This window comes from Humulus lupulus, chromosome 9 (genome assembly GCF_963169125.1).
Source record: "Humulus lupulus chromosome 9, drHumLupu1.1, whole genome shotgun sequence".
Lineage (NCBI taxonomy): Eukaryota > Viridiplantae > Streptophyta > Magnoliopsida > Rosales > Cannabaceae > Humulus > Humulus lupulus.
Window position 1 is genome coordinate 124,001,609 of NC_084801.1, and position 72,089 is coordinate 124,073,697.

The window sequence follows — 72,089 nt, forward strand, 5'->3', positions numbered from 1 at the left end:
ATTTTCCCAAAAATCACAAGGCAATAATATAGATTCATTGACTAGGTTTATATTAATCACCAAACTACGTAAACTTCTAAGTGTTTTTACTTACGGTTCAAATAATGCCTAATTAATAATTTTTTAACTTCTTAGTTCACTGTTGGCGAAAAACCGCGTCAATAGATTGGTACTTTCATTGAGAGAATAATTAGGCTTGCAAATTCTTCTGCAAATCTTTCACCCCAAAATCAACTGTACAACAATGGTGGTAACACGATGGTCCGTGCATGACAACGAGTGGAGAGACTGGGAAGCCAAGGAGAATTTCGTGTCGTCAGTCTTGTTGGAGAAGGTACCTTTATGCGCCAAACGTCCTAGAAAAAAGCCTCAAGTCCAAGATGGTGACCATCATTAAACAGGTAGTTCATCGTCATAGCACCACTATAACAATCAATATTACAAAGGATTGGTTGAGCCGGAGAATGCCGAGCTCAGGAGCCATCTTGCACACGCCAACAGGCGCATTGACGAGATTTTGTCTTGACTACCCCTTCTACAACCGATCCAAATGTCGGAAGGAGGGCTAGTGGATCTCAAAGGAGTAACTCACATAGATGCAGTCACACCAATGTGAGCCATTCAGCTTAGACCCCCACTTCGAGCACTGTGCCATCAGAAAAAGTTCCCAGGAATGATCAGCCCGCACATGCTCATAGGAATGAACAAGCGACCCATGTCACTAAGAAGCAACCTGATCATACTAGACGGGCAAAGGCTACATCCAGGCCAACAAGGATTCCCTCGAATCCACTAGCTCACGTCTCTTTGAATAATCGGGCTCAAAGAGATGGAGAAGTACCGCCATCAGTAATAAAAATCCACAAGCGACCCATGTTACGAATTTAAAGGCCTCCTCCACAACTCTATATGGGTTCTTAGGATAAGGATTTGTAGCAATTGGGATGATCGAGCTCGTGGTAACCATTGGCGATGACACTCAAATTACGGAAAAGATGCTTGAGTTCATCGTTATAGATTTCCCAACTGCCTATAATGCCATTCTAGGATGATCCACTTGGCCATGAAATTTCCTTCACCTACATGAGTATGTACTATAAGGGGGGATCATCTTGCTGCCAGAGAATGCTATAGCATTTTGATAAAGAGAACAACACAACTCGGGCAGCAAGCCATGGGGATAATAGAGGAAGCTAAAGAACCTCAAGTAATGGTGATCGTCCAGGAAGCAAAAGAACCTCAAGTGACAGAGATCGAGGTTGCCAATCTAGATGAGATTGACCCATGGATATGCAAAGATAGGTTAGAGCTCCAAGCTCTAGAAAAATTGGAGGAAGTAATTCTCGTTCAGGATGCAACTTCCAGAGTTGTAAAGATTGGAAAAAACCTCAATGCTGAAAAGAAGAAGAACTTGATCGAGCTTTTGAGAAATAACATCGAAGTCTTTGCTTGGTCACACACTGACATGGCAGGAGTTAATGCTAGCATAATCATGCACACGCTAAATATGGACATGAATATACCAACCATGCAACAAAAAAGAAGGATTTTGGGAAAAGAAAGAGGAGACGTTTTAGAGGAAGAAGTAGCTTGACTTGGATAGCCAACCTCGTTATGGTCCCAAAGCCTAACAGAAAGTGGAGGACCTGCATTTACTTCTGTGATCTCAACAAGGACTGCCCAAAGGATTTCTTTCATTTCCCAAGAATCGATCAGCTCGTAGATGCCACTGCCAGTCATAAGCTCATATCTTTCATAGACTCGTGTTCTGAATATAACCAGATCGCAAGGAACCCTGTAGACCAGGAGCATACAAGTTTCATGACAGAGCACAATGTGTACTGCTATAATGTCATGACTTTTGGGCAGAAGAATGTTGAACCTACTTACCAGAGACGGGTGAGCAAAATGTTTGTTAACCAGTTCGGTAGAAACATGAAAGTGTATGTCGATGAAATGCTAGTCAAGTCAAAGACTGTAATAACCATGTAGCCAATACAGAAGAATGTTCTTTTGTCCTAAGGAAGTACAACATGAAGTTGAATCCCTAGAAGTGTACATTCGGGGTCTCGCGTGTAAGTTCTTGGGCTTCATTATTAATTCAAGGGGGATTGAAGCCAATCCAATGAAAATCATATCCTTACTGGATATGACATCACCTAGGTCACAAAAAGAGGTCCAGAGTCTAACTGGAAGGATCGCTGCCCTAAATCGTTTGGTATTGAAGTCTACTGACAAATGTATCCCTTTCTACAACTTTTTAAGAGGGAACAAAAGGTTTCAGTGGACTAATTGTAACGCCCAGAAACACCCTGAATAGTCAGACCTGTTACACCATGTGGATGCTCAAATTTCCATACTTGTTAAAGATCCAAATCTTGTGCTAAGGTCCCATAAACGCCTAACTATATACATGTGCCTAAATCCCTAGACGCGTATTGGGAAGCCTTGCCAAGCGAATCCCCGTTACCCATGCGACATCTCAACCCAGTGCCTCGCATGCCCAGGAGGTGTGCCACGCGAGGCCCCCGTCTCGCAAGACACTCCATCTCGCACATGTGCACCCAGCCGCGTCGCGCGTCGCGCCTCGCGCCTACGCGAGACCGTCTTGCCCCCAATTCTCTGCAAGGACATCATGCCTATGCCTCCGCGAGGCCATCTTGCCCCCGCACCTCGCACCCACGCGAGACCATCTCGCCCCCGTGCCTCGCGCCCACATGAGACCATCTCGCCCCCATGCCTCGCGCCCATGCGAGACCATCTCGCCCCCGTGCCACAAGGTCGACGCTACAGCGCTACAAGCAGAGACAAAAACGCCCAGGAAAACTAGGCCTAGCGCTGTAGCACCCTAAGGCTAGCGCTACAGCACTACTTACAGCACCAGAACACTCTGAGTTTTCTCCTTCGATTTTCCTCAAGCCAAAACTCCCTAAAACCCCTCCAAACCTCAACCACACACCAAATTGAGCCTACCATCCTCTACATCTCATCCCACATAGCCCAACACATCAAATTTGGCCACATGCACCAACAAACACAAAAAAAAAAAAAAAGATTGAGCTTGAAGCTCAAGAACTTAACCAGAAACTCAGAAATTCAAAACTTCAAAGCCAGAAATTGTTACCTTTAATGGGAGAATTCGACCTTAGGTTATTTCTATGCCCTTCTAGCCTTTATCTCATCAACTCCTAAAGCTCAAATCCCTTAATTTCCATTCAAAGTTCAAAATCAAAATCAACTTCATCAAAGTCAGAAAATTCAGACCAAACTCTGTAAATTTTACCTTAATTGAGTATTAACTACAGCTGAACCTCTAGCCACTTCAAGGATCAAAGTCTCAAGACTTTGCCTAGACATTCCCTGAGATTCCAGCTCCAAAATCACAAGAAATGGTGAGAAATAGAGCAAACCGAGAGGAGAAGAAAGGGGTGAGTTAGATGTTCTATTTTTTAATCTTTCTTTCCTTTTGCTTCTGTCCTTCAGCCTCTACTACTTTCTAAAAATTCCACTAAATCTATAAAGGCAATTTATCACTTATCTTCTTTTAGCCACCTAAAAGACCATTTTCCCCTCCCATTAAACCCTACGCCTTAAAACATTATAAGGGCATTTTGGTCATTGCTCCCAATTCCCTATAATTCCTTGAGTGTCCCTAATAATTACCGCTTACATCATGACACCTAACTAATCACCAATTATTTTCCTCAATGTCAAATAGTCTCCAATATATTTCCCAAATTCCCAGAAGTACCACGAGGCTCCCCCAGCCGGGCATAAATCCCCATCGTGACTATTTCGCTAAACTATTCACTAGGATCGCCTTGAGTCACAAGCTGCAAATATATCCACATAATAATGTGGTCTCAACAATCCATCACAAATAATTACATTTTTGCCCTCAACACGCCAAAATTATGAATATGCCCTTATAATCTAATCAGGGCCTACGTGCATACTAATACTCACAATCATGCATCTCATATATCCAAATAATCATATAAACATGCTTATCACATAATCATGCATTTAATCATTTAAATCACACATAATCCAGTTATGCCCTTCGGGCATACTAATCAAGGCCCTTAAGCCTTATTAGTGATTTTGGTTCATTACAACTATCCCCTCCTAATGAGAATTTCGTCCTCAAAATTTACCTTAATAACTCGGGATACTGATCCCGCATCGCTGACTCAAGCTCCCAGGTCACCTCCTCGACCCTACTATTCCTCCATAATACTTTAACCAGATGAATCGTCTTATTCCATATGACCTTATCCTTCTGGCCTAAAATTTGAACCGGTCCTTCCTCATAAGAAAAATATGTCTGCAATTCCAGGTCTTCATACTTCAACACATGTGTCGTATCTGAGACGTACTTCCGGAGCATAGAAACATGGAATATGTCATGAACTCCCGACAACGATGGTGGCAAAGCTAACCTGTAGGCCACCTGTCCGATCCTTTCTAGGATCTCAAAAAGACCAATTAATCTAGGGCTCAACTTGCCCTTCTTCCCAAATCTTCTCACCCCTCGCAATGGTGAAACTCTCAGAAACACGTGGTCCACAACCTGGACCTCCACGTCTCTACGCTTAGGATCAGCGTGGCTTTTCTGTCTGCTCTGTGAGGTGAGCATTCGAGCTCGGATCTTCTCAATAGCTTCATTTGTCTTCTAAACCATGTCCAACCCCAAATACTTCCTCTCACCCATCTCATCCCAATGAAAGGTTGATCTACATCTCCTCCCATATAACATTTCATAGGGAGCTACTCTCATCGTTGATTGGTAACTATTGTTGTATGAAAATTGATTCAACGGGAGATACTTACTCCACGATCCCTCAAAATCAATCACGCACGCTCGAATCATATCCTCCAACACCTAAATTGTCCTCTCAGACTGCCCATCAGTCTGAAGATGAAAGGTCGTGCTGAACTTCAAATGAGTCCCCATAGCCTTCTGCAAACTACCCCAAAACTTGGAGGTAAAGATAGGATCTCGATCTGACACTATAGACTTAGGAACCCCATGGAGACGTACGATCTCCCTCACATATAATTCTGCATACTGATCCACCGTATACGTCATCTTCACTGGAAGGAAATGAGCTGACTTGGTGTATCTGTCCACTATCACCCACACCGAGTCATGAAGCCCTGCAGTCCTGGATAGACCTCCCACAAAGTCCATTGTAATATCCTCCCATTTCCACTCAGGAATACCCAAAGGCTGAAGCAACCAAGCAGGTCGATGTTGTTCAGCCTTCACATGCTGACAGGTCAAACACCTGGCCACGTACTCCACTACTTCCTGCTTCATCCCGGGCCACCAATACAACGTCCGTAGATCTTGATACATCTTCCTGGTACCCGGATGAAGTTAGTACAGTGTAGTATGTGACTCATTTAATATCTATCATCTGATCCCCACATCAACTGGGACATAAATCCGCCCCATATATCGTAGCAAACTAGCCTCGGAAATAGAATAGTCCTTAGCTACTCCCGCTAAGTCATTCTCTCTAACCTCCTATAGTTGAGCATCCACTAGCTGACCTTCCTTAATACGCTCTAGCAGGGTCGACTGTAGAGTAATGTTGACCAATCGGCCCACCACCAATTCTATCCCTACTCTGGCCATCTCATAAGCTAACTCTCTCGAAATCTGGGTGGAACTATATAACTGACTCGGGCCCCTCCGTCTTAATGTATCTACCATTACGTTAGCTTTCCCTGGGTGATAAAGAATATCACAGTCATAGTCTTTTACCAACTCCAGCCAACATCTCTGCCTCATGTCCAGGTCCTTCTATGTGAAGAAGTACTTCAAACTCTTGTGAACAGTGTATATCTCACACTTTTCCCCAGACCTTCAATGCAAACACCACCGCTGCTAGCTCCAAATCATTAGTAGGATACCGCTACTCATACTCCTTCTGCTGTCGTGACGCATAAGCTATAACTTTCCCGTTCTGCATCAACACACAACCCAAACACAACCTTGACGCATCACAATAAACCACAAACTTCCCTTCCTCTGAAGGATGACTCAACACAGGTGCAGTAATAAGTCATCGCTTCAATTCCTGAAAGTTGTTCTCACACTTGTCTGACCAGACGAACTTCAAATTCTTCTGTGTCAATTTTGCCATCGGAGCTGCTATCTTTGAGAAGCCTTCCACAAACTGTCTGTAATAACCTGCTAAACCAAGAAATCTCCGAACCTCCGAGGCATTCCTTGGCCTCGGCCAATCTCTTATTGCCTCCATCTTAGATGGATCCACCTTAATCCCATTTTCACCAACAATATGTCCAAGGAATGTAACTTCTGGTAGCCAAAACTCACATTTCTTAAACTTGGCATACAACTGATGCTCTCTCAACCTCTGTAGAACCTGTCGAAGATGAAACTCATGCTCTGCCTCTGAACTGGAGTAAACTAAAATGTCTTCGATGAAGACGATGAGGAACTGATCCAAGAAGTCCTTGAACACCCTATTCATTAGGCCCATAAGGGCTGCAGGGGCATTGGTCAAACCAAACGACATGACCAGAAATTCATAGCGCCCATACCTCGTTCGGAAGGCCGTCTTCGGTATGTCCTCGTCCTTGATCCTCAGCTGGTGATAACCAGATCGAAGATCAATCTTTGAGAATATCGTCTTACCCTGCAGCTGATCGAACAAGTCATTAATCCTTGGTAGAGGATACTTATTCTTGATAGTCAACTTATTCAATTCCCTATAGTCTATACACATCCTTAAAGTCATGTCCTTCTTTTTCACAAACAAGACTGGAGCACCCCATGGCGAGTAGCTAGCCCTGATGAACCCCAAACCCAGAAGCTCTTGTAACTATATCTTCAATTCCTTCAGTTCTGCCAGTGCCATTCTATATGGTGCCCTCGACACTAGCTCTGTCCCTGGCGCTAACTCGATAACAAACTGAATCTCCCTATGTGACGGAAATCCTGGTAAATCCTTAGGGAATACATCTAAAAACTCACAAACCAATCTGGTCTCCTCCGACCATGCTGGAAACACCCTGGTGGTATCCACCACGCTAGCCAGAAAGCCTATACATCCTCCTTGTAATAAATCTTTGGCTCTCAGTGCTAATATGATGGGTACGCGGGGTCCATATACTGCTCCCACAAAGACAAAGGGATCCTCGCCTTCCGGCTCGAAGGTGACCATCTTCTTCCTACAGTCAATAGCAGCTCTGTATCTAACCAGACAATCCATCCCCAAAACCATGTCAAAGTCCTCCATACCCAACTCAATCAAGTCTACTAGAAATTCCTTACCGTCAACCATCACTGGCAGTGCTCAAATCCACCTTCTAGAAACTACCAGTTCTCCTGTAGGCAATATAGTCCCAAACCCCGCAGAAAAATACTCACTAGGTCTACACAGTCTCTCAATCACCTTACTAGAAAGAAATGAATGTGTAGCACCAGAGTCAATCAATACTGTAAAAGGAGAGCCAGCACTAGAAAGTTGACCTGTCACCACCGAGGGACTACCCTCGACCTCTGCCTGCATCAGTGTGAACACTCGAGCTGGAGTCAAGCTGTCCACCTTCCCTGCTTCCCCTTTCTTCATTGTTGGGTAGTCTTCTTGAGGTGTCCTACCACCCCGTACACATAACAGGCCTTAGCCTGACATTCGCTTGGATGGTGTCTTTTGCACCTCGTGCACTCAGGATACCTCCTCCATGAATCATCGCCTCCCTGATGGCCACCCTAAGTACCCCGACCTCTCCTATCAGGACCAGAAGCGGTCGAAGCATCAGAAGTCTTCCTCTTCAGATCACTGGGGCCTCTGCCCCTACCAGACCCAGAGTATGGAGGCACTGCCCTGCGGCCCTCCCTCCAAATCTTATTCTTCGCTTCCTCAATGGTAAAAGCCTTCTCAACAGTCTGGGCATAAGTTGTCCCCCCAGGAACTATTGTAATCCTCACATCTTGGGCCATCATAGCATTAAACCCTCTGTTAAATCTGTTTTGCCTATCTGCATCAGCAGGCACAAGATCTGGTGCAAACTTTGCAAGTCTGACGAACTTCAGGGCATACTCCGTAACTGTCATGCTGCCCTAAACCAACCCCACACATTCATCAACCTTCGTCACCCTGATAGCAACATTGTAATACTTCTGGCTGAAGAAATCCTTAAACCCTTCCCAACTCAATGTAGTAACATCCCTGGTCTGTGATGCCACTTCCCACCAGATGCGAGCATCCTCTCTCAACATATATGCAGCACAAGCCACTCTATCATGACCCTCTACCCTCATGAAATCAAGAATAGCAGTGACCATACTCATCCACTGTTCAACCTTTAGTAGATCTAGTCCCCTCAAAAGTTGGAGGATTTTGTTTCTTGAACCACTCATACAACGACTCCCATTTATCCCCAACCTCCATTGGTTGTACAACTGGTACCACTGCAGGTGGCACAATAGGGGCAGCACTCCCTGACGGAGCCTGCTATCGTAGAAGTCGGATCAGCTCATCCTAGCTCTGTAGTCGTTCTTGCATGTCTGCCATAATTTGCTGCCAGTTCTCAGAGACTAGCAGAGGGGTCTGGCCCTGATCATCATCCCTTCCCTCAGACCTACGCCGATAAGTCGTACAGATCGTATTGGACGCATAGCTATCCAAGTTAATATGCAATCAATGACTCGGCAGTCAGACTATGAAGACAGGGTAATAATCCTTTCACAATCCTCCATTGGAACACAACCATTCACAAGAAATCAAGATGTAACAATTTATTCAAATATTCATTCACATACATAGCAATGCTAATAAGCATGCCTCGATATAATCACACATCAGTCAAGGGCCAGGCCCTATCAGTATCTCATGCTTCCTATTAATCAAATAGATATCAGCATTCATATTCCTTTCCAATCATATAAGCATATAATCATGAATACACAATTACCAAACCCTGAGTCAAGCTTGTCTTTAGCGGCAAATGTACATGTCCAGCAAGACTTTAGGAACCCTTAAACCTAGGACACTCTGATACCAAGCTACAACGCCCCGGGTAGCCAAGACCGTTACACTGTGTGTTTATGATGGTGCAAGACTTGCTAATCAAGTCAAGTAGTTATAAACGTGTTACTAAAACCATAATTGAACTAGGATTAAAAGATTTTTTTCATAAAAGATACATTTCATTTAGATAAACATTTCGTACATGGGATCCCAAAAGAAATAGAGTTTAAAAGAAAGTTTACAAAAATTCCAGGTTGTAAACAAGTACTGGCCACTCTAAGGGAAAAACAGACATTTAGGCTTCGCCTGTTCTGTACCACTCCTCGGTCGTGGTGGCTGATCAGCTGACTATGTACATTTAGCCTCAAAGCTCTCCAACTCAGAATTGGTCCACCTTGCTCTTGCCTTTACCTGCACCACGAAGCACCCTTGAGCCGAGGCCCAGCAAGAAAACTGTAATGTATAGCATAAGCGACAATCAACAGATAGATAATTCATAAATCATCAATCAGATATACAACAGGTCATATTACTCACATAAACAGTGATATCAATCTACAAATCGGTCATGAGTTAACCAGATAACAAACTCGTCACATTCATCAGTTTAAACAACAATAAACATATCACACTAAAATCTAGGGTCGGCACCCTTAGGCCGCACCCTCTGATGATCCCACTGACTTCGGCTCACTTAGGTCGAGCTCAGTGATTATCTACTTAACCTCAGCTACTAGTGGTCGAGCCGCGCTCTGTGCGCAAATATTGATTCTGACACTCTTAGGTCGTTTATCACATGTCCCCATGGCATAATACCATCTCATGACATCACATACAAATATAGGGAGCTCTTAGTCCCAACATAATCACATAACCGGGTGTAGTTTCCTACCTTTGATTCCGAGCGCTCTGGTTAAAATAAACGATTTTCAAGCACGATCCCGTCCGGGCCCTAGTGTACACCTAGTCAAAAGCACAACATGGAACCCTCATTAACATTCAATCCCTTAACCTAACCTCAGGACCAATCTAGAGCCCTCGGGAAGCCCTAATTCCACCAAACTGGGTGGTGGAATCAAACCCCGAGCCCCTGGGCGAAAACCCTAAGAAAATACCCAAAAATCCATTTCTGGAGGCAGGGTAGCGCCCCCGTGCCACAAGGTGGGCGCTACAGCGCTACAAGCAGAGACAAAAACACCCAGGAAAACTAGGCCTAGCGCTGTAGCACCCTAAGGCTAGCGCTACAGCACTACTTACAGCACCAGAACACTCTGAGTTTTCTCCTTCGATTTTCCTCAAGCCAAAACTCCCTAAAACCCCTCCAAACCTCAACCACACACCAAATTGAGCCTACCATCCTCTACATCTCATCCCACATAGCCCAACACATCAAATTTGGCCACATGCACCAACAAACACAAAAAAAAAAAAAGATTGAGCTTGAAGCTCAAGAACTTAACCAGAAACTCAGAAATTCAAAACTTCAAAGCCAGAAATTGTTACCTTTAATGGGAGAATTCGACCTTAGGTTATTTCTATGCCCTTCTAGCCTTTATCTCATCAACTCCTATAGCTCAAATCCCTTAATTTCCATTCAAAGTTCAAAATCAAAATCAACTTCATCAAAGTCAGAAAATTCAGACCAAACTCTGTAAATTTTACCTTAATTGAGTATTAACTACAGCTGAACCTCTAGCCACTTCAAGGATCAAAGTCTCCAGACTTTGCCTAGACATTCCCTGAGATTCCAGCTCCAAAATCACAAGAAATGGTGAGGAATAGAGCAAACCGAGAGGAGAAGAAAGGGGTGAGTTAGATGTTCTGTTTTTTCTTCTTTCTTTCCTTTTGCTTCTTTCCTTCAGCCTCTACTACTTTCTAAAAATTCCACTAAGTCTATAAAGGCAGAATATCACTTATCTTCTTTTAGCCACCTAAAAGACCATTTTTCCCTCCCATTAAAACCTAAGCCTTAAAACATTATAAGGGCATTTTGGTCATTGTTCCCAATTCCTGTTAATTCCTTGAGTGTCCCTAATAATTACTGCTTACATCTCGACACCTAACTAATCACCAATTATTTTCCTCAATGTCAAATAGTCTCCAATATATTTCCTGAATTCCCAAAAAAACAACCAGGCTCCCCAATCCGGGCATAAATCCCCATCGTGACTTTTTTGCTAAATTTCTCACTAGGATCGCCTCGAGTCACAAGCTGCAAATATATCCACATAATAATGTGGTCTCAACAATCCATCACAAATAATTACATTTTTGCCCTCAATGCGTAAAAATTACGAATATGCCCTTATAATCTGTTCAGGGACTACGTGCATACTAATACTCACAATCATGCATCTCATATATCCAAATAATCATATAAACATGCTTATAACATAATCATGCATTTAATCATTTAAATCACACATAATCCAGTTATGCCCTCCTGGCATACTGATCAAGGCCCTTAAGCCTTATTAGTGATTTTGGGTCGTTACAGGAAATGAAACATATCTCTCCCTAGGCGAAAAGAATGAGGTCAAGAGGGGGCAGAAATCACAGTCCCAGTGGATGATGGGAAGACTCGACTCTCCACCAGTAATACCCGCCGGAAAAAACAGCGCGAACGTCCCAGACCACCGAAGCAGCATCAGAGCAGAAGAATAACGCTGACCCTGGTAACGAAGTCGAAGTCACTTCAAGGAAAACACCCTGAGCCTTACGGGAAGAGCTCAACAAGAAAAGGGCAAATAAAAGGACTACACCTCCTATGGCACCCTGGGAAGACAAAGGAAAGGAAAAGGCTAACTCGTCCACATTGAGAGACTCCTTGAACAAGAGGAGACAAGACCTAGACACAAAAATGAGGAGCCTCCGGAGCAAGATAATCACCGCATCTAGAGGAAAAGCCGTCGATGACGAGTTTGACTATGAATCGCCCTTCACTAAGGAAATCCAAGTTGTTTGACTCTCATCCAACTTCAAGGAGCCTCATATGACCCCATATGAAGGAAATACGGATCCCAAGTACCATCTGGACGCATTTAATGACCTAATGAAATTAAGGGGAATTAGTAGCAGGGCCAGATGCCATTGCTTCGTTGTCACGTTTAAGGGACCTGTGTACAAATGGTTCAAAAGACTCCGGCCAGGGTCCATTAGGTCTTGGCAACAATGTTTTGATGAATTTCTCCAGCAACATCACGTCGTGTGTGATTACACAATGCCGGGCACCAGCCTCGGTAATGTGAAACAAGGAGAAAATGAGAGTCTAAAGAGCTATATCCACCAGTTCAATATGGAGGCAGCCAAAGTAGGGAGCTTGACCCGTGGGGAGTTAAAAATGGCCATCACAGCCGGAGTGCGCCTAGGCAGTAAGTTATGGGATAACATGCTTAAGAGAGAGGTTATAGACTTGGACGATTTCTATGAATGGGCATAGAAATATACTCGTGTTGAGGATGGTCATGAGAGCCTTAAGGTCGGAAAAGACCGGTCCCCACCAAAACCCTCAATCTGGGATGGACAAAGCAGTTCAAAGAAGAAGAGGGCCTATGAAAAGTGAAGAGATGATCGGGCTCGGAAGCCCCAATGCATTGATGAGTGCAAACCGGCCCCCTACACCTTTCATACTGACCTCACACACGCTAGGGAACATATATTCGTTACAAATGAAAATTAGGTCCCTTTCAGGAGGCCCCCGCCAATGAAAAAAGACTGATCAAAAAGAGACCCCAATAAATATTTTCAGTATCATAAAGATATCGGCCACACCACCACAGAATGCACTCATTTCAAAATAGAAATCGAAGAGCTTATACGTAGGGGACATTTGGACAGATACATCCGCAAAGAAAACCAAAGGTCGAAAGAAGGAGTATCCTCACCACGGGTACAAGAGGTAGCCCCAGAGGTGCAAGGAGAAGTTAGGACCATCTTTGGAGGGCCAGGACTCAGAGGCAAATCGAAGAAGGGGTGGGAGAAATATGCTAGGGAAGCCAGTTGAAGTCCATCACCATGCGTCCTGTGTTTGGAGCAACGCCCCCCGAAGAGTTTTAAGGGGGAGAACGACTCGATATCTTTCACCAAAGAAGATGCGTTGGGTGTACATTTCCCTCATAATGACCCATTGGTGTTGACTGTCCAACTTGAAAACATGAGGGTGCCTCAGGTCTTTGTGGATAATGGAAGCTCTGTAGACATCCTGTATTGCCCAGCTTTGGAGAAGATGGGATTGAACATCCGGCACCTAAAGCCCGGCAATACCTCCCTGTATGGATTTATAGGAGATTCAATATAGCCCCTAGGTGCAATTGAGTTAGCCCTCACCATGGGAGAACAACCCAGACAAACCACCATAATGGCAAACTTTGTCATGGTAGATTGTGCCTCAGCCTTCCATGCGGTATTAGGGAGACCCTCCCTAAGAGAATTGAAGGTGATAACTTCAGTGTACCACTTAGCCATGAAATTCCCAACTCCTGGGGGAATAGCCAGCTTCAAAGGAGAGCAAAAGAAAGCGAGGGAATGTTATAACGCATCCCTCCGCACGGTCATAAAGCCATCAATGCCTATGGAAATGGTGGTGCATGGAAGCGCAAACCCGCACGAGTTGGACCCGCAGATCATGGAGGAACCCAGAGCCAAGATAGTAGAGGAGTTGGAAGAAGTCATGGTCATGAATGAGCCGTTGAGGAAGTTGAATGTTGTAAGAAACCTTCCGGGTACCATGAAGGAGGAGCTAGTAGAATTTCTGAAAGCCAACCTCGACGTATTCTCCTGGAGTCACGGGGACATGGTGGGAACAGACCCATAAATCATGTGCCATCTCTTAAACATCTACCCAAAAGCAAGGCCTATGAGCCAGAAAAGGAGAGCGCTAGACCTAGAAAGATACGCGGCCCTAAAAGAAGAGGTTGACAAGTTGAAGACAAATGGGTTTATCCGAGCAGCATTCTACCCAATATGGGTATCAAACCCAGTTTTAGTGCCAAAGCCCAATGGAAAGTGGAGGAGTTGTATGGATTTTACTAACCTCAATAAAGCCTGCCCTAAGGACAGCTTCCCGCTTCCTAGGATATACCAGTTAGTAGACGCCACAGCGGGGCATGAGCTACTTAGTTTCATGGAAGCATATTCTGGGTACAATCAAATACCCATGAACCCGACCGATGAAGAGCACACTTCATTTATAACAAACAAGGGGTTTTATTGCTACAAATTGATTCCTTTTGGATTAAAGAACGCATGTGCTGCTTATCAAAGGTTGATGAATAGAATGTTTGTCAATTAGATAGGGAGGAATATGGAAGTATACGTAGATGATATGCTGGTAAAGACAAAGAAGACAGAAGATCTCACAAACAACCTCAGTGAGATGTTCGGCACCCTCCGAAAATTCAGAATGAAGCTAAACCCACTCAAGTGCACATTCGGAGTTTTTTCAGGGAAGTCCTTGGGTTTTATGGGGAACTCTCAAGGTATCGAGGCCAATCCTGACAAAATCATTGCATTGTTGGAAATGAGCCCACCATAGAGCAAGAAGGAGGTGCAGTGCTTAACCGGGAGAGTAGGAGCCCTAAATAAGTTCATCTCCAGATCCACTGACAAAGCCTTCCTTTCATCAACGTCCTAAAAGGGAGCAAAAATTTTGCTTCAGATGAAGATTTTCAGGAGGCCTTCGCTAAGCTAAAGGAACACCTAGGAAAACCACCCCTTTTGGATAAGCCAGAAAAAGGGGAAAAGTTGTACTTGTACTTAGCCGTCACTACACCAAATACCCCTTTCCATAACATATAAATATAATAGTATTGAAAAAGTATTATCATACATCAAATAATAAAACAATTGGTGGGAAAAAAATTAGCGGTACAAAATTTTGGAGCCCGCATCTTAGTAAAGTCTTCTACTTTTTACTTTTTTATTTGCCTCTACTTTTTTATTTCCAAACCTCTAAACGCTTCTGACCATCTCTCAAGCACCTCTTCAAAACCTCATCTTCCTCTGCCACCGCCTTCAGAGCAAGACGCTCTTCCTCTTCTTTTTCTTCTTCTCCGCTGCTTATTCGCTCTTGTTCTTCCACCACCACCGCTACTAATCCCAACGCCCGTAATCGCCGCTCATCCTCCTCTTCTTCTTCTACTACTTCTAGTCCGGAGTCAGTTCGAGCTATTCGCTTGCAGAAGGTCTGTTCTTTATCATTCTTCTTTGAATTGGTTTCTCCAAAGTTTTGATTGAGGTATTTCTATGATAATAGATTATTATATATATATATATTTTTTTTTTTGAGAAAATTTTGAAGATGATTAACTCCCAACTCTAGGTTTTGAAATTAGACGTTGATTACGTATCCTTGTTTGAGGCAATTAAGTAATGCCCATAAACTGTTCGGCAAAATGTGTGTTAGAGGGACATTGTTATTTCAATACCGCTCAATAAACATAGGTTTGTGTGGATGTGTTTTGTGTAGATAGAAGAATTGAGAAGCAAAGGGCAAGAACCGTATGCATATAAGTGGGATAGGACTCACTTTGCTAATCAGCTGCAAGAGACTTATAAATATTTAGAAAATGGCGAAGAAATGAATGGTGAGCAAGACAATGTATCAATAGCCGGAAGAATTGTGGCTCGTCGAGCATTTGGAAAGCTTTCATTTCTCACTCTAAGAGATGATTCTGGGATAATTCAGGTATCCCCACCTCAACTTTCTGTCCTTACAATGATCTTTCCATCTCTTTGTTAGATTGATACTTATAATAAAGAAAAAATATAATAATAAGATGTGATTAGGTGGTTTAGTTTTTAAAAGCATGTCTATTTTATGGGATGCTTGATCTAAAATATATAAGTTAGTTACCTTAAAAAAAATGGGGTATTTTCCAAAGTTTGTAAATTTTGGCTGGTAGGGATGGTTTCTTCAGAAACTTTCTATAAATCTTTGATCACATTTAGTATGGAAGAATCCTCACTCAAGTTATTCAATGTTTGAAACAGATTTATTGTAAAAAGGCAAGATTTTTAAGTGATCAGTTTGACGAGCTTAAGAATCTTGTTGATATTGGTGACATGCTTGGTGCAAGTGGCTCAATTAAGCGAACTGAAAAAGGCAAGTACTAAAAAAATTTATCTTTTGCACCTATTTGCGATTAGGTGCTGATTGTTGAATTTATAGGTACTTCTGGGTAAAGCTATTCTTACCCTATTTGTATTGGAAGCTATTTAGATAAACCAATGCCATTTATAAAAAACGCCATTGGCTTTGACCGGCTTCTTACTTTTTTTGTGATTTCCCTTTGAGGTAAGAAACTAATTGAACTTATTTCTTTGTTTCTTTAGGGGAGCTTTCTGTCTAAGTGAACTCTTTTGCAATTCTTACAAAATCTCTACTGCCCTTGCCAGACAAATATCATGGTCTAACTCATGTGGATAAGCATTACTGGCAACGGTAAGTTGAGTTTTCTGTTTCTTTTTCATAGTTTGAGTGAGAGTGTCTCTTATGGGAAATAAAAAATTGTTTTCTACTGGATGATGATAGCCCACAATTCGTTGCAGTGGTTCTTGCAAAAGACTTGTCTAAATGGCTTTTTAAATAAAATATATATTTTTTGGGGTATACTTGGTTATAACTGAACTTTACGTTTCTTTTAAAGGTACATTGATATGATTTCCAATCCTGAAGTAGCTGATGTATTTCGGAAGAGAGCAAAGGTAAGTTAGGCTGAGGAGTAATTAAAGACCTTTTAGTTATTTAAAGTATATGTTCTTACCAGAAATAGTATTTTTATTAGCTTGAGGACCTTAGATGTAACGACCCAAATTCCCTAATAAGGTTTAGGACCTTGATTAGGAGGCCGGGAGGGCCATAATTGATTTATTGTGCTATTATATGATTATATGCATGATTATGTGGGTCATATTATTATATGATGATAAAGGCATGCATGGGTCTATATACTCTGCTGTGAGGGTAATATGGTAATTTGGCTCATTGAGAGCGTAATTGCATACTTGTGTATATATTGGTAAGCTAAAGTTGAGACCACATTATTATGTGGATATATCTGTGATCTGCGACTTGAGACGATCCTAGTGAGCAAATTAGCGAAAAAGTCATGGCGAGGATTTATACCCGGCTCGGGGTGAGCCTAGGGGTATAAGCGGGAATTCAGTGAGCATATTGGAGTCTATTTTTAACATCGAGGAATATATTTGGAGATTAGTTAGGTATCGGGAATTAAGTGGTAAATATTTAAGACACTTGAGGAATTAGTGGGAATCGGGAGCAATGACTAAAATGCCCTTAGAATGTTTAAAGATTTAGTTATTATTGGGAGGGCAAGGTGGTCATTTGGCTTACTTAAGGTTAGGCTATGTTCTGCTTTTTGATGTTAGTGGAGGTTGTAGATAAACTTAGAAACTTAAGGAAAAGAAAAGAAGAAGGAAAGAAAGGAAAACAGAACACTTAGAGTTATCTCACTCTCTCTCATTCGGCTGGGGCATCTCTTCACCATTTCTTGTGGGTTTTGGAGCTGGAATTCTAGAGCAAGCTCAGGATGGAGCTTGGGGCTAGGGACTTTGGTGAAGCTTGAAGAACTAGCAGAATTAAGCCAGTCGATTGAGGTAAGTTTTAAGGTTTTCTGATGTGAATTTCTGGGTTTTAATGAGATAGTTTTTAAGTTTGAGTTTTGGATGGAATAAAGGGATATGAACCTGAGGAGTTGAAGGGCTTGAAGCTGGTTGGATGCTAGAACGATTCTACAGCTGAGGTAAGGATTAATTTGAAGTTTGATGGTTGAATTTGAGAGTTTTCATGGCTGGTTTTGAGTTTGTGGGTTTGAAATTTCAGAAGTTGGAATTGGGATTTTGGTGAGTCTTAGGCTGGATTTTTGGTTGGGTTGTGTTGTCTATATCATTATAATGTTGTTATTATTAATTGGTTTTGAGTTGGGGGCTTTAGGATGGTTTTAGGTGAGGTTTAGAGATTGAAAATGGTGTTTTTTTTCTGGGTTCGAAGGGTCGGGCCGCGGCATGGTTCTTGGTGAGCCGCGGCCCTTCGATGTTGTGGCATGCTGAGGAAGGAGGGCGGGCCGCGGCATGGTCCAAGCAATGCCGCGGCCCTTACCTGTTTTTGTGCCCATGGAGGGTTCTTTCAGGGGCCATGCCGCGGCATGGATGGCCCATGCCGCGGCGCTTAAGGGATTCTGGGATTTTTAGAATTTAGGCTTAGGAATTTAACCTAGGGTGCTCGGGGTTGAGTCTTTTACCATATTTGGTGAAGTTCAATGTTCCGAGGACTAAAACTTGGTTTAGAAGCTCATTTAAGATTGTTAATGGTATCCTTTATCTTGGTTGTGACTAGGTGGTAAGCTAGGGCTCGGGGATCGGATCGCGCTCAAGGAGCATCGCTTATAACTAGCTCGTTTGAAAGCCAAAGGTAAGAAAGCTGCACCTGATTATGTGGCTAGGTTGGGACTAAGTGTTCCCTATGTTTGTATGCATTGTTATGTGAATGTGATTAACCAGGTGGACACGATGGGACTAAGAGCTCCCTACATTTGTATATCATGTCGTGAGATGGTGTTATTATGCCATGGGACACGCGATTACCGGCCTAAGGGTGTCGGAATCACTATCGCGCACTGGGGCGCAGCTCAGCCACTGGGAGCTGAGGCAGCTTATTTGTCACTGAGCTCGGTTAAGTTGGCCTGAGTCAGTGAGTATTACACTGGGGGCGGCCCTAATGAGCCGAAGACAGTGTGTTAAATAGAGGGTGCGACTAAGGGCGCCAACCCTGAATGATATTTGATGGATATGATAACTTACTGACTATACATGTGAATATTGTGTTATGGATATAGTTGGTTGACTGTCTAGATGACAACTGTTATCACTATTTGGATGAATGTTATGAAATATTGAATTCTTGGTTGAGCTTTGTGAAATATTTGATAAGTGTTGCTGATTTTGCTATGTTATTATGCTTTCTTGCTGGGCCTTGGCTCACAGGTGCTACGTGGTGCAGGTAAAGGCAAGGGTAGGCTGAATCGACCATGAGTTGGAGAGCTCTGGGGGCGAGGTGTACATCGTCAGCTGCTCGGCCGCCACGGTCGAGAAATTGTACAGGAACGGAAACCTAAAATGTATATTTTGCCATTAGAGTGGCTTGAACTATTTGTAATTTCTAGAATTTATTGTAACTAAGACATCTAAATCCTATTTTGAGTCTCCAAGTATTAAACCGTCATTTTTAATGAGAATAGCCTGTTTGTGACCAAAATCTTTTTATTCCTACTCTGATAATGGTATAGAGTCTACACTTTGTCTGAATGACTTGATTAGCAAGTCTTGCACTATTTTAAACACACAGTGTAACGGTCTTGGTTATCCAGGGCGTTACATTAGAACTATCTTACATGATTGCTTCAAGTGTACTTCGCTTCTAATGAAGTATTTGAATAGACAAAAATAGCATTAACTGACCTTTCCTAAGTTGAAGCACGGTTCATTGGATTTTATTTTTTTTCTAAAAAAAAGGTTACAGGGTTATAATTTCTATATTAAGTTCCTTAACAACATTAACACTTAAGGAGATAATTTATTTATGCAAGTTATAGATATTTTATCTTTCTTTTGAACAAATTTGCTCTAAATATTAGAGTGCTTACGGTGGTTGAACGTATTTAGCAATTATGGAGTTGTTGAAAACTTGAGCAAAAGAAGGATGGTATACCAAGTTGTTTCTAGTTTGGGCATTTTGAAGTATACATATATAAATTCAATATTATTCCCTAGATAGAGTGGTTGAGGCATCTTGTTGTTTATACATTAAAGATGTTTTGCTATTTTTTCTTTTTGGTGGATTAGATTGTATCAGAGTTATGCAAGACAGTGGAATCTTTTGGATTTCTCGAAGTTGAAACTCCAGTTCTATAGGTTTGTGGATTTTCTAACCGTTTTATGGTCATATGGTTCATATCAAGATTTAGCATTTCTATAATGGAATTTGACTTTATAGTTTGGCTGAGTTCTTATGTAAGATTAATGTTACTTCTGGTGATGCTTGTTCAATTGCTTAGCTTTTGTTCTTGGCCAAGATACAACTTATAGAATACCCTATTCTAGAATTTTTAAAAAAGATAATGTCTAGTTTATTGTAAAGATGACTGGAGGTTGAACTGTTGAAATACTTAGCTGGGAATTCTTTTGGTTCATATTTTATAAATTTTGATTAACTGTATTCATTTCCAAGAATAGTTTTTACTTTTTTTGTATATGACAATTTTTTGGTGCCTTAATTTACATACATTAGTATTTTTTCTATTTGAAGGTTGGTTTTTAATTGACTTAATCAACTAGGGAGCAGCTGGTGGAGCAGAAGCAAGACCATTTGTTACCTACCATAATTCGCTAGGAAGGGATCTTTATTTGAGGATAGCAACAGAGCTCCACTTGAAGAGGATGCTGGTGAGGATTTAAAGTATATTCATTTTCTTTCGAGTGCTATACTAACATGCATAATCTCTTCAACCGCCCTCTGGTATTTCCAAGGTGTAATTTTTCCAGTTTAACTTGGTCATTTTCCCGAAGCTGCTTTCTAATTTTTATTCATTAGTTTGTGTGTATATGTCAGATTTTATCACTTCCATGGAAGTATTGTTTTGCTAAGCAAGTTTTTTCTGTATAAAGATTTTATAAAACATTCGTTGTTTCCAATGTAGATTTCTCAAGGCTGACAGTATTTATAAGAAATTCATTTGTCTTTTAATGATAATTCTTGAGCTCTTCTTTATATCTATACAAGAGAACACATACAGAAAAATTCTTATCCGTCTCTATGCCTACACCAAATTTCTCCTCTTTATAGATTTTACTTTTTTTTATATTGGTTTATATAACTATTCCCATTCATTAGTATATTAAAGTTCTCATTTCTTACAATATATATACTGCTTTATAAAAAGATTAGTTTTATGGTTGAAGTTAATTACAATATCCATCTTGGTTCACAATTTTGTAACTGTAGGTTGAAGTGCCTGGGGGCCAAGGGAAGCCATCCAAAATTGTTGACAAGGATGAAGGTCTAGAAAAGGTATGCACATCTAATAGAAATAGAATTTACTTTAGAAAATTTGTTCTTTTGACAGTAAATTACATAAATTACAGTTGTAATTTTTTTTTCACAATGCAAAAATCAAAATTAGAGTCAGTTCAGAATCCATATTTCTTCTCTAGTTGTGAATGTTTCTTGCTTGCTCAATTGGAAAGCATTTTTGTTCCATAATTAGAAGTTTCTACCAGTGCAATTTATTGGCTTGATTGCTTCTAGGGTACTAGGATTTTCTGAGGTCCATTTTTAAAAAAAAAAATATATGGATGTGGGTTATCTTGATACTAAATGGTATATACTAAATTTTGTGAACTTGTATAATTATTAATATTTATGTCATAGTAAGGTTTTCTAGTTAAAAGTAGATTTTAAGTCAGATTTTTCAATACTTGCTTCAGTACTTTTAATTTGTTTTTGTCTCTCTTCATAGTTTGATGCTGCAAAATTAAGAAAGCTAAGACCAAGTTTCAGGCAGAACGAGGGCTCTGTTACTGCTGGCAATGCTTCAATCATAAGGTTCCCACCTCTCTCTATCCCCCCGCCGCCAATGCTGAAAAAAAAATTATTAACTTAGTGTGGTAATGCAATCAGATATATTGTTTCCTATGCCTTCTGTTTAGAGGCTTGTACTATCTAAATACTCATTTACTTTCTTGTACATTTAAGCAACTGGTGTGCAACACTTATTGTAGTTTATGCTACAAAAAAACTGGTTTATTTTCTGTGGGCAGCCTTTTTCTTATTTTTATGTGTGTGTGACTAGGGTTTCAGATTTTAACTTGCCTTAATATGGTTTGGTTTTTATCATGAATAGTGATGGTGCAGCTGCATTAGTCCTAGTGAGTGGAGAGAAGGCACTTCAACTTGGATTACAAGTAATTGCAAAGATTAAGGGCTATGCTCATGCAGCTCAGGTACTCCAATGAATTGGCTTCCTAGTTCTATTTTACTGTTGCTGAAACATATCTCAAAGAAGATTATCTTCGCAGGCACCTGAATTCTTTACAACTGCTCCAGCCCTTGTGATACCAAAAGCTATTTCAAATGCTGGTTTAGATGCTTCTCAGATTGATAACTATGAAATAAATGAAAGTGTTTTCTGTAAGATTTTAGTACTTGTAATCCATATACATTGAGTTTGGAGAAAACTAGATAATTTATTTCAAGTTGATTTACTCTTAAGTCTGAAATGTATGCTATTTTAAATGCGATCACTCTTCCATTTTCTACAATTTGGATAGTCATTCATCTGTCCACAATTCATTTCATCTTTGCTCCATTTTGTCACTATCCTTATCTACATTTTTTTACTCTTCCAATTTCAAAATATCTCAGGAAAGCCTTAACGTACATGGCGGGGCTGTATCATTGGGACACCCATTAGGATGCAGTGGAGCTCGTATCTTGGTCACATTGTTAGGGGTAATCTATAAGCTTCCCTTCTCTTGCAATGCATTCCTAGTTTGACATTCTAATATCATTTATATAGTTCTCTGGTTTTGTTTACATGTTGTTTAATGATATAAAGTCATAGTTCGTGGTCATATCTAAGCTTATGCTTTCTACATATACTCATGTGAAGTGATCTCGTGTTTGTCATTTATTTTTTAAAATTTTTGTTGAGAGTTTAGCTGTGGAATAAAAGAGACATCAAAAATTATAAATGGCAGAGGGCAAGGCAATGGCTATTGAGTTGGGCATTTTCAAAGAATTGATCTCTTTTTGCTCCCAAATTCTCAATATTGCAATGGTTTTGAACCTCGATCATATGTCAAGTGGCACTTTTTGTTTTGATTTTATGTATAATGAATTGGTAGTTTATTTAATCTCTGCCATCATAATGATTTTATACCGTTAAAAGAGTATACTATTTTCAGTTCTAAGTTCTTACCAAAATCAACTTAAATTGAAAGAATGATCATTAATACTCCATGATAAAATTTATGTGTATATATCTTTACTTTTGCATAACAATATATTCACAGCTAGACCAGCTTCTATCAGGGAGTAATTTTAAGTTCACAAGTTTATGGATTCAATTCAAGAGATGGAAGTCACACTTGGAAAAGCTATAAGATTGGGACGATATTCAATATGCAAAGCAGTGTTATATCCTCCTTGGAAGGCATTGGGGGCATAACTTCAGGCCGAGGGCAACCATGATTCATCAATAACTAACGTAAGTTTTGCTATCTTGGTTGACACCTTTTGCCAAAACATGCTTTTCACTTTCAATTTATGACAATTTTAATATCTCTATGATGCAGGGAGGTTCTTCAGAAAGGCGGGAAGAAAATAGTTTTCTCAACATGAAACAAGCAATGTTCTGAGGGCTCTAAGGACAGGTACATGAGAAAAAAAAAATTGTCTTATCATTCAGGGCATTGATTGATCTACCAAATCTAAGACTTTTTTTTTATTAAAGTATGTGTTTGATCTTCTTATTTTGTTTAGTTTTATTCTCTCTATTTATGACTTGCTTATTTCCATGTTCCAGCTTCACCATTCTTTCACCAACTAACCAATCCATATTTGTTCCAAGTCTGGCTTACCACAATCCCAGGTTTGTTTTACGTCTTCGAATATTATTCAATTTTTATAAAAATATTTACTTATAATATTATGGTAGGACCTGTAGTAATTTGAGATTATTTTACATCTCTAAAGATGGTTTTTCTTCTTCTTTTCTTTTCAATTAAAGCTTCAGCTCAAGTGCACATTTTTCTTCTATATGAGGTATTATAATATGAACTCAGTCCAATTTTTTGCATATTATTTTCAATATATATAGTTTTTTATGGTTGATATTCTTATTCATTGCTCACTTTGTTTTGACAGGCTTTATGTAAACTGAAAATCTGAGACTGGAATTGTTTAGAATTCTATATTTCTAAAAGAAGCTCTTGATTCCCAATTATGATTTCAGATGATGATGATGATGATGTGGCACAGTTGCAAAGAAAGCCTCCGTTTTGGAAGACTGACTGGAGTTTCATTAAATGATCAGTTTCCACAAGTTTTATGCTCTACTAAATTCTTCAGGTGTGTTTAATTACTATTTACAGTTTGGGTTCACACTGGTAAATCACTTCTTATGTGTTTTTCTATATGTATTTTTCTCTCTAATGATCAGGAAACTATAAATTATCTAATATGAGGGTCTTGTAACATTTTCTTGGAATACTTTATAAGTTATCCAAATTATGCAAGATCTGTTAATTTTTGTGGATTATAAAATGTGTTATATGTGCATATATAGCCTTATACTTTATAGCTTTTATGGCTTTCATCATTACACAGAAAAAAAGCATATAATATAATGAATATCATTGTACTGTCTTCTTTTGGAGAAATACAATACATTTTTTCACTGTATTATGATTTTGAAAGTTTGAATTCCATGTCCACATGCTGCATTATGATTTTTATCTTCACTTTCTTTCTTATTTTGTTACCAATTTCCTTTTCTTCTGTGTATGTTTTTTTGCTTCAAAAATAATAAAAAAAATTGTTCACTTTGTTTTGACAGGCCTTTTGTGTACTGAGAAGCTAAGAGTGGAGTCATATGTGCATAGATTGTTCCAAAGAAATTATTCAGCAAATGGTGTGGTGTGCATAAGATACTTGAATAAGTTTTTATCATACACTGATCTATACCATCAATGATCGCGAATCTGACTTCCCTATTAGACTTGTGAGTACTATATTTAATAATCATTTTCATATTTATATGCACGTTTTTAATGCTAACAATCTTTAGTGTGAATTATCTGTAGGTGGTTAAGTGAAATATCTAATGTAAGTTCTTCTCTTGCATTTATCAAGGATATGAAGTCTCTAAGTACCTTGTAAGTAACATGGTTTCAACACATTATTACACCCTTTCTAATAAATCATTCAAATTCAAACATATCTTTTGTCTTCTGTGCTGTTCTGCTTTGAGATATAATCTAACAACTATTAAAAAAAACCTGCAGAGTACTTAGGAACAACAATATCACTGGTACAATTCCATCGAATAACGGAGAGCTCCAACAGTTACAAAAACTGTAAGTTAATTAAGAAACTCAAAACTACCCTACTTGCACTATTAACTTTTCATGTTCACTCATGAAGTTGCACTTTTTTTTTATAGAGATTTGAGGTTTAACAAGTTAAATGGACAGATTATAATAGTGATGTCATTGATTTCCTTCGAAGATCTGCTGCAATTGAGATTCATTGGTCAGGCTGCTGAGATACAGAAATTGCAAACCATGGTATGTATTATGTTTTCAGATTTGTATCTTTTAGATGGTCACTAGGTGTAGACTGGCCATCACTATTAATCTTTGGTTAATTGTATAAATGTCATGTCACATTAAATTTATCCTTCTTAGTTCTAAGCAATGGAAACTGGTTCTATGTTTTTATATTCATTGATTATTTTTAGTTGCGCAAAAAATCTGCCAAGTCTATGATTTTGTTTAAAACATCATCATATGGATCATCTAAAACTCCATGTATAGAAATAGAAAGAGTAAATAATAAAATGAAGAATTCTACCCAAGAGAAGGATGTGATTTCTAACAAAGAAACAGGACAAGCTAAGTGGAGCTCTTATTTGTAGTAGTGTATGTTAGTCACGTGCCTTTAATTGGATTGCTAGTTCAATATAGTGAATATTCAATGCTTTCCCTTCAATCTAAGTTCCAGCTTATGTGCGTGTGTGGTTTATTACTTGACACTAGCCATATATATATAAATATATGTAAATGGTAATTTTGTTCCTGCTGAAGTTTCGTGTGTCAAGAATTTAAGATACAGTCTTTTCTTTTGTCAATTGTGATTATCTGGCTTAGTGCACATAACAAATTGATCTTTGATTTAAGCAAATTTACCTACTCTGCTCTGCTTTTTTACTCTAGAAAAGGTGAAGTCCTGGAACAAATCACCGTCATTATCATCTTTATCTTCTTGGATTTGCATTTACTGTGCCATTAGATATGAAACACGCATTTTATTGATTTTTCCTCTTTTTTATTTCTATTTAATATGATAAACATTTCCAAGTCTATACTTACTTTACATTTATTGAGAATGATATATTTGTTATCTTGATACATTTCACAAGCCTTGTTTTAAGTTGCATGTTTTGTTGCTTCAGTCGTTGTTTTGCATGGTAGTACATCTTGCTATACCCTGCTATTTCGTCAAGTTTTGGAGTTATTACAAATTTAATTTAAACTTTATATGCTTACAGGTGGAAACTAGCTTAAGTCTTATGTTCTTAATAATAAAAGGACTTTTTTTTTTACAATGTGCAGGTATTTTGAGATGATTTCTTTGGAACAATTCTTGACAACATTTGTAGTTGAGGCCTTTAGAATGGAAGAATGTATTTCACTAATTTTTGTATACATTTCTTGTTTTGTATTTAGTGATAAAGGAATCTGAATTGGGCATAAATTATGTTGTAATATGATTTCTTAAGCCTAGACTAGTAGAATAAATATTGTAATTACATTTGAGTAATTAATAAAAATCTATTTATGTTACCTTATTTGGCTTCAACTTTCATATTTGTTTTCCTTGTTTTGTGTAAGTAAAGAAAGATTATGTTTCTCTAAGCTAATATAACACATGTGTTATACTAAAGTGTAGTATAACACAAATTTATAAGTATTGAAATGTGTTATATAATCGACTATAAATAACATAATTAAACACTTATCTATTTATTAAAATAACACAGAAATTGTGTTGTCGTTGACAGTATAATAACACATCTGTATAACAATGATAAAGTGTTATGTAAAGTACCCTGACCTACGATAACATAGTCGGTCTTAACACATCAAAAAATGTTATGGTATGTTTTGATAACACATTTTTGGTGTTATTAAAAGCATTTTTTCTTGTAGTGCGTATCAGAGCATCCTATAAGTGTCACCCTGGTCAAAGGAGAAAAGAAGGATCAACAGCCCGTGTACTATGTGAGAAAGCGATTGCTAGACGCAGAAACCCAGTACCCAGAAATAGAAAAGTTAGCGTATGCCTTGATAGTGGCTTCGCGAAAGTTGAGGCCCTATTTTCATGCTCATGCTGTTGAAGTGCTCACCAACACCCCTTTGCGTCAAGTCTTGCACAAACTGGAAACTTCAGGAGGGTTGTTAAAGTGGTCGATTGAATTAAGTCAGTTTGACATCACTTACACCCCAAGGACCTCAGTCAACGGGCAGGTACTTGCAGATTTTAATATTGAATTAGCACACTGACCCCATGAGGAGGGAGATGTAGAAGAGAATGAACTGATGGGTGAAGAGGAAAAGCAGCCTGAAGAATGGAGCCTCCATGTAGACGGGGCATCTAACAAGGGAGGAGTCGGCGCTGGCATAGTAATGACGGGACCTGAGGGGCACAAGATGTATTGTGCCTTAAGATTCAGATTTGAAGCTTCCAACAATGAAGCAGAATATGAGGCACTGTTGGGTGGCCTGTGGCGAGCTAGGGAGTTAAAGGTAACCCATTTGCATGTCTTTAGTGACTCACAGCTGGTAGTGTTTCAGGTGAAGGGCGAATACCAAGCTAGAGGCCCAAAAATGGCTGCATATCTCACCAAAGTGAAAGGGTATTTGGATTAGTTCGAAAAATACACCATAGAACAGATCCCAAGGGAGCAAAACACAAATGTCGATGCTCTTGCAAAACTCATCTCTACCCGAGACGAAGACACGCTTGAGTCCATCCCTCTCGAATACCTCTCCAAGTCGAGCATTGTAGAAGAGGAAATCCACATGGTCAATAACCCTGGGGAGTCATGGTTTGCACCCATCTTGAGGTACTTAAGTGACAGAACATTTCCTTTGGACAAAAAAGATGCCCATACGCTGACTTACAAAGCTGCCAAATACACCCTGGTAGATGGAGTTTTATATAAGAGAGGCTTCTCCACCCCACTCCTACGGTGTATGAACAAGGGGTAGGCTTTAAAAGTTTTGCAAGGGATACATGAAGGGGAATGTGGAAATCATGCTGGGGGGCAGTCCATGGCAAAAAAGGCCATACGCCAGGGGTATTATTGGCCTACTATGGAGAAGGATGCGAGCGATTTCGCGAAAAGGTATGACAAGTGCCAAAGACATGCAAATTACCCCAGACAATCACCAAATGAGCTGGTGAGCATGACCAGTCCGTGGCCCTTCACTGTGTGGGGGATTAACTTGATTGTAACGTTGCCAACAGGAGGAGGAGGAGCAAAATACGCAGTTGTAGCAGTCGATTACTTTAAAAAATGGGTGGAAGCAGAGCCTCTAGTCAACATAATGGCTAAGAAAATCACCACCTTCGTTAATAAATTTATCGTCTGCAGGTTTGGAGTGCCCTACAAGATAATCTCTAACAATGGGATGCAATTTGAAGGAGGATTATTCGAAGAATATTTCAGGGAAAAGGGAATCAAGAGGAGTTTCTCCGTTGTAGTACACCCATAAGTCAATGGACAAGTGGAGGCCATCAACAAGATCCTAAAAAGGAACCTGAAAACAAAGTTGGAAAAGTTGAAAGGGGCCTTGGTCAAAGAACTGGCCAATGTGCTTTCGGCCTACAGGACCACACCTCGTTCCACCACTGGAGAGACGCCTTTGGCCTTAGCCTATGGCTGCGAGGCAGTCCTTCCAATAGAAATGAAGATCAACTCCATTCGCATACAAGCGTATGATGACTAGGCTAACCTCGCAGCATTAGCTGAAAATTTGGACCTGTTGCAAAGAAGGAGAGAAAGGGCACAACTGAAGTTGGCAACGTACCAGCAACGAGCCGCAAGATAGTATAATTTAAGGGTGCGAGAGAGGGCATTCAGGGTCGGAGACCTCGTGTTAAGGAAAGTCCTGCCCAACACTCAAGACCTGAGCGCAGGTGTATTAGGGGCAAACTGGGAAGGGCCCTACCAAGTTGCCCAAGTGGTGCCCCCTAACACCTACAAGCAGGCATGTTTGGATGATACCATGGTACCTAGAGCATGGAACGTAGAGCATCTAAAAAAATATTATCAGTAAGACCTCCATGTCTAAGGCAAGAGTGTTATTGTTCTTTTTAAACGTGCAAGTTTAATGAAATAGCTATGAGGTAGAAGGCTAACTTGAACTCTTTGATAAGTAGTAAGAACAAAGTCACCATAGGTTACCATGTACTTCACTCATTTCCAATGAATATGCCTTGGCATTAAATGAATATGTAGTAAGAACTCTTGTTTGAGCAAAATGATCGCACTATCTAACTCTCATTTACAATAATTATCAAAATGCGATAAATCTCGCCAACCACTTGGGGGGTAGAGTATACAGCTAAAAAAGGATCCTAAACGAGACCCTTTTATATATATATATATATAAACCCCTTGTAAATGAAGAAGAAGACCTTGTAAGGCATCACTTGAGTTCACGAGGATTAGCTACCCTTATGAACATCAAGGAGGTCAAAAGGTCCTACAAGAAAAGTCTCCCAATAAAGATTGATACCTCCTTGGGAGGAAAGACCTCAAGAAGAGCATCCACGAATAAGTCTAGAACAGCCACCAAGCCACCTAGCCAAAAAAGGGTCGTGAAAGTGACCCTTGCAAAAATAGTACTATGCATAATGACGAGAAGGACGCTTCTCGCAAGAAAAAATAAGCGCGCGCAAAAGTATATAAAAGGATGACTAGAACTCAAAGGGTCAACATATCCTTATAGATACAATCAAGGTGCACCAAAGAGAGACCTATCGAACCCCCTTTTGCGGGCTCAAAAGGAGCTCAAACATAGAGGAACAAAAGCAAATAATCGCATATATATATATACAGAAAAAAGGAGTCACGATAATGTAGCAGGACTTATAAAAGTTCCAACAAAATAAAAAAAAAATTGAATGATAGGCTCAAGTGAGCATACAGCCAAATCGAATTAAATGATAATATCGCAGCATTCCACTCTGCCACCTTGGCAATGGCATGTTCACCTAAGGAGGAGAAATTGAAGTTAGGACTTTTCCTCCACATTCCATAGAGGGCACGCTCTATGTATTTGTACTCGATTTCCGCCAAATTTGCCTCTAGGAGAGTGACCCTCTCCGGCAACATTGACACCTTAGCTTCTACTCCCCCAAGATCGGCCTCTAGGCGAGCAACCTTCTCCTGCAGCATCACGGCCTTGGCATTCTCCCTCTTCTTCTTTTTTGATGATGAAGAGGCCTTCGCCAAGGCCTTCTCAAGCTTAAGCTTGGTATCAGTGAATTCCCTCTCGAGCTCCTTATCCTTGACCATTAGACGATCCCTTTCTACATTCAACGAAGAGAGGTCCTGCGCCGAGTTGGTGAAGCGTTGGGCCACCAGACAAGCCTGCACAAGAAAAATAATAATAATGATGATGAGAAAACAAAGACTCCAAAACAAAACAAAAAAAGAGTAAGCCCAATGTAAGATGCATGAACTCACCCAAGTTGTGGAGCGCACAAGAGTCTCCCCAAGCTCCAACATGGAAAAACTCATGAGACTTCTCCAATCAGTCTCAGGAAGACCCTCGGGGTCCCAGGTATACTGTTGCCCATAAGAGGTCTCCATACGACCTACCCAAGGTGCCCCTTCCGAGTCAGGAGCGCCTGGCTGGGTAGGGACAGATGACCCACTCACCGAAGGAGGAGGGGGCGCAGGAACACAAGGAAAATGAGCCCCCGACGGACCAGGATTGAGGGGAGCATGAGGAAAAGTATCGTATTCCTCATAAAATAGACACACGAAGCACCCCGGCATGGCCTGCGGACATGGTCCTAGGAGACAGAGATGATCGACATGGTCCCCTGGGTTTTGGGGAAACCTCCTCGAGCACCCACTCAGCGTCGCCCCCGTCAGAGTGATGCTCGGCTAAAGGCGCCTTCTTCCTTCACTCGAAAACGTGCCACAATGCATCAGGATCTGATACCGCGGATAAGTTGTGGCGGTTCAGGTTTTCCACGGTGAAGAGGCGGGCAGCCATTTTCTTGGTGGGGTCGGCATCGAGGAGTTTGTCCACTGGCACTAACGTCGACCGGGGAATGTCAAGGTCACCAAACTCCTCTGCATAATCAACATAATTACCAATATAAGCATAAGCTCCAAAATAACCAATTCAAAGTAAAAGGAAGACAAGCTTGAAGTATTTACTTGGGGAAGAGCGAAAGCATTCACGTGCGAAAAGGCGACCTTTTACGAAGAAAAAGTCCTGCTTCCAAGACCCCAAGTTTGATACAAAACCCTCTATAAGGGAAACCTGGGAATTTTCCTTCTGTAAGAAATAGAAGCATTTGGTTTTAGGGGTTGGCATGAGGTTATACATAAAATGTACCTCTCGAGCCGTAGGAGCGTGTTGGTTGAGCTCAGTAAACGCCATGTATAGGCAACTTAAGGTCAGCCAGCTATTAGGCGCCAGCTGGAGCGGAGCAAGGTCGAAGTGATTAAGCATCATGACGTAAAACAGGTGCAAAGGAATGGTCCCACCTGCTTTCAAGATATGCTCACTCATGGCCATGAACCCCTAGGGGGGATTATCGGCCCGACAGGTATTGGAAGGAACACACAACTTGTATTCCTTGCCAATGCGATATTTCATGGATAGCTCCAACAACCAATTCTCTGACACATTAGACACAATAGAAGACACCAATAAAGGACCAGAATCTTGCGCCTCGGAAGCCACTTGCTGCTGCATTCACTTTGCCATATCTGCAAAACCAAAGGAAAAAGGTGAGGTAGAAACAGGACACTTTACCCTCCATTTTTTCTTCCTAGTAAGGGTCTTCCACCGAGGCGCTGAGGGTGGAAGCGCTAAGTAAGGGTGAATAAAAAATATGGGTTGAGGGGAACCCAGGATGACCCCATGACAACCATAAGGGGAGAACGGGGTAGGAGGTTCAGGCTGGAGATTTCGCTCCATGAACTCCAACTCCATCTGTAGATCCAAAAGGGTCACCCAAGGTTTGCTATGTGGTCCCTAAGGTCAAAGGGGAAAGAAACTCCATCGCCCCTCAAAACTGAGTCTACTTCGCTCTCCACTACCCAGATTTTACGCCTAAGTTCAGCCATATGCTAAAGGTGACGTATACGGGCCTGCCTCAAAGTGTCATAGTCTTGGTGAGGGTCGTTTTTGGGGAATTTCGAGTCTGAAGATAAGTCTACAAACTCAACCCCCGGAGGAGCACCAGACGATCCCCTCACATGCCATGGAACCTCATCTTGTAGGTAATAAGGGTGCACGTGTAAATGGGGGGGGGGGGGGGGGGTTGCTACAAAACAAAAAGGAATGGGCTCAAAACCTCTAGACACGAACACTCTAAATGACAAACTACAGGATACAAACAGGGGCATTTAAATGGATCAACTCACAACGAGCTCCGACCCAGGAAACCCATCCCGAATAGTGCTAATTTGGACCCAATGAAATAAGACAGAAAGAAAGTATACCTTATGTATGAAAAATAGGGCGTTGTCACGGTTGAAGGGAAGTCGAAGGTCAAAAGTACCAGCACGGTCAAAAAGAGGACAAGGGTCTAAAGCACCACCGTGATCGAACAAATGCGAAGGGTCGAAGATTTGCGCCAGCAAAAATGGAGGAGAGAGGAGTTTTAGTCCCCAAGGACCTGTGTGGATATTGGCACAAAATAAATAAACTCAAATAATAAAAGGAAAGGACGACCAAAGTGAGGTTGTGGGCGATCGAACCCCTTACCTCTTGAAAGAAGTAAAGACTCCAAAACCACTAAGCTAAGGAGATAAAGTGTAAATAATAGCCTAGATATGAAGGCCTATTTATAGGAACCATAGGCTCATCTACCCATCAAATCCGATGCCTAATCAATGGTCAAAGAGAGGCCTTGGCACTCACCTTGGGATCCGCAAAGCACAATGATAGGCTTACATTCAGTCTTAAGGAATCATGAGCATCGCCACCTCCAAAACGTGTTTTTATATACAATCAAAGCCAGGAAACCCAGAAGCACCACCTATGCTTCGAAGATATCATAGAGAAGAGTCTACCAGAGCACCTAAAAGTCCTCTCCCAGACTGGGGGGCATGTGTGGATTGTCAAAATTCCATACTAGTTAAAGATCCAAATCTCGTGCTAAGGTCTCGTAACCTAAGTATATACCTGGGCCTACATCTCTAGACGTGTATTAGGAAGCCTTGCCAAACGAATCCTCGTTACCTACACGACATCTCAACCTAGTGCCTCGCGTGCCCAGGAGGTGTGCCACGCGAGGCCCCTACCTCGCGAGACATTCCATCTCGCGCATGTGCACCCAGCCGCGCCGTGCCTCATGCCTACGCGAGACTTTCTCGCCCCCACGCGAGACCTTCTCGCCCCCGCGCCTCGCGCCCACGCAAGACCATCTTGCCCCCTCGCCTTGCGCCCACGCGAGACAATCTCGCCCCCGCGCCTCGCACCCATGCAAGACCATCTCACGCTCGCGCCTCACGCCCACGTCTCTACGAGGCCCCCACGCCTCGCTCCCACGCGAGACCTTCTCGCCCCCGCGCCTCACGCCCACGCAAGACCATCTTGCCCCCTCGCCTTGCGCCCACGCTAGACAATCTCGCCCCCTTGCCTCGCGCCAATGCGAGACCATCTCACCCTCGCACCTCACGCCCACGTCTCCACGAGGCCCCCGCGCCTCGCTCCCACGCGAGACCTTCTCGCCCCTGCGCCTTGCGCCCACGCAAGACTATCTTGCCCCCTCGCCTTGCGCCCACGCGAGACAATCTCGCCCCCTTGCCTCGCGCCCATGCAAGACCATCTCACCCTCATGCCCACGTGAGACTGTCTTGCCCCCACGCCTCGTGCCCACGCGAGACCATCTTACCCCCGCGCCTCGTGCCCATGCGAGACCATCTCGCCCCCGTACCTCACCCCCACGCCTCACGCCCACGCGAGACACTCTCGCCCCCGCACCTCTTGCCCACGCGAGACCATCTCGCACCCCCGCGCCTCACGCCCACGTGAGACCCTCTCGCCCCCACGCCTCGCGCCTACGCGAGACCGTCTCGCCTCATGCCTCCGTGTGACCATAGTGTCAGTGCCTCCGCAGAACCGTCTCTTCGTGTGCTTTCGAAAAGCCACCCCGCCTCGCACCTCGCACAGAAGCTCCAGCTGCCTGGGTCTTCACGGCGCACGCTTGACCAACGATTCGTAGATGTATATCCACGAAGGCCACAAGTAGTCCGATGCTTAGAAGAATACAGAGTGGCTTAAGGTATAGGCACATCTTGAAAAGGTGAAAACTTCTATGGGGCGCGTGGAGCACGTAAGGGTATGGAACGTATGTATCAACCAAAACAAGACAAAGGACGGGTATGGTGTCCGTGCCAGACAAGTGGTGGTTGTGCGAGTGAGGTACCTGGTGTGGTCCTTACCAGCCAATCTCTGACACTCGTACTAAATAAGTAGTGGAGGCACATTCAGGTACTAAAGTGGAGGCGCTCCCACATATTATGACCATGTACTGAAGCCGACACCACAACCTTCTGCTCCACAACAAGCTGTGCCACTACGTCTGATACCACCCCCTTACAATGTACTTGTGAACAATCTGGTCCCCTAGGACCACAATGTATTGGGGGCCATTAGAGCCCACTATAAAGGGAACCTCACTTCATCATTGAAAGGGTTTGGGAAAAATTCTTGTAAGATCAGATTAATCTAAGAGCAATATACGATTTTTCTTTCTATTTTTTAATTTTCCTTTAAATTTCTATAAGTTCATTTGTGTTCATTAGATACAGATTTATGTTTTTGAGTTTTACATCCATATTCCGTTGACGAGTTCATACCGTCAACACACTGTGTGTTAAAAATAGTGCTTAACTCATTAAGTGAGTCATTTGGACTTAAAAGTGTAATTAGGGTTAAACGACAATTTAAGTATCAAAAGTTTTGGTCAAAAGTTGGACTTTTTTTTTTTTTTTTTGATGAAAAAAGGATTGTATTGCACCAAAACAAACAAATACAACTAGTTCAAAACCAACTCAAAAGGCTAACATATTACAAACATTTAATAAGAGCAGCTAAAGAACAATTCTGCCTTAGAACTTTTTGACTCAGCCTACCATACAATCTAAACTTCACAGCCTGCTTAATCAACCTCACTGTATACAAAGGAGTATAGGAACAAACAGAAAATATGCCAGAGTTCCTATTAAACCACACACCATAAACCGCAGCAGCCAAAACAGCTATAGAGATGCTATGCATAAAACTCTTAGGCTTCCTATCTAACCACTCTTTCCAGCCAACAAACTGAAGAGGCCAAATACCAGATCCCAGCCACCCTTTGAGCAGAGTCCAGACTTGCTGAGAAAACCAGCAATCAAAGAAAAGGTGCTGATGCGATTCCTCCACCTGCTCACAGACCGAGCACAACACAGAAACAATAGACACGTGACACCTCACTAAATTGTCCCTAGTCAGAAGATGACCCAAAACTGATTGCCACAGGATAAATCTATGCTTAGGGACAGTAAGACAACACCAAACAGTCTTAGCAAACTCAATAGGTTGTCTTTGAAGAATGCTGCTTAACAATACCTTCAGCCGAAGTTTACCATTCACAGTTGCATTAGCCAAAATATTATCAGAGAAAGTTTCCCTTAGGTAACAGAGTTTACGCCAATACCAACTCACGTCAGCTTTAAGATGGTAAGACCAAAAAGTTTGTCCCTTAAGATAAATTCCATCTATCCACTTCACCCATAACACATCTTGTTTAGTGAACAAAGCCCAAATGAACTTAGCCATGAGAACTTTGTTCCAAACAGAACCTTTCATAAAACCCAGACCTCCAAGAGTTTTAGGGAGACAAACTTGAGCCCAAGATGTACAATGAAGTTTGCTTCCATTATTAGAAGAGCCCTAGAGAAAATTTCTACACAATCTGTCAATTTCATTAATAACACTAACAGGCAGCAAGAAGATATGCATCCAATAATTACGGATGCTAAGCAAAACCAAAAATATCAGCTGAGTTCTCCCCGCAAATGATAGATGTCTACTCGCCCACATGTGAAGTTTAGCCTGAATTTTCTTAATAATCTCCCCACAATCAGCAGCTTGCCACTTCGTAGGTCTCAAAGAGATCCCCAGGTACTTCAAAGGGAAATTACCCTCACCAAGTGCAACAAACTTCAGAATACTCTGCTTCACCTCAGCTGCCACTCCCCCAAAGTAAACTTGAGACTTATTCAAGTTAGCAGCAAGCCCAGAACTATTACAGAAACTCAGAAAATCCTCAAACATCAACTGAACTGATCTAAAGTTGCCCTTACATAACAAGATCATATCATCCGCAAAGCAAAGGTTCACTAAATGTAAATGTTTGCACATTGGGTGAAACCTAAACTCTCTATGATTGGCAACTTGCTTAAGGAGTCTAGTGAGATACTCCATTACCAGCACAAAGAGAATAGGAGAAATAGGATCGCCCTGTCTTAAACCTTTCCTCCCCTCAAAACTACCCTCTAATCTCCCATTCATGAGCAGAGAATAAGAAGATTCCGACAAACACACCATTATCCAATTAATAAATTTTCTAGGGAAGCAAAAAGCAGTCATAATCTCTTCCAAAAACGCCCAATCAACAGAATCGTAAGCCTTACTAAGATCGATCTTTATCAGGCAATAGGGAGATATATTATTTCTAGAATAACCATGAAACAAATCCTTAAGAAGCAGAATATTGTGAGCCAGTTGTCGATTTTTTACAAAGGCACCCTGATTTTGGTATATAATCTTAGGAAGAATCTCAGCCAAACGAAAGAAAATCATCTTAGAGATGCATTTATACAGAGTATTACAGCAGACAACAGGTCTAAAATCAGAAGCCACAGTGGGAGAATCTACCTTAGGTATTAGAGTGAGTATTGTTTTGTTTAACTCAGTAGGAATCTTTCCATTCGCAAAAAATAACAAGATCGCTTCTGAAAATTCAGTACCTATATCCTTCCATTAAAAAGTTGGACTTTTCATTAAAAAGGTTAAGTAATTACAAGGGGTCCCAAAAGTTTCAAATAAGTACAAGTTCATCAAAAAAATAGATACAAACTTAGCCGACCTAAGTGGAAAAATTTCAACTAGGACTCTTGTTCCCCAAAATATCCCGATTGTGACGGCCGAGCAGGCTAAGTATGTACACACTGCCCCCATAGCTCTCCAACTCATTGCTAGTCCATCTTTCCTTTGCCCTTACCTACACCACGAAGCATTCAACTATAATGATATCATGGCACACTCCCTCCCGTGCCCTACAATTAGAGCGCATGCGCTACACTGGGTGCAAGAAACAATTTTCTTTCCTCGACTCTTGAGCTGAAAGTATAAGGCAATCCTAAGCACGATCCCTATTCCAGAGCCCTAACAGTATAACTTAGTCACAACGTAATAACAGTAATCATCAAGACCTAAACCAATTAAAAGCTTCGAAATAACATACTAGCCTCCGAGACCATGAATTCTACTAAACAGGGTTGTAGAATCCCTTCAGAGCCCTTAGGTTTGAGTTTGTGAGCTTAAAACCCCTAATTGGGCAACATTCTCTATGTCAGCTGCGGCGCTCCTCAGAGGCGCTGTGACCCTATACAAGTGAGAAAAAATCCTAAGGCATTTCCTTGGATGCACGCTGCGGTGCAAACTACCCAGTGCCACGATGCTAAGGCGGTTCAGCGAACCCCCTAGACCTCTGAGTTCATGCGGGTCGCGGCGCTCCAAGAACAGCGCCGCGATGCGACCTCGCGAACTCAGAATCCCCAACACTTTTCATGTGTTTTCCCCAAGCTAAACTTGCCAGAATTAAATTTAAACATGACTAAACCAAAAAATTGAGTCTAGAACTCACATTAACACAGCATGGGCATCTCAATTACCCCATAAACCAACCACAAATCTTACCATAACTCTACAACTTAAGCTAGCAAACAAAACCCAGTCAAAGCCTAAGCTTACCAGAAAATCAACAAAAAATAGGTTATAAAACTTACCTTAGTATTGATTCCGACCTCAAAACTAATCCTTAAGTAATCCTACCTTCAATCTTTCAGAAAAACTCAACCTTTCCCTCAAGTTTCCAAAACTCCAACCAAAACTATGAGAGAGTGAGAGAGAGAGAGAGAGAGAGTAACTGAGAGTGATCTAAGTGTTTCCTAATTGTTTCTCAAAGCTTCCCAAGTTATCTCTTGGCATCAAAAGGACCAAAGTGCCCCTAGATCAAAAACATGCTCTTTAATGCCCCTAAAGGCAATCCTGTCATTTTCCACATTTCTCGCTAATCCTCAAGTAATCCTATAAATTTTCAATTAATCCCGACATACCCAATTTATCACCAAATAACTTCCCATTACCCCGTAAATCCCGAATACGCACTAATTTCCCAAAATACCCCTAGCCTCACCCCGAGCCTGATATTTAACCCCGTTGTGACTATTCGGCTAATCCGCTCACTAGGATCGCCTCGAGCCGAATATCGCAAATATATCCACATAACAATGTGGTTTCAATCATATAACACACATAATCACATTTATACCTTCAACAGGTCAAAATTACAAATATGCCCTTATTAACAAGAACAGGCCCACATGCATATTTAATACACATAAACATGCAGGTATATTCATATAACCATATAATTCACATATGCCACATAATCACAAACATGCTCAATTAATTCCACATATATATCCAATTATTCATTCCCAGCACAATAATCAAGGCACTAAACCTTTTGAGCAAATCAAGGACGGTACAACTATCTCCTCCTACTGAAAATTTCATCCTTGAAATTTACATGAATAACTCGAAATACTGATTCTACATAACTGATTCCAACTCCCAGGTCGCTTCCTCAACCTTGCTATTCCTCCATAAGACTTTAACTAGAGGAATCGTCTTGTTCCTCTACACCTTGTCCTACCTGTCTAGGATCTGAACTGATCGCTCCTCATAAGACAAATCTATCTATAGTTCCAGATCCTCATATTCCAATACATGGGTCGTATCTGACACATGCTTTCAAAGCATTGAGATGTGAAACACATCATGAACTCTTGATAATGATGGGGATTGCACCAATCTATAGGATACCTGCTCGATCCTTTCTCAGATCTTGAAATGTCTTACGATCTAGGGCTCAGCTTGCCCTTCTTTCCAAATCTCTTTACTCCCTGAAGTGGTGAAACTCGCATAAATACGTGGTCCCCTACCTGGAACTCCATGTCCCTACACTTAGGGTCAACATAGCTTTTCTGTCTACTCTGTGAGGCGAGCATTCAAGCTTGGATCCTCTCAATAGCCTCACTAGTCCTCTAAACCATCTTTGGACCCAAATATTTCCTTTTTCCCATCTTATCCCAATGAATGGGTGGCCTACACTTCCTTCCATACAACATCTCGTATTGAGCTACTCTAATCGTTGGTTGATAGTTGTTATTGTATGAAAAATCAATCAACGGGAGATACTTACTCCAAGACCCCTCAAAGTCTAGCACACATGCTCTAAGCATGTCCTCCAATTTCTGAATCGTCCTCTCAGACTGCCCGTCTATCTGAGGATGATATGTTGTGCTAAACTTCAACTGAGTCCCCATAGCCTTCTGCAAGCTATCCCAAAACTTGGAGGTAAAAATGGGATCCCGGTCCGACACTATAGATTTCAGAACCCCATGGAGACTTACAATCTCCCTCATATACAGATTTGCATACTGATCCATAGTATAGTTTGTCCACTATCACCCATACCGAGTCATGTTGCCCCACTGTCCTAGGCAAACCTCCTACAAAGTCCATAGTAATGACCTTCCCACATTACATCAACACACATCCTAACCCCAGTCTCGATGCGTCGCAATACACCACAAACTTATCCCCATATGAAGGAAGACTCAACACTGGAGCAGTGATCAACCGTCGCTTCAGCTCCTGGAAAATACTCTCACATCTGTCTAACCACAAGAACTTCAGATTCTTTGTCATCAACTTCGTCAATGGTGTGGCAATCTTTGAGAATCCTTCCACAAATAGTCTATAATATCCTACCAACCTAAGGAAACTCCTAACTTATGAGGCATTCCTTTACATCGACCAAACTCTAACTGCTTCTACCTTGGCCGGATCTACCTTGATTCAATCTCCACTAGCAATGTGACCAAGGATTGTCAGTTGCGATAACCGAAACTCGCACTTCTTAAACTTAGCATACAACCAGTGCTCCCTCAATCTCTACAAAACTAACCATAGATGATGCTCATGCTCTGCCTCTGAACGAGAGTAAACCACGATGTCATCGATGAAGACAATCATGAACTGATCCAAATAATCCTTGAAGACCCTGTTCATCAGATCCATAATGTTGCTGGGACATTAGTCAACCCAAAATACATGACTAAAAACTCTTAATGCTCGTACCTCATGCGAAATGTCATCTTCGAAATAACCTTATCCTTGATCCTCAGCTGGTGATAACCAAATCGAAGATCATTCTTTGATAATAATGTCTTACTCTGCAACTGATCAAACAGGTCATCTATCCTTGGTAGTGGGCACTTGTTCTTGATAGTAAGCTTGTTCAACTCCCTATAGTCTATACACATCCTTAGGGTCCTATCCTTCTTATTCACAAACAAAAATCGGAGCACCCCACGGTGAGTAGTTAGGTCTGATAAATCCCAGGTCCAATAACTCCTATAATTGTACCTTCAATTCCTTTAGCTCTGTCAGAATCATTCTGTATGGTGCCCTCGACACCAGTTCTGTACCTGGTGCTAACTCAATGACAAATTCAATCTCCTAGTGTGGTGGCAGTCCTAGTAAGTCCTCATGGAACACATCTAATAACTCACATCCCAATCTGGTCTCCTCTGGTCCCACTGGCATGACTCTAGTGGTATCCACCACACTGGCTAGGAATCATACACAACCTCCTTGTAATAGGTCTCTAGCCCTCAATGCTGATATCATAGGAATGCGGGGTCCATGCATAGTACCAACAAAAATGAAGGGATCCTCACCCTTAGGCTCAAATGTCACCATCTTCTTCTTGAAGTCTATAGGCGCCCAATACTTGACTAGCCAATACATCCCCAAAATCATGTCAAAATCATCTATACCCAACTAAATCAAGTCCATTTATAGTTCCCTTTTGTCCACCATCACTGGAAATGACCTAACCCATCTCCTAGAAACTACCACTTCCCCTGTAGGAAATATATTCCCAAACCCCGCAGTAAAGAAATCAGAAGGCCTACAGAGTCTATCAACCACTCTATTAGAGACAAGTAAATGTGTAGCACTAGAATCGATGTGTAACACCAAACAAATGTCCCACTAACCTACAAAGGAAGCATGCCTTAGCACGACATTCTCCCACATGGCATCTCTAGCAATAGATAACTGCTCCAGGCCTCATTGTAGCCTCGATGGCTACTCTGGTACCTTGCCCCCTCCTATCGAGACACGGAGTAATAGAACTATCAGAGGTCTTCCTCTTCTGGTCACTGGGGCCTCCGCCCCTACCAGACCCAGTAAATGGAGGTACCGTCCTCATAGCATCAAGCATCGCAGAACTCTCACGCAAATTATATCCTTTGCACCCTCAATAGGAAGGCCTTTCTCAACTACCTGAGAATATGTGGTAACCCCAAGCACTGACGTGATCCTAACATCCCATGCCACCATGGGGTTTAATCTCCGAACAAACCTGTCTCTCCTGGCAGCATCGGTTGGCACCAATTTAGAAGCAAACTTGGTCAACCTGTCAAAATTCAGGGCATACTCAATCACAGTCATGTTGCCTTGAACCAGTTTGGTAAACTCATCTACCTTCACAGCTCGAATTGCGCCGTTGTGGTATTTCTCATTGAATTTTTTTTGGAACTCATCCCAACTCAAAGCAACAACATTCTAGGTCTGAGATACAACCTCCCACCAGATGCGGTCATCTTCCTGGAACATGTAAGTGTCGCAGGCCACCCTATCATTACCTACAACCCTCATAAAGTCTAGAATGGAGGTTGTCATACTCATCCACTGCTCTGCTCGCAGTGGGTTTGACCCTCCCTCAAAATTATAAGGGTGTTGCTTCCTGAACTGCTCATATAAGGGTTCCCATCTGTTCAATACTTCAGGCTGTTGTTGTACAGCTTGTACTAGGGCAGCGAGTGGTACTATTAGCGCAGTGTTCCCTTCTGGAACCTGTTGTTGTCTTAACTGGAAAATTTCTTCTTCCTGTGTCTACATTCTGGCTTACACTTTAGCAAGCATCTGCTGTCAGTTCTCAGGGACTAGCGGAGGGTTCTGACCCTGGTTATCATCTCTAGCCTCGATCTTAGTGCGAGCTAGTCGAACTAATTGCCTTGGCGGCATAACTCTCCAAGCATAACTACAATACATGACTCGACTCATCAGGCAATGATAACGAATTCCACAACTGCTCCATGGTTTATAATCGAGCAACTAAACAACATTAATAAACATTATGCTACTTGACATTCCACATGCATCAATAGTATAACAAACATACATTCTCATATTCACTTAGCAATCAAGGGCCAGGCCCTATCAGTATAGCTCATGCTCCTTAATCAAGCACGCAGATAAGGCATATATATTTCATTTAAACTGTTAAGCACATAATCATATCATTGGTTACCAAACCCTAAGTCGAGCTTATCTTTAGCAGTGAGTGTACATGCCCAGCCAATCTTCAGGAACTAATAAACCTTGGAAGCTCTAATACCAAGTTGTAATGCCCTGAATAGTCAGACCCGTTACACCGTGTGTAAAAAGTAGTGCTTAACTCGTTAAGCAAGTCGTTTGGGCTTAAAAGTGTAATTAGGGTTAAACGAAGGTTTAAGTGTCAAAAGTTTTGGTCAAAAGTGTGACTTTTCATTAAAAAGGATCCAAAAAGTTTCAAATAAATACAAGTTCTTCAAAAAATAAATACATACTTAGTCAACCTAAGCGGCAAAATTTCAACAAAGACTCCTATTACCCAAAATATCTCGACCGTGGCGATAGAGCAGGCTAAGTATGTACATCCTGCCCCCATAGCTCTCCAACTCATGGCTGGTCTAACTTTCCTTTTCCGCTAACTGCACCACGAAGCACCCGTGAGCTGAGGCCCAACAAGAAAACCCAACAATCATACACATAATTAGATAACATTATCATATATTACATACTCTATAACCACATCCTACTCACATATATTTTCCAACAATATAGTTTCCAAAAAATATACGACTCATGCCGAGTGGATGAATGTCACATGCTTATGATGGCCTCGCAACTATGGCGGATATCACATCCGTGTTCTGGCCTCACCACTACGACATACAATACACATGTAATGCCGTCAACGGTCTTCCGACAAAGCAATCAGTACCAACATATATGACAGCATAAATTCAAACATAGTAGACATTCAATGATAACGGTATCATGGCACACTCCCTCCTGTGCCCTACAATTGGAGCGCACGCCCTACACTGGATGCAAGAAACGATTTTCTTACCTCGAGTCCCGAGCTGAAAGTATAAGGCGATACCGAGCATGATCCCTATTCCCGAGCCTTAGCAGTATAACCTAGTCACAACGCAATAACAGTAATCATCAAGACCTAAACCAATTAAAAGCTTCATAATAACATACTAGCCTATTGGACCTCGAATTCTACTAAACCCGGTAGTAGAATCTCTTCTGAGCCCTTAGGTTTGAGTTCCCGAGCTTAGAAACCCTAATTGGCAAACATTCTCTATTTGAGCCGTGACGCTCCTCAGAGGCGTCGCGACTCTCTACAAGTCAGAGAGCATCCTAAGGCATTTTCTTGGACATGCGCTACGGTGCTAAGGCGGTTCAGCGAAACCCCTAGGCCTCTGAGTTCATGCTGGCTGCGGCGCTCCAAGAACAATGTCGCAGTGCGACCTCGCGAACTTAGTATCCCCAACACTTTTCCTGCGTTTTCTTCGAGCTAAACTCACCAGAATTCAATTTAAACATGAGTAAACTTGAAAATTGAGTCTAGAACTCACATTCACACAGCATGGGCATCTCAATTACCTCAAAAACCAACCACAAATCTCACCCTAACTCTACAACTTAAGCTAGCAATCAAAACCCAGTCAAAGCCTAAGCTAACCAGAAGATCCACAGAAAAAAAATGTTATAAACCTTACATTAGTAGCGATTCGGACCTCTGAATTGATCCTTAAGTAATCCTAGCTTCAATCCTTCAGAAGAACTCAGCCTTTCCCTCAAGTTTCCAAAACTATGAGAGAGTGAGAGAGAGAGAGAGAGAGAGAGAGAGAGTAACTAAGAGTGATCTAAGTGTTTCCAAACTGTTTCTCAAAGCTTTCCAAGTTATCCCTTGGCACCAAAATGACCGAAGTGCCCCTATATCAAAAAGTTGTTGTTTAACGCCCCCAAGGACAATACCTTCATTTGCCATATTTCTCGCTAATCCTCAAGTAATCCTTTAAATTCCCAATTAATCCCGATATACCCAATTTATCTCCAAATAACTACTTGTTGCCCAGTAAATCTCAAATACTAACTACGTTCCCAAAATTCCCCTAGGCTCACCATGAGCCGGGTATTTTACCTTGTTCTGACTATTCTGCTAATCCTCTCATTAGGATCGCCTCGAGCTGAATATCGTGAATATATCAGCATAACAATGTGGTCTCAATCATATAACACGCATAATCACATTTATACCCTGAATGGGTCAAAATTACAAATATGCCCTTATTAACAAGAACGGGCCCACATGCATATTTAGTACACATAAACATGCACATATATTCATATTACCATATAATTAACATATACCACATAATCACACACATGCTCAATTAACTCCACATATAAATCCAATTATGCCCTCCCGACACACTAATCAAGGCACTAATCCTTATTAGCCAATCTTCGAGGTTATCGTTGCCAACGGCTCAGCTTCAGCCCACTTCGTGAGTAGTCCATGATGACCACAACATAGCGAAGATTGTACTCAATTTTTTTATAAATAACATAATTAGCCGCTTCAGGCTCCCAACGAAAATCTTATCAGATAATGGGATCTAGTTCGATAGCGAACTGTTCACTAATTTTTGTGAAAAGTACGGGGTTATCAAGAGTTTCTCCTCTGTGGCATAACCGCAAGCTAATGGACAGGTAGAGGCAATGAATATAACCTTCAAGGCAAGCTTACAAAAGAGGTTGTAGGATGCTAAAGGTTTATGGCACGAACAGCTCCCACAAATGTTTTGGATGTACAGAACCTCTCACTGTACGTCTACTGGTCATACGTCATTCTCACTGACCTTTGGAAGTGAAGCAATGCTCCCAGTCGAAGCCCTAATGACGTCACACAGGCAAAGGACTTTCAACAAGGAATAGAACCACGTTCTATTGCAAGTATCTCTAGATCTGATTGAGGAACATCAAGAAGAATCACAAATTCAACTCGCTCATTATCAGCAGAATGTAACTCGTTATTTCAACTCAAATTTGAGAGAAAGGAAGCTCAAGTTGGGAGATTTGGTGTTGAGAAGGGTGTTCCTGGCTAATGAAGACCCTAAAGATGGCATATTAGGAACGATTTGGGAAGGATCTTATTAGATTGTGGAAATTCTACTAGAATGCACATTCAGGTTAGCTCAACTAAGTAGAGAAGGAGTTCCTCAAACTGAGAACGCTTTGCATTTGAAAAAAAAAATATTAGTGATTGATTAAGTTCAAGTTTATCTTTGTTTTGTAAAGCTTATTTATGAAGTCCATTTCATTTTAAACTTTATTTTATTTAAAAAAGTTATGGTTGTTGTGTAATTTAAACATAGTACCAGATTTCTCTCAATATTTTTATTATCACTATGTAAAAGAGACCTAGAACATCCATAACTTATGATCGCTTGTGGGGCAGATACCCTGATAATAATTTGTTAAGTCTTTGAAAAATTCTGTAAGTTAGAATTTGGAAATTTGGTAGCTTGGAAAAGCTCAAGTTTTCAAAACAATTATGAATTTAACTAAGTTTAACAAGAAAATTCAAAACAATAAAACATTGGACTGACCCAGGTACCAGGCCTGAATATTAATAGGTAGGCTATTAAGCTATGAAAATCCTGGATATAACCAGGTCTACGACCTAAAAATTAATTTATCAGCTATTAAGAATGAAGTTCTAAAAATACCTCGATCTAAAATAATTTCCTATAACTACGCATGTGTATAAAATTCAAAAGATTAAGCACAATAGTAGAATGGAGATATATAAATATTAGAAAAAAAAAACTTTGGAATGAGGATAAATAACCTTGAACAAAGCCACACTGGCATATTTTCTTGGCCTGAAAGGCCTAATTACAAGGGATTTTAAAATATCCAAAAAAAAAAACAATAAAAATAAACGGCCAAGAGGTTCCTCGGTCCTGAGTTTGCCCTTGCGAGGTAACTTCATCCTTGCTGCCATCTACTCCAGCTCCAGAGGCGGTTTCCATCATCTCTGAAGGCTCTTTTGACAGACAATCTTGGAACTTGACTTGATAACGCTCCCACAGCTCCGCATCCAAGAACAAGAAGTCACCTTCTTGGTTGAGGCACTAGATTTTCTAAAACATTTTTTCCATAGTTGAATTTTTATGGGCTTCGTGGCCATCAACCTTGAGCTGAAGCTCGTCAACTTTTTCCTGAAGTTGGTCCCAAGCCTTGTTCACTTCCAAGGCTTGCACCCCAGCAATGTTCTCGTTAGATCAGGTCGTCTCAAGATCCGCATGAAGCTTCAAGACCGTCTCCCCCAACTGAGAGTTAGCTTCCTTAATCTACTTACTCTTATCATGGCCTTGCTCCAACTTTCGTGAGGTGGCTTCCAACTCGATGGAGGATTGCTCCAATTAGTCAAGGATCTCATCCCCTGCTCAAAACTAGATCAGTTATGACTGCCAATGGAAACAACCAAAAAGTTAGATCATGTAAAAGTGTGGGATAAGCAGAAGAGACATGTGAAGAACTTAAGGTCAGCTGCATTCCAGGTCGGACTTCATCAAGTCCTGGGGAGCTGCGCCCTCAATTTTCTCCACCTTGTGGATGGAGAGTGTTGGGAATAGTGCCCTTAAAGAAATTGTAGTTGACAAATTTTGTAAAAGAAATAAATAATTGAATTATTATATATATATTATGTGCGATATTATGTTTATAATGTTAAGTAAATATCAGAAAATTCCAAAGTTTATCTATGTGTTCTTATTCTGATATTGGTATGAGAGGATCGAGATTAAGATAATATACTTAAAACAATTCACAGTAAAATAAAGTTATGGAATCTTTAGATTAGTTACTGCTACTACAATTCGCTAGTATTATGAATACAAGAGACCTAGATCCAGGTCACTAGTGTAGTAGCAAACTTTAGTGAAGGTACTTTATATATAGTGATATATAGAGCTGGACCAGATGTGATTTGCTAATACTTGTTTGAACATTGTTTCATAGTATTATTCAAACACATCAAACGATGATAATATACACGATGATCTTAATCCTGAGGTTGCTATGAAGTCCTATATATGTCATCTCATCATTTGATTCATGCGTTAGGGTTTGTCAGAATGATCAGGCTAAGAACAATTGTTTTGGGGACTCAATGATATATATGACTGCAGACATAGTTTAACAGATATGGAATCTATACCTTCTTATAGATTGAATAATGGTTCTCTATTGGGTTGACTTTTGGAACTGAAAAGGTTATGAGCGCTCACATCGCAAACTTGTTGCGAAACAACCTTCACTAGTAAAGCCAATGGTACTCTAGGAACAAGATATAGCTAAAAGAGTAAAATGGTAATTTTATTCCCTTTTAATTATGAACCATTAATAGAGGATTAACGTTGTTTGTAATGATTATATCAATGGACACTTTATTCTTTAATAAAGTACTTTGTAAATATATGTCTATAATTGTCAAGTGTTCAATCTCATATTTATAGTGGAGTAAGCATGAGATTAATAAATATGATTATTTAATTTAAGAACTTTGATTAATAATCTAATATTTATTGGAGCTTGATATTATAGGTCCATAGGTCCCCAAGGTGGCTCTATCAACACCATATCAAGGTAAGAGTTGATATAATGGTAAAACTATAATTTGGAAATTTGAGAAGAATTTTATTCTTCGGGTCAAGTATACAATTATATGATAATTGAGGTTAAATAATTAATTTGGAATTAATTATTAAATTTTCCAAAATATGTTTCTTAATTTAAATATAAAATTTTGAAATTCATATATATATAAATAAATAAATAAAATTTTGAAATTAATTATTTTATTTGAGTGGGAGAAAATAAAATTGGTAAGTCTTTGGTTTATTGAATTTTAAAAGATGATGACAATGATGATCATCATTTTGAATTTTGAATTTAAAATTTAAATTTTGAAATATGGTTGTCATCTTTTCCTTAAAAAGATAAATACATTATTTTGTACAAGATTGATTTTAGTTAAATAAATAATTAAATGAAAGATGCAATATCCCTGAAAAGGGAATGTAGCAGTTCACGCATGACACAGTCTAGACTGTGCCATACATGTAGCACTACATTGATATTGTATCAGTGTTGTTTTTATTTTATTTATTTAATTAATTAATAATTTGAAAATAGATATTTTCAAATTTAGTAAGTTAGATATTTACCTAAATTAATTTCTATCATCATTATGATATTATTATTATATTACTATTATTATTAGGAATAATAAGGTAATAGCATAATCACTGTATATATGATATAGAAGAATATACATAAAAGAGATAAGCAATACACAAGTTAGTAAAAATTCAAAATAGTTTTCAAAAAATTTGTCAGACAAAAATATTATCTTCTTTTCTTTATTCTAACATTTCTCACACCATAATCCAAGTTCTCATGTGTTAACAAATACTTGTGATTCTTAAATTACAAACCTATGTTCTCTATGTGCCCACACACATCTTGAGGTGTAGAGAACACTCCGGAAGATCATGGTTTGTGTACTAAGCATTGGATAGGAAGATCGATATATAACGAAAAGACTCAAGGACACTTGATAAGCTTCAAGAGGTAAATACTCATGGTCTTGAATATTTATGTATATGTTTATATGATATATATAAATATATTGTATATTTATATATATATATATATCTGTTGCATGATTAATAATATTGGATGCTAATGCTTATGCTGGATGTTTTCTTGATCATATAAACTGTTTATATGAGAGATGGAAAATTTTTGTTGTTGTTGTTGTTGTTGTTGTTGTATAAGCTAGGTCCACCACACTTATTTCCCTGCGTACTCTTATTGTTTTTCCAACAATTGGTACCAAAGCAGGTCATGAATCTATGCATATTATTAATTTTTGTGTGGGATTATGTGCATTTTTATATTATATGTGATATATGTTTGAATGGAAGGATGTTTATTTTCGTGATGATAGATTCTTAAGGGTTGCTTAATAATGGTGCTTTTGGGTTTAGGTATTGGTCTTAAAATTTCTAGATGAAAAATTGTAAGCCATTTTGGCACATAGGAATTTTGTAATTTATTTTAAAATTATGGATAAAAGATTATGTTATGGCCCGAGCCCCGAGCTCGAACCCCAAGGCCCGAGCTCGAACCCCCACGCCCATGCGCGCCTACACCCCATGCCCATGCGCCCCACATCGTCCATAACAATGCACCCCTGCTGTGCCTCCATGCCTAGCCGCGCGCCTTTGCCAGCCTCACCCGTGTAGTGGCCTCCTCCACTGCGGGACATCCCAGCCGTCGCCCCACGTGTTACACACCTAGGGTTTGTATCACATAAACCCTAATGTGTTGTTACCATAATTGTTTTAATAATTGATTTAATTAAAAATCAAAAATTGAATTAAAATAGTTTTGTTTACCCAAAAATGGCTCCTGATGACGTGGCAAGAATTTATTACACGCGGTTGGCACGTGGCAGCGTTAAAGTGAAGGGATGTTATTCGCCTATCGACCAGATGTCTATTGCTTCATCAGATCTCGCGATTAGATGCGACCAGTCCAGTCGCACGCTTTCGTTTAATTCCTTTAAAGATATGTAATCTTGTAATAACTACATTTATTATTATTTTTTTCTCTTTATTGCCTTGATATGCTGATATTAAGGATAATTAAGGCTCATTGTCCCATGTAACCCCCTTGAGCCTATAAATATGAATGAGAGGGCTTAGGGAAGGGACTTTTGAACCTTGAACTTGAATACTCATAGAGAGAACATAGTGTGATTATCCACCGATGTCGAGTCCAAGAAATTTACTTAGCTAGTTAGATAGTAGTAGTAATAGTAATAGCTAGTAGTAGTTATAGTATGTTTATTACTCTAGATTTTGTTTCAAGCCGGGACTTAGTTGGAAACTCCTAGCAATAGTTATGAATTTTATAATTTTAACCTATAGTTTAAGAATATTAATTATAACATAAGGTTTGATTAATATTGCTGGTTATTAATATGACAATTGTTATAACCTAAGGTTTAGATAGAGCTAATAAGAATATGACACTTGTCATGGGCATGGTTATTCCTAAGGTTTAGATAGAGCCAATAGGATTATGACATTTGTCATATGCATGATTATTAAGGAATTATTATTTTAATGATAAAATAAGGGAAATATAAAACTTAGTCTTCACCAGAATTTGTTAGGAGCATGACATTTGTCACCATTTTATTTATTTGTGGATTAGGTTGTTATTTAGATAATTAAATAGATTTTTCGTAACTTTAGGGTACTATAACTTCTGAACTATTTTTGACCCAGTTATACTATCAATTTCGAAAAATAGTAATTCTAAAAAGTTGTAGATAATTGAATTAGCTTTCTAACGATATAAAGAGAGTCTAAGTTGGAGTCATACAGCTCTAGATATGTTGATTTTACTTTAGGTGAGTTTAGAGTTCTGAGATTTAGGGAGTTAGAAGTTAGGATTCTATTTGTTTTTATTATTTTTGTTTTAAAAATCAAGCTTTGACTCCTTAAACCTCCCTCTCTTTGAACAATTTGACCAAGTCCTAAGCCTTTGGCTGAAGGATATTCAAATATTTTCAATTAAATTCATTATTTTTATTCAAAGCCAAAAAGAAGATTTTTATTCCTAGAACTCTATAAATAGGACCTAGCACCAAGCCTTTTCATTCATTCTTCAAGCATTGATTAGAGCCTTCCAGGTGCTAGTGAGACTATAGAGTGGAAAACACTTGGGTTGGTGTTATAAGCTTAATAAACAGTCGGGAAGTAAGGTTCATAGTATATTTCAGTTCAAGGTGTAGTTCGGTCATAGAAGCATTCAAGGTATTCCTTATTCTAGTTCCTTTCTGTATTGTTCTTATAGTTTTTCTACTCAAATCCTAACTCGTATTCTCTATTCTTGGTTAGGCATCTAAGATCTTGAACGTAAGATTCTTATTGGTAAGTATCTTTTCGATGGTGTAGTTCATTCTTTTCATCCATTTTCTTTAGTATACTCACCTCTCTATTATGGTTTTTAGGAGTGTTCCAAAATCCCGACTTTGTTCTCATCATCCCGGTATATTGGTAAGAAAAATAGGATAGTTTTATATGCTTATATGTTATGTTGATATGTTATGATAAGTTATGCTATAGTATGTTATGTTATGTTTTCTTATGTTTCATGGTTATGATATACCCTACCTCAGATATTAGACAGGGGACGTAGATGGGTTATCATAAACCTACCATGTGATCTAACCTACCTCAGATATTAGAAAGGGGACGTAGATGGTTTATCACATGTTTTAATGGCCATTAATAATATAGTCTTATATGATGTACGTCTTTATAGATATATGTTATATGTTTATAGCTTATAGATATGTGTATGATTATGTTTCATGCTTGTAGTAGATTTTCCTTGCTGGACATTAGGCTAATTCCTTTATGTTTATATGTGCAGGAAAATAGTTATGGCGGTGGAAAGATTCTTGGCAGCTTGGGGATGTGTATTGAGGCAGGATGGAATCGGTGGATTGCGCGTTCGATTCGAGGATGAAGTTTTTAAGTCTTTTAGTTATGATTTCTATGTATTATTTTTTTTCCGCACCTAATTTTGTAACCAATTCATTTAAGTTATGTTTTTCTTTATTTTCAAAACAATGGGATCCCATATCCTAAGTAAAATATTTATGTATTTAAACATTTTCTTTACATAATAAAGTTATGGTGTTTTCATATGTACGCTTTCTTAAGATTAGTATAGTAGTAATTAATGGTCCAAGGTCTAGAATAGTTGGATCGTTACAGTTGGTATCAGAGAAACGGTTCATTCGCATGAAGTTCTCCTCGATACACACACTCAAAGCTCTGAATCTAACCGCCAATGTAAGTGTTTATGTTTTAGTTGTTTTGATTATGTGTTTAGTTTTAGCCCTTATGTTTTCAGTTAAGAATATTTGTAAATTAGTTTATTTTTTTTGTTATTTATTATCTTTGCATTTATGATTGTACATAGTGAATTTTTTTTTCCAAATTAATATCATGGTTATTTTGTTATAATGTATGAGTTTGATTTTTTCTACAATCATAATAAATAATAAATTTAATAAATAATGACCAAGTTCCGTGAGGGTGGATACAAATCAATGGACTGGGTTCTATATTGAGAGTTTAGGGGGCCATAGTGGTGGGAACGTTTTTACTGATCCCAGCCCTCCCTCAATATGGTTAACTTTGGAACAGCGATGAGTTTCGAGCCTGAGAATTAAGTCATATAGGATGATTAGAAACAGACTTAGTAAATTATAAAGATGGCTTATTTTTCTAAGTTTACAAATAGACCCCAATCATAAAGAAGGCTTACATAATTTTTTCATAAGAAATCATAATTAATAGGTCCGAGTTATGTTTTCTCAGATTAAGTTTTGACTTAGAGCTATTAGGGTAAGTTCTAACATGTTCTCGACTGTTAGAACTTTGTTGAAGATGCCGCTCAGAAGATTTGCTCGCAACAACGCCAATGCCTCAAGCGTTGCTCCTGAAACTTATGAAGCCCCTCCAGTTCGCAGAAGGGGAAGGCGTGCAACCAATGCTGCTGCTAAAGAAAGAGCGTCACTGTCGTCGATTAACAACACTGCAGATGTAAGACTACGACAACAAGTGGAGGAATTACTACAGTAACAGCGACAGTAGACTCAGCCTCCACCTCAGCTGCAACCACATCCTCAGCAGATGGCTCAAGTACCCCATCAAGTAGGTCCTTGTGGGGCATGGCCAATGGCGAACTATGCGCCATACCCAGCTCAGCACATGGAGCCAATCTACAAGCGGTTTTGTAAGCAACACGCTCCAAACTTTGAAGGGACAACATACCCCTTTGAAGCAGAAGAATGGCTCAGAAATGTAGAGCTGATCCTAGTGCATATGAATCTCGGCAACGCGGAATGCATATCCTAAGTTTCGTCTATGCTTAAGAAGGATGCTAGAATATGGTGGGACTTAGTTCAGCAGTCTAACGATGTCGCCACCATGATATGGACAATATTTGTGGAGCTGTTCCACAAGAAGTATTACAACTCGGCAGTCATCGCTACAAGGGTCGAGAAGTTCGCTAGTTTGAAGCAGGGCAACTTAACAGTAGTAGAATATGCTCGGCAGTTCAACAGATTAGCCAATTTTGCACCAGAGTTGGTTCCAATTGACTTTATGAGGGTGACCAAGTTCGTTAGAGGACTTATACCAAAGATTGAATTAGAGGTTAAGCTAGCAAACCCGGGAAATACTACCTATTCCAATGTTCTAGAAACGGCAATAAAAGTAGAAAGGCTTCAGGCGAATGTTAGTAAGGAGAAGGCTAGTAGGCCTGAGCCTAAACAGCGAGGTCAACCTCAAAATGGTCAGAACAACCACAACAACAGGAGTCAGCATAGCAATAGTAATAGTAATGGTCAGAAGAGAAGGCATCCAGATGATAAGCAGCCCAATGGTGATAAAAGAGCACGGACAAACAATGGAGGCAATAAGTCAGGTTATGTAGAATACTCACAATGCTCTGAGGGCCAAAAGAAACATCTTGGGAAATGTCATGCAAACATCAAGGAATGATTCAACTGTGGTTAGGAAAGTCATCGAAAGAAGGAATGTCCACAGCTCAAGCAGAAGGAGAAAAATGGATTAAACGATGGTTCCAAACCAAAGTCTTTGCCTTCGCCCAGGGAGGAGCCAATGCTAGTAACAAGAAGTTACAGGTCAGATTCCTATCCTCGATAGTATACGTTCTAGTATTGTTTGATTCGGGAGCAACATACTCTTATATCTCGTTAGAAATGATAGAGAAATTAGACAAACCTTGTAGAACTAGGTTTGTGACATAGTTGCCTTCGGGTGAAGTAGTCCTATCATTACGGATTGTACGAGGCGTACCAATCAAAATCGAGGACGTAGAACTTGAAGGAGACTTGATAGAATTGGAAATCAAAGACTTCGACATGATATTAGGCATGGACGGGCTAGCAAGGTATGGCATAACCATCGATAGCAGACGTAAGCAAGTGATGTTCGAAACTCCTGATGGTCAGAAATGATGCTATATGGGACAAGTTTCAGGACTACGTACACCGCTAATAGAATCTCTCAAAGGCCAAAGAATGATAGAAAAAGGATGTCATGTATTATTAGCTAGCGTTACGCATGTAGTTTAGGGAACACCACTAAAGGTCAGAGATGTACATATTGTAAGGGAATTTCCAGAGGTATTTCCTGACGACTTGCCAGGATTGCCGCCGATGCGGGAAATTGACTTCACAATCGAATTAGTCCCAGGCACTGAGCCTACTTCCAAGGCACCATACCGGATGGCTGCTACCAAACTCAAGGAGTTAAAGATGTAGTTAGAAGAACTCTTAGACTTGGGTTTCATTAGAACGAGCCATTCGCTATGGGGAGCACCAGTACTATTTGTGAAGAAGAAGGATGGAAGCATGCAGATATGTATAGATTATCGCGAGCTGAATAAGGTGACAAATAAGAATAAGTACCCGCTACCCCGAATTGACGTCTTGTTTGATCAACTCTGAGGGGAAACTATTTTTTTAGATTGATCTACAGTCCGGGAATCACCAGCTCAAGGTACGGGAAGAGGATATTCCCAAGATGTATTTTAGAACTCGTTATGGACATTATGAGTTTCTAGTTATGTCTTTTGGTCTTACCAACGCTCCAGTCGTGTTTATGAATTTAATGAATAGGGTCTTTAAGGAATACTTGGATAAATTCATCGTAGTTTTCATCGACGACATCTTGGTGTACTCAAAGGATAAAGTCAAGCACGAGAAACATTTAAGGTTAATCTTCCTACGACTGAAGGAGCATCAGCTTTACGCCAAGTTCAAGAAGTGCGAATTTTGGCTTTCACAAGTAGCATTTCTCGGCCACATAGTATCCAAGGATGGGATTGTTGTAGACCCATCTAAAGTAGAGTTCATGAAGGATTGGCCAAGACCAAAGAACGCATCTGAAGTAAGGAGCTTTCTCAGATTAGCAGGTTATTATAGGAGGTTTGTAGAGGGTTTTTCTAAGATAGCCACTCCACTCACCAACCTGACCCGGAAACATCAAATATTCAACTGGAATGATAGATGTGAAGAAAGCTTCCAGTTGCTTAAGGACAAGCTGTGCTCAGCACTAGTACTCTGTGTACCAACACCCAACGATAAGTTCGTAGTTTACTGCGATGCATCGAAGCAAGGGTTGGGTTGGGTTGCATGCTGATGCAGAATGATAAGGTGATAGCCTACACCTGACGGCAGCTAAAGGAGTAGGAACAACGCTATCCAACACATGATATGGAGTTGGCACCGGTGGTCTTTGCGTTGAAAATCTAGCGCCATTATCTTTATGGAGAACGGTGCAAGATTTATAAGAACCACAAAACTTTAAAGTACTTTTTCACTCAGAAGGAGCTCAACATGAGGCAGCGCAGGTGGTTAGAGCTAGTGAAGGATTACGAATGAGAAATCTTATACCACCCAGGAAAGGCAAACGTAGTTACGATGCGCTAAGTAGGAAGAGTTATGGAAGTTTAGCAGTGCAAGCAGGAATAGAAAAGTCGCTACAGTAGGAGCTGATCAGTGCCGGAATAGAAATAGTTGTCGGTAAGCTAGCTAATTTGTCTGTGCAGTCAAATCTGCTAGAAGATATACAGATTGGGCAAGGGCATGATGACACACTAGCGGCACAAATGGATGCAGTCAGAGAAGGCAAGGCCACAGATTTCTCAATATCAAGTCAAGGATTATTGAGATATAAGGATCGGGTATGCGTGCCAAATGATCAAAGGATTAAGATGACGATTCTAGAAGAAGCGCACAGTACCCCATACTCAGTTCACCCACGGTTGACCAAGATGGCATACGGCATCAAGGCAATGTATTGGTGGCCAGGGATGAAGAAGGACATAGCAGAATTTGTGTCTAAGTGTCTAGTATGCCAGCAAGTGAAAGCAGAACATCAGCGGCCTATAGGCTTATTGCAACCACTTAGCATTCCAAAATGGAAATGGGATGATATAGCCATAGATTTCGTGGCGGGTTTGCCACGAACAACTAAGCAGTATGATTCATCTTGGAAAGTAATAGATAGATTAACCAAGTCAGTTCATTTCCTGTCTATTAAGACTTTGTACACAGCAGATCAATATGGAGACGTTTAAGTCCAAGAAATAGTACGATTGCATAGATTCTCTAAGACAATAGTATTCGATAGAGGATCGGTGTTTACATCGAGATCTTGGAGTGAGTATTTGCCGCTGATAGAATTCTCCTACAACAATAGCTACCAGTCAACGATCGGGATGGCACCTTATGAGTTTCTTTATGGAAGAAGGTGTCAATTGTCGTTGCATTATGACAAGGTAGGAGAAAGGCAACTACTTGGAACTGAAGCTATTAGAGGAGCTTAGGATGTAGTAACCCTAATTAAAAAGTGTATGCTCGCTGCTCAAAGCCGTTAGAAAAGTTATGTGGATGCCAAGCGGCGTGATGTGGAATTCAAAGTCGGAGATCAAGTTTTCTTAAGAATATCTCCTATGAAAGGTGTGAAGCGGTTTGGGAAGAAAGGCAAACTTAGTCCCTGATTTATAGGTCCTTTTGAGATATTGGACAAAGTGGGAGCAGTTGCGTATAGATTAGCCCTACCGCCAGCCCTAGCAGATAGTCACAACGTGCTCCACATCTCAATGCTATGCAAGTATGTGTCAGACCCATCTCACGTCCTCAAGTACGATACGATAGCACTCCAGAAAGACTTGAGTTATGAGGAATGACTGGTTAGCATCCTAGATAGAGAGATGAAATAATTACGGTGCAAGAGTATTTTGATAGTCAAAGTTATATGGAGTAATAGTTTTGAACAGGAGGCAACGTGGGAGTTGGAGGAAGACATGCAAGGCCGGTATCCGGATTTATTTGGTGAGTAAATTTCGAGGACGAAATTCTTTTTAGTAGGGGAGAATTGTAGAGTCCAAGAACTTTACTTAGCTAGTTAGATAGTATTAGTAAGTAATAGCTAGTAGTTGTTATAGTATGTTTATTACTCTAGATTTTGTTTCAAGCTGGGACTTTGTTGGAAACTCCTAGCAATAGTTATGAATTTTATAAGTTTAACCTATAGTTTAAGAATATTAATTATAACATAAGGTTTGATTAATATTGCTGGTTAATAATATGACAATTGTTATAACCTAAGGTTTAGATAAAGCTAATAAGAATATGACACTTGTCATGGGCATGGTTATTCCTAAGGTTTAGATAGAGCCAATAGGATTATGACATTTGTCATATGCATGATTATTAAGAAATTATTATTTTAATGATAAAATAAGGGAAATATAAGACTTAGTCTTCACCAGAATTTGTTAGCTGCATGACATTTGTCACCATTTTATTTATTTGTGGATTAGGTTGTTATTTAGATAATTAAATAGATTTTTCGTAACTTTAGGATACTATAACTTCTGACCTATTTTTGACCCAGTTATGCTATCAATTTCGAAAAATAGTATTTCTAAAAGTTGTAGATAATTGAATTAGATTTCTAACGATATAAAGAGAGTCTAAGTCGGAGTCATACAACTCTAGATATGTTGATTTTACTTCAGGTGAGTTTAGAGTTCCGAGATTTAGGAAGTTAGAAGTTAGGATTCTATTTGTTTTTATTATTTTTGTTTTAAAAATCAAGCTTTGACTTCTTAAACCTCTCTCACTTTGAACAATTTGACCAAGTCCTAAGCCTTTGGCTGAAGGATATTCAAATATTTTCAATTAAATTCATTATTTTTATTCAAATCCAAAAAGAAGATTTTTATTCCTAGAACTCTATAAATAGGACCTAGCACCAAGACTTTTCATTCATTCTTCAAGAATTGATTAGAGCCTTCCAGGTGCTAGTGAGACTATAGAGTGGTAAATACTTGGGTTAGTGTTATAAGCTTAATAAACATTCGGGAAGTAAGGTTCATAGTATATTTCAGTTCAAGGTGTAGTTCGGTCATAGAAGCATTCAAGGTATTCCTTATTCTAGTTCCTTTCTGTATTTTTCTTATAGTTTTTCTACTCAAATCCTAACTCGTATTCTCTATTCTTGGTTAGGCATCTAAGATCTTGAACGTAAGATTCTTATTGGTAAGTATCTTTTCGATGGTGTAGTTCATTCTTTTCATCCATTTTCTTTAGTATACTCACCTCTCTATTATGGTTTTTAGGAGTGTTCCAAAATCCCGACTTTGTTCTCATCATCCCGGTATATTGGTAAGGAAAATAGGATAGTTTTATATGCTTATATGTTATGTTGATATGTTATGATAAGTTATGCTATAGTATGTTATGTTATGTTTTCTTATGTTTCATGGTTATGATATACCCTACCTCAGATATTAGACAGGGGACGTAGATGGGTTATCATAAACCTACCATGTGATCTAACCTACCTCAGATATTAGAAAGGGGATGTAGATGGTTTATCACATGTTTTAATGGCCATTAATAATATAGTCTTATATGATGTACGTCTTTATAGATATATGTTATATGTTTATAGCTTATAGATATGTGTATGATTATGTTTCATGCTTGTAGTAGATTTTCCTTGCTGGGCATTAGGCTAATTCCTTTATGTTTATATGTGCAGGAAAATAGTTATGGCGGCAGAAAGATTCTTGGCAGCTTGGGGATGTGTATTGAGGCAGGATGGAATCGGTGGATTGCGCGTTCAATTCGAGGATGAAGTTTTTAAGTCTTTTAGTTATGATTTCTATGTATTATTTTTTTTCCGCACCTAATTTTGTAACCAATTCATTTAAGTTATGGTTTTCTTTATTTTCAAAACAATGGGATCCTATATCCTAAGTAAAATATTTATGTATTTAAACATTTTCATTACATAATAAATTTATGGTGTTTTCATATGTACGTTTTCTTAAGATTAGTATAGTAGTAATTAATGGTCCAAGGGCTAGAATAGTTCGGTCGTTACAACCGAAAAGTTGTAATTCTCCTAAGGCTGGTGAAACTCAAGAACCCTAGTTCTTTGATCATGGTATTAGGATTCAACATCAATAAGAACACTAAGTGGGCGTAGGTTATTACCACACAGTTGGGGCCAAACCACTATAAATCATTTGTGTCACCTTCTTCCCATTTGATTTCCTTTTTATGTCTTTGTCGTTATTTTGACTCCATGTCGTTGGCAAAATCGAAGGTCAATATTCTAGTGCTTTCATTGAGATATTAGTCAAAAAGCTTAAAGAAAATCAAATGAAGAAGACATCCAAGAAAGTTGGACAGGCTGCTGGCGCTGTGTCGTCTCAACCTCCTCCTCCAAATGTGGCTGAGAATGAACCACACTTGGATTTTGAAGAGGAGGAAATGGATTTTGAGACACTGAGGGCAACACTAGGTGTGTTGTAGGATGAGTTGGTCAGTCTGAGGGTCAATCAGGAAAATGCGGTAGAGACCTTGGCACTGCAACAAAGGGAGATTGAGTGTCAGCGCCAGGAGCTAAATGAGCACCTGGCAGCAATGGACCATTGGCAAAGAGATGCCACAGCCTCTCTTGAAGCAACCATTCAGTTGGCTAGAGGGCATGCTGCACCGGCCTCTCAACCAGATCAGCCACCAAGTGCACCACCTCAACGGGCCCCTAATCCGAGTCCTCTGATCCAGCCAGCAAGCCCACAAAGGCGGGAGCAGCCACCTGTTGCTCAAGATGATGTCCCAATTCGGGATCCTGAGCAACAGCAACCTTCTCAAGCTAGTCACGGCAATCCCCAGCACCAGAGGCAGAATAGGGTCGGGCAGCCACCCCGTAGCCCTAGACGCCCAGGGGACGATGAGCCAAATCCACCGAACAAGGGGCAACGTCCTTCTACCCATAGAATGCATACCGACTTAGGCTCTGCGATCAGGGGCCCCCCATGGCATAATAATGCACGGGGACCCACCGACCAGTGCAAGCCTCCCCCTGACGCTCGGGAAATGCCAGCCAGAGGAGGAAACAGTGTGACCAGCCAGTCGCACCAAAGTCGACCACCATTTAGAGACAGCCATGACTATAATGAGGTCGATTCTGGCAGGGAGAATGCTGGTCAAAGGCAAGAAGAAAGAGGTGGAGATAGGAACCCCCCACCAAGAGACAATAGGCTTGTAAGCCATAACAATGGGGAGCAACCTAGACAGCATAACGTCATTGAACGACTAGGAGTTATCGAGCAAAGGCGCAAGGATGATGACTTGAGAGATGTACTCAACGACAGGTGCAAAATGCACGATGAGTACGCTCCTCCAGCAACAGTCTCCCCAGCGATCCCAGACGTGGTTCAAGCTCAAATTGATGCTCTAAGTAAAGGTAATACAGCAGCTGGTCGGGAGCCGGACATCCCACATAGAGTACGACCGGAGGAGAGGCACTCCGTTTGTGCAGAAGATTGTTGTGGCAGAAACCCCCAGCAAGTTCAAAATGCCGGTACTGCCAAACTTTTATGGGTACGGGGACCTAGTATCTCATGTCAACAAATTTGAGATACAAAGGTGTTGGATGATGCCCGCTGTAGGATCTTTCCTGCCACACTATCTGACACCTCCCAGGAGTGATTCTTTAAATTCCCTCCTGCTAGTATAGTATCTTGGGAAATGTTCGTGAAGGAATTTTACGGACAATTCTACGTGGGTTACGTACACCCGACTGAGGCCAACCAGCTGGTCAAGATACACCAAAAAGAGGGAGAGCCCTTAAAGGAGTATGTCCAGTGATTTATGCGAGCAGTGGCTGGAGCCAAAATAGTGGGCGACGAGGGAAAGATGATGGCCCTAACTGCCGGGGTTAGACTATTAGAAAAACTTATACATGATCTTTATTTATTTTCATGTATATCTAATATTAAACAAATTAATACGAGATAGCCTAAAACATGTTTCTAAAATTGAATTCAAAGAGAAACAGTGAATAGAATACTTACAGTATACGCAGCGGAATTAAAGAGTCATTCCTTCAGTTTCTCTAACTCTTGTATCCTCTCTGTCGCAGAGTATTATCAAGAAACTGAACTGATCTTCTATTTTCTTCACAGCCTTCCAATGTATCCTTAGAATTACCTAGACTAGTGTGTGCAATTCTCAACACATGAGATAGATACAGAGAATAAGAAGAGAAAATAATCAAAGAGGCTTAGAAAAGGACTTGTGTTTAGAGAGAATCTAAAACTATCAGAAAACCTATGAATAAACTTATATTTTGACTTCTCTCTAAGAACTCCTTTTATAGACTTAATTAGGAAATTTAATTTAATTAAAAAATTAATAAAATAATAGCCATTTTAAAGCCCTAGGTCGAAATTATCATGGGCTTTAGGCCCTTGAAATTTCCCGTTTGATTATAAGCCCATTGGACTTAAAAACAAGGCATGTATTATTTTCTATTGATTTAATTAATTAAATCCTTTATCAAATTAATTATTAATAATTTGAACCTTGATTTAAAATTATTTATTAATTTAGATACCAATTTATCTTAATTAATAAATCTGCCATAAATTCTCTTTTCTTCTCAAAATTACACAACTCTGTGAAACTATCCAAAATTGACCTGGTTAACTTTGATAATTCTAATTGATAATTAATTCAATTAATTGACACTATCTAGATGATTTTGTCCAAGGTACAATGGGGACCATGGGCCTATGAAATCAAGCTCCAATAAGTTATCATAAATCTAACAAATAAATTTACTAACTTATTAATTCCTTGTGACTCCACTATAGACTCGAAATTGCACTCTTGAATTCATAGAACGCTCTATAACAAGTATAGATACATTATTAATTATCCATTGTTACAACCATAATTGTCACTCAATCCTCTATAGACGGTCTACAATGAGATAGGACTAAAATACTGTTTTACCCCTCATTGTATTTTATCCTTAAAACACTTAGTTCCTTGTAAATGATATTTCAGTAAACTAATTTAATTACTGAAACGAGATCTCTATCATTTAACACCTTGAACCAAACTAAAAGGAAACCATCATTTTACTTCTTCACCAGAAGCTATAGATATTCATATCTATGATTAACACTCCCACTCAATTATACTACCAAGTTCCCAAGATGTAAGTATGGGCTAGTCCGTAGGGTAAGCGGGTAACGAACAAGTCACAAAACTCAAATAATACAATCATTTAGAATACTAACCACTCAGAATTGAGATTGAATTGACCTATGGTCAACTATATGATATGACTAGAATAGATAATAACGGTATGTGTACTTATCTTATCAACTGTCAACATCGATCCTGTCCGATGTAACAAATACATCCGATCTTATCTACTTTGTAAATGTTCTGGAAAGAACATAACACTGTAATGTGTAAGTAGATCATATCATAGATTGGCAAGTCAGTGTAAATCTGGTGCACTGACTAATCTTAGGACTAACTTATTTTGAACATATAATCATATTTATATTCCACTGTGATTACGTCACTATAAATAAGATTAGCTATATGCTCAGGATTTAATAGAAGTTTATATTAAACAAATAATCATGAAAATAAAACATGTGAGCAAAGTGATTAACCAAGTTGAAAAATGATTTCTATTCTTTTATTGATAATAAAATGAGATTACAAAGAATTTGGGTTTTAATTGGGGCATAAAACCCCAACAAACTCCCACTTGCACTAATTGAAACTAATGCCTTAATTCTGCTAATCCCATTTCCTTGATATGCTTATCAAATGTAGCTTCTGGTAGTGTCTTTGTAAACGTATCTGCAAGATTGTCATCAGTTGCAATCTTCATAACCTTCACATCTCCCCTGGCCACATATTCTCGAATAATGTGATACTTCCTTTTTATATGCTTACTCCTCTTGTGACTTCGAGGTTCTTTCGAGTTGGCTATCGCTCCTGTATTGTCACAAAACTACACAAGCGATTTATCCATTTCTGGAATAACACCAAGATCTGAATAGAACTTCTTTAGCCAGACTATTTCCTTAGCTGCTTCTGACGCGGATATGTACTCAGCCTCCATGGTGGAATCTGAGATTACAGACTGCTTTACGCTACTCCAAATCACAGCTCCACCCCCAAGAGTAAACACCATTCCAGAAGTAGACTTCCTGTCATTGACATCAGTTTGAAAATCTGAATCGGTGTAGCCTACAGGGTTCAAAACATCACCCTTGTAGACTAACATATAATCCATAGTCCGTCTCAAATACTTCAGGATATGCTTAACTGCTATCCAATGTTGCGGTCCTGGGTTTGACCGATACCTGCTCACTACTCCCACCGCATAGCAGATGTCTGGTCAAGTACACAACATGACATACATCAGACTTCCAACTGCAGATGTGTAAGGAACTTTTCTCATTGCATCTTCCTCTTCAAGAGTCTGGGGAGACTGCTTCTTTGAAAGATGAATTCCACGGCGGGACAGTAGACGTCCTTTCTTGGAATTTGTCATTGAGAAACGTTCAAGTACTTTATCTATGTAAGCTGCTTGAGATAGAGCTAAGAGTCTGTTCTTTCTATCCCTGATGATCTGGATACCTAGAACATAACTCGCTTCACCCAAATCCTTCATCTGGAATTGAGTGCTCAGCCAATTCTTCACATCTGATAATTTCTTAACATTGTTTCTAATGAGTAAGTATCATCTACATACAGAACTAGGAATACCACTAATTGATTTTCCTTCAGTTGGCAAATACAGGGCTCATCAATATTTTGTTCAAGGCATAGGTTTTGATTATTTCATCAAACTTAAGATTCCAGGAACGAGAAGCTTGCTTAAGTTCATAGATAGACCTATTCAACTTGCAAACTTTTCCATCTTGTCCAGATACTTTAAATCCTTTTGGCTGATCCATATAAATGACTTTGTCAAACTTTCCATTAAGAAAATCTGTCTTGACGTCCATTTTCTAGATCTCATAGTCAAGAGCGGCTGCTATGGATAGGAGCATGCGAATGGATTTGAGCATGGCTACTGGACTAAAAGTTTCCTCATAGTCCACGCCTTCTCTTTGGGTATAACCCTTTGCCACTAATCGAGCTTTATAAGTCTCGATATTTCCATCAACACCTCACTAGGTGCTTCCACAAGATCCCAAACAGAATTTGAGTACATGGACTCCATTTCCTGTTTCATGGCTTCGAGCCATAGTTCCTTTTCAGGGCTAGCCATTGCCTGTTTGAAAAACAATGGATCATCATCACTAGTGTCACCAACAACCATATTGGTTTCACCATCCAAACCATAGCGAACTGGGTTCCTAGAAACCCTCCCACTACGACGAGGCTCTGTGACTGTTTTCTCAGGAACAGTGGTACTTTCTTCATTTAAATTGACTAGCGTCGGCTGGACATGAAGACTGGGAATTTCATCATCAACTTGCGTTGATGATGATGGAACATTGGTTGGAGTAAATTCTTTAACCATCTCCTCTAAAACTACTTTGCTGCGAGGTTTAAAGTTCTAGATATAGTCATTTTCTAGAAAAGTAGCATTTGTAGAAGTGAACACTTTCTTTTCTAAATGACTATATAAAATTCCACCCCGAGTACCTTTAAGATAACCAACAAACATTCAAACTTCATTTCGCGGTTCTAGCTTTCCCTCCTTTTTCCTCAGGACGTGAGCGGGACACCCCCGGATTCTATAATGGCGTAAATTAGGTTCATGACCATTCCAGCGTTATAAAGGTGTTTTGGGGATTGATTTTGACAGCACAACATTGAGAATGCCATTCGCGGTTTCAATTGCATGTCCCCAGAATGAAGTTGGTAGAGTTGAGTAACTAAGCATGCATCTAACCATTTCCAATAAAGTTCTGTTCCGGCATTCCGCTACACCATTTTGTTGCGGAGTGCCTGGGGCAGTAAGTTGTGATAAAATCCCAAGTTCAGTTAAATGATCTTGGAACTGCATATCCAAATATTCCCCACCCCTATCAGATCGCAAGATATTTAACGTTTTATCTAATTGGTTCTGAGCCATTGTTAGGAATTCCTGAAACTTAGAAAATGTTTCTGATTTCCTATGCATTAGGTAAAGACATGAGTATCTAGAGTAATCTTCAATGAAAGTGATGAACTACTCAAAACCACCCCTGGCTTGTACATTCAAAGGTCCACAAACCTCTGAATGCACAAGACCAAGTGGTTCTTTGGCCCTATCATCCTTTGCAGAGAATGGACGCTTGGTCAGTTTGCCTTCTAGACAAGATTCACAGACAAGTAATTCGCCTAAGGTGAGTTCCCTCAAAAGTCCGTCCTTTGTAAGTCTTTGAATCCTATCATAGCGAATGTGACCTAGTCTCAAGTGTCATAAATACGTCATATTATTGTTATCAGTCTTTTCACGTTTATTGGTCCTAGGTTTAGCTACTTTGAATAAATCATTATTAAGAGTGAGGGGTTCGTTAGGTCGCAGAATATAAAGCCCATTTTCCAAACATGCAATACACAATTGTGATCCATTGAAAGAAATATATATATTAAAACTTGTGAAAGTCATAACAAATCATTCTAATTGCAACATGGAAACTAAAATTAAATTTCTACTAAAATCCAAAATAAAAAATACATCTTTTCAAATTAAAAATTTATTTCCGAACTTCAGACGAGCTCTTCCTTTAGCTTGAACCGCAATGAACGCTCCATTCCCAACTCTAAGCTTTAAGCCGCCTTCATTCACTTCCTCCCACGATTCAAGAAACTGTAAAGAGTTACAAACATGGTTAGTAGATCCAGAATCAATAATCCAAACAGAGTTATCATTCTCTAAAACACATGTTTCCAAGATAAATTAACTATAATCATTACCTTTGTTTTTATCTGCTAGGAACTTGGGGCAATCCATAGTTGAGTTTATTCAACACATAGTTGGTGGTGAATGGAAGGAAAGCTGGAGAAAGATTGCTGATGATTAAGCCAACTTAAGTTTCCTCATCTATTATGGCTCCGTGCAGTTCAGCTTCTTGAAAGTAGTTTGTCATCTTGATCAGGTGATCACGAACATGTTGAGAAGGTGCCATTCAAGCATTGGCATATTTCTTGGTGGCCTCAAAATGAATCTGTGCTGACTTGGTACCAAACATGTCTTGGAGCTGATCCATGATTTCATAGGCTGTCTCGACATTCTCCATCTTTTTCTTGAGAGTGTCAACCATACTAGTCAACATGTAGTATCGCGCCTTGTTGTTAGCCGCCTGCCAACGCTCATACTTGTCCCTCACAGACTTGGTAGCTCCTTCAGCTAGAACTTTCGGGGATTCCTCAGTCATGAAGAACTTGGAGTTGTCACCAATCAACACAATATTGATGTTTTGCTTCCATTTAAGGAAGTTTTCTCTAGTGAGTTTCTCCATCGAAAGTTGAGAAAGGATGGGAGTAGACACAGCCATAATTATACTACAAATTACCAATAAAATAGAAATCAATCACATTTGCTCAATAAAACTTCTATTCACTCAAATTTCAAGAAATAGCACAACATATACCAAAAATATGTAAGATGTGAGAAAAAATACCAAAAACAATCATATCTCTATTTCTTTAGGATTTTAACTAATCTATGATATCCTTGTCCCGGTTGGCGAGAGTCAAAAATACCACTAGTTAAATAGAGTTGTAAAGTCATTTAATAATGGACACCACTATTAACAACCTACTATTCGATCAAAATAAGAAAACAAAATCTCTTATTTTATGACCTAGACCCACGGTTTCAATAATCATAGATTTAGTCCTAGTAGTCATCGTAGGGGTGAGTATAGTAGAATTTGACCTATAATTATCTATCTTTCGAAATCTAACATTGTCAAAATAACTAATGAACACCTTTCGTAGGGGGACGAATCAAAGCGCCTCGAGGCCCCATTAAGCTACTGACTATGTTAAACCAATGGTGGAGATCGAATAAAATTCTTAAAATAAGCTCATTACAAAATTAAAAAATAGTATTTTTATTATTTATTTTTAGAAAATTAATGACTATGGTTTTCCCAAAGTCCTATAATTTCCTATTAATTCTAAAGTGTCACATTGAAACAAATTCAATTAATTTAGAATTAATTTGTTGCTAATCAATATTTAGGTTTAACTAATATAATGAACCTATACAATTAAGTCCAATTCAGGTAAATGGGCCTTAACAATTGGGCTTGTATGGAGGAGAGCTGGGTCCAGTATGTCGTTCCCACTACAAAGGTCACCTATCTTCCATACAAGGTCCAAAAGACATGAATTTAAACCTTCATTTTATTGATTGTTATTAATTGATTAAGCCCACTATAGTCATGCAAAGCAAATGAGCCTGTACAAGTGGAATCACCCACAAGAGAGGAGTATAAACTTTACATTTTCTAATGGGCCCAAATAAAACCTATCATTTTATGAGCATTTTATTTGGCAAAATCCAACATATCTAACAAACATATGGGCCACTATATGCTTCTAAGCCCAATTGCAAAAATGTCACATATAGTGCAAACAGACATGTTATAATTGGATGGGCCTAATCATGTTACTATATGAGCAATTCTATGAATTTATGCAAAAATACCACAATTAATTTCATTTGCAAAAATTCCACAATTAATTATCTAGAATTTTTCAAAAAATTCAAATTAATTCATTTTTTACAAAAAATAAGTCAAATTAAATGAAATTTATCAACAACTAACAATAGTTAATTTAAATTTGATTTATCAACAATCAACTTGGTTTAAGTTAATTTGAAAAAAAAATATTAATTTAATTTAAATAGGATTTATCAACAATTAACCAAAGTTAATTTAAATCTCATTAAAAAAATTTATTAATTGGCTGAAAAAATGATATTTTTAAAAATTTAACCTATTTTAAATTTTAAAATCAATATCTTAACTATTTTCCAAAAAAAAATCTTGTATTGTTACAACTATTAGCTAATATTTTAACCATTTAAAAAAATAAAATATAAATAGTTATAACAACCCTAAAATATCTCAAAATAGTTAAACAAATTCAAATATCCATAAAAATAACTAACTAACAATATTCAAATTTCAAATAATTTAAATATTAAAAACTATAGAATAAAAAAGATATTTATATTTTCAAATAAAGATTTAATAAAAAAATCAAGAATTTAAATGAAAATATCTTAAATATCTTATATCATAATTCTAATATTTTAATATATTAAAATATTTAAAATTAAGTTGTTAGTCTATTTTTAAATTTGAATTTGAATCTTTGTAGAAAATATCTAATTATTTTAATCTCAACTAACAAAAATATCTTATTTTCAAAAAAAAAATTAAATACATAACAAATCTGATATTTTTGGCTTTGATTATAAATAATAAATATCCACAAATTTAATTTTCTTTAATTTAAAAAAAAAATTGGATGAATAGTACCCGTGGGTACTGTTCACCATGGCTGGTGTTCCCAAGCGTGCGCGCACACATGGGGAGCCAGACCAAAAATTTTCCAAAAACTTTTTTGAGCAATTTTTCATACCAAAACCATTTTCTTATTAATTTTTAACATGTTTTACACAAAATAAAGCATATATAAAAATTAATAGCATAGAAAACACAACAAAATAATCTAAAAATTGCTAAAATTCACATAAAATCAATATACTTCATAAAAACATAAAAACCATCCAATTATTCAAACATATCAAATAATCCAATTTTAAACATGTTCATGCATGAAAATAAAGATTAACAAAGGCTCTGATACCAGTTGTTATAAAAACTTATACATGATCTTTATTTATTTTCATGTATATCTAATATTAAACAAATTGATACGAGATAGCCTAAAACATATTTCTAAAATTGAATTCAAAGAGAAACAATGAATAGAATATTTACAGTATACGCAACAGAATTAAAAAGTCATTCCTTCATTTTCTCTAACTCTTGCATCCTCTCTGTCGTAGAGTATTATCAAGAAACTAAACCGATCTTCTATTTTCTTCACAGCCTTCCAATGTATCCTTAGAATCACCTAGACTAGTGTAGGCAATTCTCAACACATGAGATAGATACAGAGAATAAGAAGAGAAAATAATCAAAGAGGCTTAGAAAAGGACTTAGGTTGAGAGAGAATCTAAAACTATCAGAAAACGAGTGATTAAACTTATATTTTGACTTCTCTCTAAGCACTCATTTTATAGACTTAATTAGGCAATTTAATTTAATTAAAAAATCAATAAAATAATTGCCATTTTGAAGCCCTAGGTCGAAATTATCATGGGCTTTAGGCCCGTGAAATTTCTCATTTGATTATAAGCCCATTGGACTTAAAAACAAGGCTTGTATTATTTTCTATTGATTTAATTAATTAAATAATTATTTAAATCCTTTATCAAATTAATTATTTATAATTTGAACCTTGATTTAAACTTATTTATTAATTTAGATATCAATTTTATCTTAATTAATAAATCTGCCATAATTTCTCTTTTCTTCTCAAAATTACACAACTCTGTGAAACTATCCAAAATTGACCTGGTCAACTTTGATAATTAATTTAATTAATTGAGACTATCTAGATGATTTTTTCCAAGGTACAATGGGGACCATGGGCCTATGAAATCAAGCTTCAATAAGTTATCATAAATCTAACAAATAAATTAACTAACGTATTAATTCCTCGTGACTCCACTATAGACTCGGAATTGCACTCTTGAATTCATAGAACGCTCTATAACAAATATGAAAACACTATTAATTATCCATTGTTACAACCATAATTATCACTTAATCCTCTATAGACGGTCTACAATGAGATAGGACTAAAATACCGTTTTACCCCTCATTGTATTTTATCCTTAAAAAAACTTAGTTCCTTGTAAATGATATTTCAGTAAACTAATTTAATTACTAAAACGAGATCTCTATCATTTAACACCTTGAACCAAACTAAAAAGAAACCATCATTTCACTTCTTCATCAGAAGCTATAGATGTTCATATCTATGATTAACACTCCCACTCAATTATACTACCGAGTTCCCAAGATGTAAGTATGGGCTAGTCCGTAGGGTAAGCTGGTAACGAACAAGTCAAAGAACTCAAATAATACAATCAGTTAGAATACTAACCACTCAGAATTGAGATTGAATTGACCTATGGTCAACTATATGATATGAATAGAATAGATAATAATGGTATTTTACTCATCTTATCAACTGTCAATATCGGTCCTGTCCGATGTAACAAATACATCTGATCTTAGCTACTTTGCTAATGTTCTGGAAAGAACATAAAACTGTAATGTGTAAGTAGATCATATCGTAGATTGGCAAGTCAGTGTAAATTCGGGGCACTGACTAATCTTAGGACTAACTTATTTTGAACATATAATCATATTTATATTCCACTATGATTACGTCACTATAAATAAGATTAGCTATATGCTCGGGATTTAATAGAAGTTTATATTAATCAAATAGTCATGAAAATAAAATATGTGACCAAAGTGATTAACCAAGTCAAAAAATGATTTCTATTCTTTTATTGATAATAAAATGAGATTACAAAGAATTTGGGTTTTAATTAGGGCATAAAACCCCAACATAGACGCCATTCCCCCCTCTGGAGCAGCCTGAGCAAGAATGGGGTAAGGAGTACCCAGGAATTCCTAGATCGAGCTGATCGATACATCAAGCTCAAAGATGCGATCGCCAACGAGGGGAAGTCACCCACGAAAGATAAGGGGCCGAAGGAAGATCCCGCCAAGGCTGACAACGGGTCGGATAAACCCAATGGCAACGGTGAAGGCAACGAGAGCAAAAATGGTAGAAATGGTTGAAAAAGGACGGGCAATGAGCCGACAACATCTGAAAATAAATACCCTAAAGGCAATAGATATGAGCCAAGATTCACCAACTATACGGCCCTTGTCGAAAGTAGAGCAGAGGTCTATCAAGTGACCAGCTCTAATGTCCCTTATAAGCAACCAGCGCCTATGAGGAAGGATATCTCCAAGAGAGATACGACAAAATTATGTCATTTTCACAACGACTACGAACATGACACCAATGAGTGTAACCAGTTGAAGGACGAGATCGAGTTCTTGATCAGGCAGGGACACCTAAGGAGATACGTATGAGCCACAGTAGGTTCTCAGCGAGAGGCTCCAAGTGGTAACGAGCAAGCATCTGCACGCCAACGCTCGCCACCTTTACAGCCAGCTCTTGTGGCAGGAACATTACTCACCCTCTATGGCGGCCCATACATTGCAGGGGATAGTGGGAAAGAAAGGGAGCGATACGCTCAGACTTTACGCCACGACCAGGACATCGAGATGATGAGTGTGGAGGATCGAGCACTAAAGAAATCTCGAACAGAGGAGGAGTTGGTA

The 72,089-nt window shown here is 39.4% G+C and overlaps 2 protein-coding genes across 2 annotated transcripts; one reads left to right on the top strand and one right to left on the bottom strand.

Annotated features, from left to right (window-relative positions):
• Window positions 1-20,106: 20,106 nt before the first annotated feature.
• LOC133800008 (acetyl-CoA acetyltransferase 2-like) lies at window positions 20,107-22,247 on the top strand. The gene is made up of 5 exons (XM_062237991.1): window positions 20,107-20,468; window positions 21,028-21,093; window positions 21,542-21,627; window positions 21,926-22,025; window positions 22,101-22,247. The coding sequence occupies exons 1-5, from the start codon at window positions 20,463-20,465 to the stop codon at window positions 22,245-22,247; spliced, it is 405 nt and encodes a 134-aa protein (XP_062093975.1). The 5' UTR covers window positions 20,107-20,462.
• Window positions 22,248-31,007: 8,760 nt separating this feature from the next.
• Window positions 31,008-41,927, bottom strand: LOC133800009 (uncharacterized). The gene is made up of 5 exons (XM_062237992.1): window positions 41,760-41,927; window positions 36,102-37,091; window positions 35,209-36,005; window positions 31,764-31,825; window positions 31,008-31,180 (listed from the first exon to the last, which is right to left on the bottom strand). Exons 1-5 carry the CDS (start codon window positions 41,925-41,927, stop codon window positions 31,008-31,010), a joined length of 2,190 nt encoding a protein of 729 aa, XP_062093976.1.
• Between the last annotated feature and the right edge of the window lie 30,162 nt (window positions 41,928-72,089).

Coding starts and splice junctions, on each gene's coding strand:
- LOC133800008 (XM_062237991.1), top strand. Junction 21,094..21,541: donor AGGATGAAGGTCTAGAAAAG/GTATGCACATCT, acceptor CTCTCTTCATAG/TTTGATGCTGCAAAATTAAG. Junction 21,628..21,925: donor GGCAATGCTTCAATCATAAG/GTTCCCACCTCT, acceptor TATCATGAATAG/TGATGGTGCAGCTGCATTAG.
- LOC133800009 (XM_062237992.1), bottom strand. CDS start 41,927: ATGACTGTGATTGAGTATGCCCTGAATTTTGACAGGTTGACCAAGTTT. Junction 37,092..41,759: donor GGGTTACCACATATTCTCAG/GTAGTTGAGAAA, acceptor TTTTAATGGAAG/GATATAGGTACTGAATTTTC. Junction 31,826..35,208: donor CAGGCTGTGAAGTTTAGATT/GTATGGTAGGCT, acceptor TTGGTTTTGCAG/ATATGGCAAAGTGAATGCAG.